Genomic DNA, 60,948 nt, shown 5'->3' with positions numbered 1-60,948 from the left:
ATGTTGAAATGTTGACCTCACTGTATCCATAGCAGCAGATTTTACTCTCATAAACACAGGATTAAATATTCAGTGCAGGTTTCAGAAGACAATATTGGAGAAAATATTTTTCTTTTAGCATGGAATTAATCTCCTTAATGAAAATCTGCTTGTAAGGAAGGAAGCTCATATCTAAATGTCTCTAGTAATTGCACAGGATAAAACTACAAAGCTAATTGTGAAGTAAATTGCTTCTTGTTCTATGTATTATAGTAGTTTGGGTGGGTTTTTTCTTACCATTGAGTTCAGACAAAAGCTTTCAATGTGTGAGACCAGAATAAATTTGTGTCAGCACCATGCTCAATTAAATTTCTATACAATACTTATCTGTGTCACTGTCTCCAAAATTAAAAAGGAAGAGGGGAAAGTCACCTATTTAGATTTCACAGCCTGAAGTGTCAGGGGGGGCTGTGTGGAGATCTGCTTGGTGATCTGCCCCGTACACCACCACTCAAGTGCTACTTAGCACCTTGACAGCTTTGAATCACTGGCAGGTTTAGCAGTTCTTTTCAAATAGTAACTGAAATATTTCTCCATTCCACACCTGTGAAAGAAATGCATAGTTTCCCTATCTGATAAGTTGTTGGATGGAGCAAAGGAAGAGAGAGAGTGTTGTGGGGACAAACTGAATGGATTCTGAAATGAAGGACATTTTATCTTCTTGGGTGAGGCATAAGAAGAATCCTACAGGGAACTAAAGAACAGTTTGGGGTTTTTTTTGTTTTCTTTTTGGGGGGGTGTTTGTTTGTTCGTTTGTTTAATTCCTTTGGAATTGGCTGTTCTGTGAACTGGATGAAGTAAGCATTCTGAGACCAAAACAAGCTTCTGGTCCTTTAATTAATAACTGCATCATCAAGATTGTGTCAGGGCTGAAATGGAAATTGAACAGGGACTGTAACATTGACAGGTCTGAATGGGTTGTAGAATATGTCATTTTTCAAATACTGTTTCAATATTGTTTTAAGTTACATTGCTGCCTTGACAGAGAGCTGCATATTCAAGGCATTCACAGGATTTGTTTCATGCCTCCAAATATACAGCAACCTGAAATTATTTCTGGTTAAAATAATTTTATGATATGGAAATCAGTAATTTCACACAGATTTATTCAATTGGATGTGACTTTTTAAAATGCCGCTACAGCTCAAATTCATGGTATATTTTTTTTGGCCTAAGTATTTATCCAGTTTTTGGATGACATCAATCTAAGAAAATAATCCTAGTAATTAGCCTCACTGTGCCTCAGTTTCTTTATCTGAAGATAACAGTAATCCCCTCATCAGTGAGGGATTTGAAGTTTTCTGCATCAACATTTGGATAAGATTTTCAGATCCTTGAAAGAAAAAGGCTGCAAATTTAAGTTATTATTCAACTGAGACACAATGTAAAAGGGATTGTCATTTGTTTCCAAAGCCATTTTCAGTGAAATCCAAGAAGAAAGATTTTTTAAAAGAATAATGGTGGAACTAGAATGAATTGTTGGAATTGCAGGCTAATATGCTGAACTAATTAAGCCAGCAAAGAGTTCCATTTATGTTTGCCAAAGGTTTTCTTTGAGTTAAAGATACTGAGCACATAATCAAATTGAGAGAAGTGAGAATATGAAGCACAGGTTAATCTTTAAAATAGAGTGGGTGAAAGGGTCCAAAGGCAAGTGCTGAAGTCAAATATTTAGCACTACAATTCAATTTTCCACTTTGAAACCCTAGAGATAATTAGAATTATTCTCATTTGTCTCCCATGTCAGCATGATTTAGGATTCTACTTAATATGAAAAAAAAAAAAGTACATGGTGAAGCAAATTACACCAAAAACCTCAGTGTCACACAGTGGAAAATCAGAATATGATGCATAAGAAGTTAAAGTAATGATAGTAGTAATAGTAATAATAGTAGTAATACAGTTGAAATTATTTTACACACTCTTACTATTTTTATCCCTCTTCATCTGTGTAATCCTCATACTTGCACTGTTCCCCTAGGCCCAAAGGTCCATGGTTTTGTGCTGGTGTGTGTCTGTGAGGAGCATTTAGGACAAGTCATCACATGTGGAGTCATGGGCCAGGAGGAATATGATGTTGATGTTTTCTTCTCCCTGATTCTAGGATCCATTTGGGATAATTTTTAGCTTTAACACACTTCCAAACTTTGCTCTTCCTTCATAGGTTTGCAGTTCCATGTTACATCCAAATTCAATATACACGTTGGTTTATGTGTGGTAGGTACCTGGGTTCAGTTCTCTTTGTTTCCCGTGAAAACTGGTTTTGTCCTGTGCGAGGTCGGTGAGTCTTTCACGCTGAGTCTTTTGCAGCCGTATGATCTCCAGCACCAGGAATGTGCCCCACCCCTTCGCATCCCATGCCTGTACTCCTCTGCTGCATCCTAAGCTTCCAGGTCTCAAGGCCTCTGCTGTCATGCCAGGCCTGCACTTCCCTGCACTGCATCATTTTGCCAGTTGAGATGCTACTACCATATTTTATTATTTTTTTTCCTTAGTGGTAGGAAATAGATTGGACTTTTTAATATATTTTAAAAACTAAAAGTGCATGCACCAAAAAGCTTGATGAAAGGAGTTAATCCTGCACTTGGAAGATGGAAGGCCCTTATTTCCTGGTAGAGGGCTGTGCAAAATGGTCACGTGCTGGATATTTTGCTGAGATTCCCCCAGATTTGCTGAGACGAGTTGATTTTCCTCACCTCGAAAGCTCCATGAAGAGCATTTCCCTTCCACTGGCAAAGCACTTCTCCCCTCCAAACCAGATCTGTCTGAAGTGTGAGGGAATGTTCTTGGGAGTCACTTTTACAGCCTTGCACCACTGTTCAGAATGCCCTGCCTGGTGTGGGCGGCCTTCTTCCCTTTCAGCAGCAGTACCGCTCTGCTTCAAAAACTGGGCTTCTTCCTGCTGTCCTTTCCCCAAAGCTTGTATGCCAAGACGTCACAGTGGCTTCTTAGAAATACCAAGAAGAAACATGTCACAGTCACTGGCATTAAAAAATGTCAACAGAGGTCCTAGCAGAAGGAAAAATGTATTTAACTGGAGGGTCGTCTGTGTGCATGCCACAGAATGAAGCAAAAAATGCTGGTCACGTTCACTGAAAAAAAAAATTTCTAATTGCTCAACTTCAAGGTTTCAGGGCTTGGAAGGCAGGTGCTCACCTACCTGCCTGTGAACACAGTTACACTCCACAGTGAGGAGATTTAAAAAAAAAAAGCCAGAGGATATTGTTACAGGAAATAAAAGATTTCTGATTCTATGTATCAACAATAGATAAGAACAGAATAACGAGTATTGGCCTTAGAAGAGAAATATGGTTGGTTTAAAAGCAAATTAGGAAAGTAAAGTCAAGTGAGGGTGGAGACTTGTAGGAATGCTGTAGATCCCTTAACACTCAGAGATCTGAGAAGACAGATGATAGATAGGACTAATGACTGGTTAATGAGGATGAATAGAGGCAATAAAGACATGATCCTCATTGCTATAGGGAAATTACAATAGCATTTTCTATATCAGTGACATGAGTTTCTTCCCTGATTCTGAGTTCACTTACACAGTCTAGAGCTGAAATGAACTTGGAAAACCAGAACTCCATCAGCAAAGAGAACGGGACATTTCAGATCTACTGCATGTCAGTGCCATACAAAAGGTAAGGACTCATTTGAAACCAGATCTCTACAGAAACACTTAGTTTTGCTCCAGTTTTATTGTCTAATATCCCTTTAAAGACAACATTTTACTACATAGGTTTAGAAAGCAGAGACAATGAAAATATGTATTACTTCTGAAGAAGTGCTTTTATTTTACCTGATAGGTAAAAAAACTATGTCTTTTACTTGATCAGTCATTGAAAGTAAAGTTTGCAATGTGATACAAATAGGTATGTTGTGAGGATTAATAAAAATGGATTTGACATGTTCAGGAACTTCTCTGTTTGGAATGTATTTATTATTATTATTTATTATGATCTGACACCAAGATGTCCCACTGGAGAATAAGGACCAGGCTGGCTGCGCTGGATGCTTTTTAACTCAGTACTCAAAACACAGCCTTCCCTCCAGGTTTACAACTTAAAATGTGGCAAACACCAGTTTTGGTGTAGCTCAAAATGAACTTCGTGCAGAGCAGGATTTACTGTGAGAAGGACATGGAGCTGTTGGAGCAAGTCCAGCGGAGGCCACAAAGATAGTTAAAGGGCTGGAGCACCTCTCCTGTGGAGACAGGCTGAGGGAGTTGGGGCTGTTCAGCCTGGAGAAGAGAAGGCTCTGGGAGGACTTCACAGCGGCCACAGTGCCTGAAGGGGCTACAGGAAAGCTGGAGAGGGGCTTTTTACCAGGGCCTGTAGGGAGAGGACAAGGGGTAATGGATTAAAACTGGAAGAGGGGAGATTTAAGTGAGGCACGAGCAGGAAACTCTTCAGTGCGAGGGTGGCGAGACGCTGCAAGAGGCTGCCCAGGGAAGCTCGGAAGCCCCGTCCCTGGAAGAGCTCGAGGCCGGGCTGGACGTGCCTTGGAGCAACCCGACCTAGTGAGGGGTGTCCCTGCCACGCAGGGGGTGGCACTAGATAGTCTTCGAGGCCCTTCCCAACCCAATCCATTCTGTGACTCTGCGGGTCCACGACACCGCTGGCTCCAACTTCCTCCGCAGTTGCCAAGGAAGAGTTCCGCGCGGGCCACCGGCCCGCCCGCACCGCAAGGGAGCCGCGGCAGGCCCCGCCCGGCAGGCCCCAGCCCCGCCGCAGCCCGGCGCCCCGGGCCCGCCCCCCGGGGCCTCTCCGCGCCCGCCCCTCCGGGCCACCGTAGGCGCCGGGAGAGGCGCGCGCGCCGGCGCGCGGGGGCTGTTGGGACGGGCCGTTCCGCGGGGCGCGGGAGGGCGGCGGCTCGCGAGGGGGCGCGCGGCGCTCATTGGCCGGGCGCGCGGGCGGAGCCGGCCGGGAGCGGGGCGCTCGGGGCGCGCGAGCCAACCGCGGCGCGGGGGCGCGCGGGGCCCGGGGCGGCGGGCCGGGCCGGGCCGGGCCGGGCAGGTGCGGGGCGGGGGGGCCGCGGGGCGGGTGCGGGGCCTGGGGGGGGCTGGGGGAGCTGGGCGTCCCGGGGGACCGCGAGGCGGGTGCGGGGCCGAGCTCTGGCGATGCTGTGGGGCGCGGGACTGTCCCGGGCCCTGCGGGACTGGGGGTGCGGAGCGGAGGAGAAGCCCCGTGCGAGGCGGGAGGGGGAGCGATCAGCCCCGTGGTGCCCTGGGCAGCGGGCGAGCGAGGGGGGTTGCGGAGCTTGAGTTTCGCGGCCCGTTTCGTCAGCGACTCTGAACCGCTCTGGGCGGGAATTGTTTATTCCCGCTCGTTCTTGGGAATGAGTGGCCTGAAGGTGTTCGGGAGCGTCCCGGAAGCTTTTGGCTGAAGGGTGGTTGCGAGTTGCCTTCTGAGCCCGTGTTTGTTGCTCCTTGAAAAATTACCCAGAGTGAAAACTTGAGAATAAGCTGCAGACGCGGAATCGGTGAGCGCGGCTTGGGCTCTTGAAACGGTGTCTGTCAAAGCAGAGCGCTTTACGGTGTTCTGGTTGGGTTTTCAGTGCTGAGTGACTCGTCATCACCCGTTTTGCACTGTTCAGGATTCAGCTGAAAGGGTTCTCGGGCGTCTGCTGTAGGATGGCGGGATGGGCGCTGCCGTCCCTTCGGCCCAAACCTCCTGCCGTCCCTTCCAGCAGCCGGCCTGACTCGAGCTGGTGTATCCCCATCTACTGGTGGGAAGCGAGTTCTCGGGTCGGTCTAGGTAGATGTAAACTCTGGAAACAGACGCGTCATTTTGGTCCCTTGATACCACCGAGGGGTTGGCTTTTCCTTTGTGAGAAGGAAAGCACGCGTTTCCTACAAGAGCTTAGGTAACCAGAGCGTGGAGCTCTGCTGCTTCAGTGCTGTATTCAGCTGAAGGGTGCTAGTTGTGTAACTTTTAAGTGTCTCAGTTATCAAGAAAACAGTATTAAACGGCATAGGTAAAATTATTCATGACTTGTGAAGTTACTGTTTAACTTTTATGTATATGTGTCTTTTAATTTTTCAATTTATTTTTGCAAAACCAGGTGCAACCATGCAAGAGAGCATCCGTTTTGCTTCTTCGGGAGATGACGTTAAAATATGGGATTCCTCCTCTCTGACTGTGCTGGAGCAGTTCAACCCACACACACCCTCACATCCAGTCAGCTCATTATATTGGGCCAGCAATAGTATCCTTTACAATTTCAGTCATAGTTTTGTGGGCATTTTGCAAAATTTCAGGCTTTTTTTGTTGTTTTTTTTTTTTTTATATTAAGGTGTCTGTAAATCACAGGCTTGATGCAGTTTTGAAGTCTTGCATAAACAGAGTTCTATATAATGTGGAAATTCTGTGGTTTGCAAAATGAACTCATGCTGACAAATGCTTCTGAAGAATTTTCCTTTAGGAGGCTAACACTTTTTTCATGATGATGATGTGCTTCAATTGCTTGCCAACCTAAAGCTTACTTATTTGTTTCCTCAGTAGTTGATTACAATGTTCACTTTCAAGGCAGTGCTTAATTCACTGACAAGGCTGAGCAAGGCAATTGCTAGTGTTGTGAAATTCTACACATAGTGTAGAGAGGAAAACAGTAATGAAAGATCTTTTTGTTGGTTTTCCTTGCACAGCTTCTCACTGATTCTGATGGCCTTTGATAGTGTACAATTATCTCTTACTCTGGAGGCACAGCTTTTCTTTGCCCTATCTGTAGCATTTACAGAGGAAGCACTAACCTGTTGGATGTGTAGGAAAACATGCACAGGGTGATTGTGATTTATGTATGAAAATATATCAATCTGGCCCCTTAGTCCTTTCGCCTCTGTCTTGGAAGCCTGTTGCAGGATGATTAGATGAGGTAGCAGGTGTTATGTGGATATATGGGAAATGTCATGAAAACTGTGCCCTGCCGGGTGAACAGCTTGTGAGGCTGTTATGGTGAGAGGCTGTGGTGTCTGATCTTCGTGTGAAAGAAGGACAGGATGCTGGCACCTAACAATTAAGTCCTGCAAGATCTGACTGTCTCTTCTCTAAGTAATAATCATAGAATGGTTTGGTTTGGAAGGGACCTAGAAGGTCGTCTACTTTCAACGCCCCCTGCATGTGCCCCCTGGGACACCTCCCACTAGACCAGGCTGCTCAAAACCCCATGCAGCCTGGCCTTGAGCACTTCCAGGCATGAGGCTTCACAACTTTCCTGGACTTCCAGTGTGTTAGCACCCTCACACTAAAGAATTTCTTTCTAATGTCTAACCTACATTACCCTTCCTCTTGTAAAAAAGTTAAAAACATCAGACCACAAATGAACGTTTTTAGCTATGGAGCTTGCATATAAATTGAAGCATAGATATAATATTTATATATACACACATGTTTTGTTTAGTAAACTTTAGCTGTAGACAGTCTGTCTTGTCATGCTTTATTCCACCTAGTCTCAGCTTCATCCCCAGAAGTGAAATGATGAAGTGTATTACTCTAGATGCTTTTGAGTATTTGTTGATTTGTTCAGGGTAAATAATTGGTTTTGGTTCTGCATATTCTGCAAGCTAAAATGGTGCCTTTAAATAATGAAAGAAGCAGCAAACACTAATCTGCCTTCCAGTTCTTTAGTGTTAAATCCAGCCAATTAGCCTGTATTCTTAAGTAAGCAAATACAGCATCACAATGGGCATTGGCCTGAAGATCTATGGGGCACAGATCTAAATGATTACTCATTTTGGGGGGAGCAGAAGCAGTCTCTCTGCTCAGTAGTTCTCTATTGAAGGCTTTTCTTACTACTTTGAGGTATTTGGTGCCTTAAAAGGTTCTTTTTGAGATTTTGCTTTCCTTTTCTCAGTACAGAGGGAGACAAATTAGCAAACATTCATTGTACTTTAGAAACTATGGTGAAGGTGTTTAGCATTTATCACAAACAGGACTGTACTTTAAATCCATAGCCTGCTAGCAGCAGCTTATGTTCCTTTGAGCTCTGATGATAAATGGGGCTCTTACTTGGGGGTGGTGGGGAAGCAAAATTGTAGACCAGATAAGCTGCCTTAGCAGCAGGGAGCTCTTAAATAACATCTGCTGGATAGTTCTCTCTGAAAGAAATTGCTCTGTCTTGTATTGGGATGTAAGGGCTGTAGTTAATGCAAGAGCTTCTTAATGAAGACTTGGAAAATAGCCTTATGTTTCTATTTCTAGGTCCTTTCCAGGTCCAGTACTTTAGACTGTTTAACCAATCACTCTCTGTAAGGGAAGTGCACTGTTGCTTTTATTAATCCCCAGTATAATACAATTATCGTCCATAACTTGAGACTAAGATAGATACCTGGTCACTGCTTCTGCTGCGGGTGATAAAATAGTTATTTCAAGCTGTAAAAGCAGACCTGTGCCACTCTTTGAAATAGCTGAAGGAGTAAGTATCAGTAATGCTGTTCCCTCTTTTTTTTCTCCGCTTTATGTACTGGTTGCATCACATCTGTTCTGCATATTGGGGTCAATTTAGTTTTAGTCTTGTTAGAGTTGTGACAGGTATGTAAAAACAGTTCCTTTTGTGTAATTAAATATGTATAAAAAGTGGGGGAAATATTGTTTCTGAGATGATTCTACCAGTAAGAAAATACAAGCCTGGTTCTGCCAGCCTCTGGTGCTGATAACTTGCTGCTAGGGGAATTGGCCTGCTGAGCCTCGGTGGGTGATAGCCTGAGGCAGCCAGTTGTTCAAACCTGATCTAATGAGTAGAACAGAGTTGATTTTCCAACTTGAATTGTCAGTATTATGCATGCCTGTAAACTGCAGGCTGAGAAACACGGGAGTCTGTGTAAAGGTTGTCTTTGGGGTGTACATGCACTAGCTTCTGAAAATATGTGAAACGGGAGAGCTGCTGTTACGGCTGGGGTGGTTTTTTTTCCTGTTAAATGGAAGCCTGGCCTTATAAACTTAGGAAAGCTGGACTTAGTTTTGCAGGAGACTCTTAAAGTGATTACTTGAATGACTTGTTAATGTTCTATACCATTGTAATTATTCTCCTTGGATAGCTATTGTAATGCTAATTTGGACTGGAAAATTTTTGAAAAGGTGTTCAAACCAGGCTTTCACATTGCTGAAGCAAACACTTTCAAAGGTGAAGTGTTTGTCCTGGAGGAGATTTCACTAAATCTGCTCTATAACTAATGCAATCATCTCCAGTTTTATCAAGTCAATAATTGGATGGACTTGTTTGTTCTTTATTCAAATCTCAGGAACTTAAAAGTGAATTTTCAACATGATAGAACTGAATAATAATTTGTCCTCAGTGTAGGTCTATCATTAAGATGGACATTTATTTCAAAAGCTGGTACTTCAGTGATTATTTTAAAAAGAATCACTTTATGGAATTATGAGGTTTGCTGCTATAATATTCCCTGTAATGTTTAGGGAATATGAAGTACATGACTTAGACAACTTTTTGATTTTCTTTGAAGGAGTGTTTTTTTTTCTAAGCATTTTCTTCTTAAAAGTCAGTACATGATTAGAAGTCTATGATTGTACTTTGGAGAACTATAATTTAAGGGGGAAATGCATATTGAAGGAAAAGTTGCTAAAAAAGTTTGAAATGGGGAAAATGTGAACATACAGGAGTTCATTAATGTATTTAAATTCTGAAGTATATTAAACATATGTCCAAACTGGAATGGGTTTTAAATGCCTTTTGATGGGAAATTACTGTAGTGTACCAATAGTTCCATTGGTCAGTGAGACTATTTCTGTTAGTGAATTTGAAAACACACATCAATATATTTTTAAGTAGATTTGAATAAATCCCTTAATTATCTTTAACATTCCTTTTTTTTTTTTTTTTTCCCCTTCTCCATCAGGCAAAACAGACATGTGTGAGCTTGAATTCTACTTCTTCGTATATTTTGAGTGGAGGCCTTGATAACACTGTTAATATCTGGGATCTGAAATCCAGAAAGGTTTACCGTAGCCTTAAGGTAAGTTTGGCTGAGGAAGAGCTCAGGTTTTGCTGCCATCTGTAAAAATACACATGTGTAGGAGCAAGTTCACAGATAGGAGCTAGCACACATACATGTGCATATCCTTGATGTCTTCAGAGTATGAGTCTAAAAGTAATGTATGTTTAATAAATTTTCAGAGTAGGCTTCTTATTTTGAGAATTTGTATTGCTGTTCTCTAAAGGGATTTTTTTCTGAGGGCAGCATTTCAGAAGATTGCTGTTTCTGGTAAGTAAAACAAGAAAACATTTTTGTATTTGTAGAATACTGTAGTAGAACTAACACTATGCAAATGTGGGCCATGGTTGTTGTCTTCTTACTGATCCAGTATGAATTCTCTAAAACCTTGTTATGATGCACAAAACTTTGGATGGTCCTGTATATTTCAATGATGCCTTCAGTAGATGATTTGACCTCATTTAGGACCACTATTAAAGAAGCAATAAAACTAGCTTTGACTTTTTTTATGGTTCATGTACTTTTAAAGTTACATTTTAAAACAAAATTACTAAGTAGCTAAGACAGTACTTTAAATACCTTTTTCTCCTTTTTGGGCTAGAATTATTGATTGTCTTCCCCTATATATTCAGCAAACACAAGATTATTACTGTAAATGACTATAGCAAAAAGCTATTTGGTAAATACATGTGCTAATGCTAAAAGTGACAGAAGGGGAAGTTGGCAGTAGTACATCAAATTAACAGAAAGTGTATTCAAATATCACTGGTTTCTGGAAGACTTTAGTTTTAAAAGAACATTAAGGACACCTGTGGTAGATATCTCTATGATTGTCTTATTAAGCTAGTGTATACAACTACAGCATAATCTTTACTAATTTATTAAAACATTCTTGTGAAAACGATTGGACAGTGATTAAAATGTAATGGCTGATCTTCAGTATGGTGTTTCCTGGGATATTCTGTAATAACTCCTAAATTAACTTTTAAAATGTTACAGATGGTCAGAAAAAAAGTATCAAGCTGAAGTTTCTCTGCAAAAGCACAGATTGGGAAGGTATATAGTTATGCTGAATGCCTTTACCCTCTCCCTGTAACCTCACTCCCCCACAGGATCATAAAGATGAAGTCACGTGTGTTACGTACAATTGGAATGATTGCTATGTTGCTTCTGGATCTTTAAGTGGTGAAATTATCCTACACAGTGTTACTACCAATTTATCAAGTACTCCCTTTGGTTATGGAAGCCGTCAGGTAGGCTGTCTGTGTTGAATTCCTTTGAAGCTTTAATTCATGGTGTTTAGAAATTAAAGGTGCATGCCAAGAGCTTTTAAATTTTGTTACTATGTTTCCTTTTAATTTTTAAGAGTGCATTTATGGAAAGGAAAAAACAGACCATTGTGTGTATTCTAGTCTTAAATTATAGTTAACACTGAAATATGAATTTCTCAAGTACCTTTACTTACATAACGGTCACAGCAAACTTTATTATTTAGACTGTGTCCTCAAGAACAAATTTCTAGACATCTTAGAACTGAACCAAACCCAGTAGGCTTTACAAATCAAAGCAGGATTTTGGTGCACTTCTCAGACAAAGACCATGTAGCCTGGGTTCTGATTTATCCAAAGTAATCAGAGCCATCTGTATAGTAGGAGTGAATATAAGCCTGCATTTGGAAAGAATAAATTTGTTTAATCTGGAGATTAAAATTGCAGACCTGTTCGAGGAGTAAACAATGAGATTTTATATTACCTACCTAGGTGTTTAGGTAATATTTTGGATAACTAGTTTGAAGGAGAGCTATGCAAAAGACAAAACACAAACCATGTGTGCTACTTAAGGGACTTGGTAGGGACTTCCACTGCAGTTCCTTCTTACAGATTCAGAAGATACAGGAGAATTAGTGGGTATCATTAGGGGAATTCCCTTGGTATGAGAGCATCTGCAGTAGTAAATGAACTGTGTTGTCCCATCAGAAGTTCCAGTGTGAGTCTTAGTTTGAATGTTGTCTTAGGTACAGCCAAGTGTTTGTATTCTGGGCATTCAGATATTCTTTACTGAGTCATTTTTACAGAGGTAGGAGCTGCCTGGGGTTGCAGACTTGTTGCTTTGGTCTGAAACCTGACCTTTAGTGTTGCAGGAACTACTGAAGCTTTGACATTTTCTGTTACTGCAACTGCTTTTTCAATCCTATATTGCAGATAGAATGTGAAGTTAAATTTTTTATTTCAGTCTAGCATGAACAATATAACTTGATGGAGAATCTCTTAGGACTTTATAGCATCACAGGAATTGTGGTATACTTTCTGTTGAAAAATCTCCATTAAATCCAAACTGTCTCTGCTCTTAGGTGCTGCAGTATCTTTAATCAATCACCATAGTCTACTTATATTGAAACAAAATTGTACTTCATACTTGCTTTGCTCTTAAAAATTCATCTATATAGTCAGTTCATTTTTCTGATCTGATTGTTATGATCTTATGAAAAACGTGGATGTGAGGCAGGAGCTACAGGAATGTCAATGTCTGGAATTCACAACTGAGGTGACTAGTTGATTGGAAAAAGAAAAAAAATCTTATTAGATGATTTGCATCACCCTGTTTGATATATTCAACTCATTCCACCAAAAAGTGGCGAGGAAGAAGTGATGCAGTGAATAGTTATTTTGGCAGATTAAATCAAGGACTGCTGCAAAGCTGAGTGACCTTTAAAATGGATAAAGGTATTTGAAGTGTTAAATGAAAGTAATTGCAAGCACGGAGCTACTATTCACTTTCTAAAAGGTCTGTAATGTTTTCTGAAGGGGGGCAGCCCTTAGTTTAAAAAGGAATAGGGCTATAATTGTGTAATTGGATAGCTACTTGGATGTCCCAGTTTATCAGTTTATGTTATATCCTAAAAATTATCTTTGTTCTTATGTGCAAAAATAGCTGTATTTGGTTTTATTTTGGGTTTTAATTGGCAATTGTAGAGAATTGCAGGATTAATTGTGCAGTGAAGCACATATCTGAAGACTTGTGCGATTCTGCTAAGTTTGAAAAGCCTTTACTTGATTTATAGTTCAGAGGCCCAATTTTCTCAGAGTAGGCTTGAATAGATAAGCAGTGTATTGTCCTGCTTGAGCCTGGCACTAGCTGTCTGGCTTAGTAAGAATCACCACTCCCTAGTAACTTTTTTTACAACTGGGGAATGCGAGGTCAAACTAACCTTATAAAATTTAGCTTATCTCTGTTTAATTCTGCCTGATGCAATGTTGTTTTCTTGCCAGTTAGTTTTTTATATTGCATAGACCCTACAAGCAGTAGAATAGCCCAACGTTGCAGTGTGTTTCTGTGACTTTAAACAATTTTATTTTCTTATGAGTATTGGCCTATATGCCATTAATTGATTTTGATTCAGAAACACCTTTGTGCTTTATTAGAATTGAGTTCTTGTGCTGAGTTGTTTGCAGATCCCATAATTTGTCTTTACTGTTGGTATTCATTTAGACTACCAGATTCTTATCTGCTTGCTGTTGTGAGGAGGAATTAAGGTTTGTTTCGAAACATAATGTTTGTTCAAGTCTTCAGTGCCTGGTGTTACTCTCCTAGCAACAGGATTTATTTTAGTTGTTTGAACAGCTGGCTGATTTGTAAAGAAGTGATGAGTTCTGGTCACTCCATGTAGTGAAGTAGCTTTAGAAGCTGAAGCCTATCAACTGTGTTTACATCTGCCTTCTCACTTATAAAGCTCACCAAGTTTAAAGAAGATTAAAAAGTTGTACTATCTTTAAATAAGGTAATCAATGATGCTAGACAACTTTTGGTTTAGTTTTGGGTCTTTCACTTGCTTTTCCAGCAGTGCAAAACTCTGAGTGTAACTAGTGCTTCTTAGTAATGGACCTGAAATTTTCTGAAGTTCCTTGGTTTGGCTGTCCTACTCTTCAGCTTAAAGATAAAATGTATTTTATTTTCTATGGAAAATTTACTCCAATCACAGCTAAGGTAACAAGGTGTATATGAATTTTTGTGCTAAAAATGTAAGAATTTTTGACTGATAAAATGTTCCAAAGAGGACTTAATTTTCTCTTTGTGCTTTCAGCACCTTGTGCTAAATGTGTTTCTGGTAGTTCTGTGTGTGCAGAATTTCTGGAGATCGTCAGGAGTTGTACTTAGTAAGATGTAGTGAAAATTGATTTGTATTTGCTGTATTGTTATTTTTTCAGTTTTTACAAGTTAGTTCCAAAGCAGGACTCTTTCAAAATAATTGTCATTCCTAATAATCTTGAATTTATTAATGACTAAAATAATTAGAAAATGGTTGACCCTTTCCCACTTTATGCATACATTTACTTAAACATGTTTGAGTTTCACCTAGTCAACAGCTGTGCTTATGTAAAATAAAGCAAGTGTCTTAAATATCCACCTAGATCCAATTCAGATAAGATACTTAGGCTTGCCTAGTCAGATTTTTCCCAATAAAACATGTCTCATGCCTTTCCCATTTGATTCCGTGGATGAAATTGTAATGTGTAAACATTCTTGGACATCTTTTCAAAGAAGTACTAGTCTTTAAGTTGCCTCTCACATCCTTAGCTAATTTCTTTCTTGTAAGTAGTAAACCTTGTAGTTAAGCCATATGGGTTGTGTGCCCTTTTTAGGCTTGAAATTCCTATTGCTGGCAGTACAAAGGCCAAGGAGCTGTACTGGGGCTATTTTGAGCTAGGCTGGGTTGGAGTCCTTAGTGTTCAGTATCTACATAACAGAACTTTTGTTTCTAAGCTATAACTTAAGAAAAGGGACAGGATATGACAAACGAAGTTCAGGTGCTTTGGGAAAAAACTTGACTAGGAATGTTTTAAAATTCTGTGTGAGTTCATGATCCCAAACAAAAATCAACCTTTTTTTTTCTTTTTTTTGAAAAGACTATTTGGTGAAGACTGTAACTACATGTTAATTTCTTGTCACTAAGATAAGCAAAAACACTTGTAGCACTGAGTCACAAAAGATTTATTTTTCTGTGTATACCTGTCAGCTTTCATAGTGCCTGTATGTGTGTCTTAACTTCTCTGCAGTGAACACTGGATAGTGAATTGGGTTGTTTTGTTATAGAATTAATGTAGAGTTAATATGTAAAAGATGAAGACAGAATGTTACTTCATGAAGCCTATTCTTATTCTAAAATAGTTTCTAATTTGCCCTTTGATTATGGATGGAGTGGGAAATGAGGAAAATGTAGCTAAGACTTGTTGTAAATGATGTACTTGAAGCACCTGCATCTTCATACTTGATGCTTTTGCATATGAAACTTGGTTGTCTGCAGTTTCTAACAGTGCTAAGCTTAAAAGCTGTTTTTTTTCACCCAAATGTTTATCAGAATTTTTATCTTTTTTTAAATTTTTTTTTTTTTTCTCCCCTTATCTTTAGAAAACTTCAAATTAAGTGGCTCACTTCTGGGAGGAGAAATGTTTTGGCTTTGTCTTGTCAAGCAGCCTTTCAGAAATGAGGTTCTTTCATGCTTCCTGCTGTCTGGACAGGAGTTTGAAATTTGGATGTGTAGCATAGTGTCAGGGATGCTATGGGATGAATTTGACTTTCATAAAAGTGTGCACAGATTTAAGCTCCTCTCTTCCTCATATCTGATCTAGTAATTGCACTGCTGCAAGTGAAGCTAGTTGTTCACCTAATTAGGTGAAATTGAGGAATGAATAGGAGCTTCCCCACACCTTCATCAGCAGCCTGAAATTAAACTGTGAGGCTGCTCTGTGCTGTGACTTCAGTGAGAAGTGGGGAGCAGAGGTAACATGGGGAAGGAATGCATATGAAAAAAAAAATTGAGAACTTGTCTTGGACCTTTGAGATTAGAGGAAATATAAGAAAAGAAAATGGGAAAGCCTGTAGCATAGCATGGCATGTTTGAGGAGAGCTAGGAGAGTAATCTTGGTGGGTAGGAAGACAGAGGAGGGAGAAAATAGAACATGAGCAGATGACAGGGCAGTAAGGCTGGTATCTGGAGGTGAAGAAGTAAGAGAACATTTCTTTTTAAAATTTAAATAACCTGAAAAATTCTGACAAAAATGTCTGCATCGTGTCCAGTAGAGGACCATATTAATTCTAAGTGTCGTCTTCTGTCCTATTTGAATATGCAGTTGAGGGTAACACTTCTTTGTGGAGCAATTATACTTCCAGTGAGACATGCAATACAAATGCTAGGATTTATGTTGGAGGCATAAATATCTGCATTAAAATGAAGTTAAAGAGAGAAAGAGAATAAAATCCAGTATAGTATGTTGCAATTTGGATTATAGTAGAATAATGTAATAGCTTTTTGGGAGTATTTTCAGGCAAGTAAAATGTAATGGGTCTCATATCTGGACTTAAATCACTTGATTCAGTGCCTTGTGAGAAAATACTAGGATGGGGTTTCAGAAAAGAATTGAGGATGGGTAAGAAATTTGCTGTAGGAAAGAGGACAGGTAATATTGAAAGAAGATTTGTTTAGATTATCAATAGCTAATCTTGTTTAATATTTTCAGTGATGGTTTTGTGAGATGTAAAGGTATGATCGAGACACAGTTGGAAGATAATGCCTGTAAGAGAGAGGATTGTGACAGTATTTAAAAATTATTGAAATGATAGACAGGAGGACAACTATGATAGTATAGAAATCAAGGTACCAGACTTAGGTTCCAACTGAGGCTTTCTGTATTAGGCTAAGATTTAAAAATTCTCAAGGGAAAGAAGGACTGGGCACCTTGTTCATGAAAATGGCAATGAGTGGCCAAAACAGATTGGATCACAAAAAATAAATTGCAGTGTAGGATATATCAGGTTAAGTATTTACAGTATGACATGGAGGAAGTGTTGCTACTTTTCTAAAGGGAGCAGCAAAATATCTTGAGGATCATATAAGATTTTTGCTTGTCTATATTCAAAAAAGAGTCTAACTGAGAGAACTGCGAAGAATCTGTGATGGTAGTGAAAAACCAGTCATGGGAGGCTGAGCCTTGCTTAATGTTTGTATCAAAATAAAGCCTGAAAGAAGCTGAGGTGGCTGTTTATGAAAACAGGGAAAAGCAATACTGGAGAGTTAGGGAAACAATTTAAGTGTAAGTGCATTATTGTCATGGGAGTTAATTAGTGCAAATAGATCAGAAATTAAATTAATCTGGAAACTGAGTATTGTTACTGTAGTTAGAGCAGTGCGGTTCTGAAAGATCCTCTGAAGTCATGTGATGGAACCAAGACTTCTGAAGGGCAATTTTAACTTCCTGTATTACATGGTTCTGTGGTAGGAAGGCTGCATGTGAGAAACCAGGCATATTATACTCTTCTATGGTCCTAGGTCACAGGGTGAAGTCTGAATAACTGAAATCTGTCTTACATATCTAAGTATTTCAAATCAGTGGAGGGGAATTATGTTTAACATTCATGGCAGGAGTCCAATCAGTGAAATAATGTAGCTTTTCCCTTGTTTAATTTTAGATGTGGTGTGGGTTTTTTTGTAGGGTGAATGATAGCATCACATTTGCTGAAAAATGAATAAACCTTTCCAGAATTGTTTTGGTACCTCATACAAAAAAAGAAGTTTGCTTCCAACAGCAAAAATAGCATTGTAATGAAAAATGAGTATTTTTCTTAATTATTTTTTATTTAGAGTAGCCAGCCTCTGTATAGTACCTCAGTGTAACATCTGTGTTTCTAATGTGTTTCCTTGTTTATATAACAATTTACTATGTTTAGTAATTGTATTACAGTTCATTTTTTGTGTCTGTTTTACAGCCTATTCGACACCTGAAATATTCATCCTTTAAGAAATCCTTGCTGGGCAGTGTTTCTGACAGTGGAAATGTAACTCTGTGGGATGTAAATAACCAGATACCATATCATAATTTTGAAAATACTCATAAAGCACCAGCTTCAGAAATCTGCTTTTCTCCAGTCAATAAGCTACTGCTTGTAACTGTAGGTTTGGATAAAAGAATTATTCTCTATGACACTTCAAGTAAAAAGTGAGTAAAGAACTTTTGATTTTATAGGATCTTTATTTGTGTTTTACAAACCAAAAAAGCATGTCTAATTATGACATGAAATATTTAATTCGGGCTACATTCAGAGTGGTTGAAGCGGTTGGGGTATCACTACTGGACAACCTGTTCCATAGTCTTTTTGGTGTTTTTTTTTGTGGTTAGTTTTTTGTTTGTTTGTTTTTTGTTTGTTTTTAAAAAAAACAAACACAAAACAACCAACCAAACCCCCCAAAGAAAAAAATAAAAAAAAAATCCAAGGCATGCATGGGCTGGTTGAGGTGCTACTTATGAGTAGGCTTTTCTTGTTGGCACAAGGCAGTTACCTTCTGTGCAGGGCAATACAGCCTGTGAGGACCTGCAGCCACCTGAGCTTATATTTTCTAGTTAAAGATACAAGACATAGCTGTGACAAGGCACATGACGTTGCCAAGATAGTGAGCCTTAAAAATGGAAGAATATTGACTGAAAAGGCAGGAAGTGTGGGCCATAGATGATGGGGCTGTTTAGTAAGAGGGGTAGGATGGCAGATGGTTTCATGAGACTTTGGTTTTAGTGTGTATTGTGCCTTCATCATAGCTGAATAAAAGCAGGAGTCTGTCTATTTTGGAGGCAGTGTAGTAACAGGATGCAAACTAGGACCTGAAGTTTTCTACAGTTATGAGAAGGTTAGAGTTCATAGGCTTGGGAAGCCAAAGAGTATGATTGCTGCTGGAAATTATGATACCAGTAAATAATTTAAATGTCAGAACTGGTGTTACGAAGGCAATGTGATCCTGTCATGGTGAAATCATGTGGAGTATATGTAGTCTTTAATTGTTATGCATGAACACTTAGTATAAACCTAATCAGTGTTCTGTAAAGATATTTCACTAAATTTATTTGGCGCTGGAGAAGTGGAACTACTCACTTGTAGCTGAATTATGAAAGCTTTTAAATTTTTTTTAGATACTCTGTTTTGAGAAGCCTAACTTCTGAACTCTAAAAGCTTCTTTGTCCTGTCCTTTCTCCTGTTTGAAGATTACTGACAACAATAGTAGCTGATTTTCCTCTGACAACAGTAGACTTCATGCCTGATGGTACCACTTTGGCTATAGGATGTTCCCGCGGAAAAATCTGCCAGTATGACTTAAGGCAACTGACATCACCAGTGAAAACAGTTATTGCTCACAAAGGCTGTGTGAAATGCATACGTCTGCAGTTCAGCAGCACTTTTTCCAAGGTAAAAAACTTTCCTTTTTATTGCACAGTATGAAGGTTAATGAAAGCAAAATTAGTTTAAGTTCCAAAAAAAATTAGCATATAGATGCCAACAAGTGGTTCATGCCAACATTGAAATTATAAACTGCTCAATCTTAAGTGCCATTTTAGGAAGTTTTAATGTGGAATTTCCACACCTTCCCCCAGCCTCAGTGTAGAAATGAGTGAAGCTTTAGTTTTCAGTTTCCTGGTGTGAATATGATGCTGCGGCAGATCATTTGGAGACTCCTTAGATTCATTTGTAGGTAGTTGCAGAAAGGTCTGTAATGGCCTTTCTGCTTATGGGGAAGACAGAGGTGCCTGTCCTGAAGTATTTTGCGTGTTCTTATGTGTGATTTTCTGCAGGCATATGTAAATGGTGGAGAAGTTGATTAAATATTAGAGAAGGCTTAAGAAGTTCTTTCAAGAGTTAGGCTCTACTCTACCCGGAAACCCCATGTGTCTATTCAGTGGAGATGGAGAGACTCTTTGAAGTGAATGCTTTACCACTCTGAGACCTTCCACCTCTTCTAGCACACTTGCTGCTATTGTTTGACTATTCCTTTACAATCTGGAGTCTCTAATAATGTATTATTGTATTTTTCCTGTGCCAGAGCCTAGGATCAAATTGGCTCACTCCATTGTTACCTTAAATTCTGTTGCTATTCTTTTACAGGTCCACACAGTATTCATATAATAAGACAGATGTTTCCCACATTCTTTGAAGTTACTTTAAGATGCTTTTTTTATATTTTTAAAGGCATACCTCCTACACCACTTCTGCAACTAGAACTGATTTTTTTTAAAATATTTTGAAACAGAATATTGGCTTATATTTTTAGTTCTAGCTGAAGAAATAATAAGTTCTCTTGATTTGTTCTATTTTTTTTTTTCTTCAGTCTAATCCTACAGGTTCTTCAAATAAACCTGTATCCAAAAAGGTAGAAGTCAAAGCTGGCAGTAATCTTGGAGGAATTCAAAATACTGGCATAAAAAACATTGGCTCTCAAGCATCAGCAACAGTTTTACCTCATCTGACATTGTCAAATGAGAATAAGGGAGGAGAGATTCTTCAGGAGAAAACAGGTAGTGTTTTCATGCTACTCTTATATTTGGTATAATGTAGAAGATAGGAAGAAATATTTCATGCCTTGACCAGTACAGTATAAACATTTAAGTGAGGGAAGGACATTTGTTTGAAAGAACTGTGTGTATGTGTGTGCCCATCTGCACCTTCTTATTCCTCCCCTATTACATTAGACATACCATGAGACTGGGAAGTGAATTAGGTCCTACAACAAGCTTTAGACATTTGAAATCTAAAATTCTGGACTTGAAGCAAAAATGTGTCTTTAAAGTTTAAAACAGAAAACTCCATGGTGGTATTGTGGGTCTGTCTCCTGCACTCAGACTTACAGATCAAATTGTGTTTTATGACACAATGTTTGTATGGAATCCAGAGCTAATGGTTTGTAATTCTATTAATAAAGAGCAATAACAGACCTTGTGAAAACAAAAACAAACAACCAAACAACCAAAACCTAGGAAAAACAAAACAAAAACAAAACACTAGTCCAAAAACCTAAGTGAGAACTGAACTGTATTTTTGTATGAGGCATGATTCCAGTATCACATGGTAGGAAAGATGCTAAATATAGTTGCAAGTATGATTAGTTGTATAACTGTACTTGCTATTTGTGCTTCTGAAATTAACAGGTTCTTTATAAGAATTTGAGTATTATTCTAAAATTCTGCCACAGTGTGAAGTGTACTCTTAACATTTTGTTTAATTCAGGAGTTCTGGAAATATGGTCAAATCAGTAACACTGTTAGTCTGATTCTTGAAAAAAAATCTCAATCCATTTCAATGCAACAGCACTTCTTCCCTCCCTTTTTAAATAAGGAGGGATACATTTAGCAGCAGTAATTAGCCAGTAAGCCACTGCAGGTCCACAGGGATGTGTATTAATGACCTCCCTTGGGTAGGCAGTGAAGTACAAGGTGAAGTAGAGTGCATCCTGTCTGTGGAAGAGATTTTGCTAATGAGCACTACTGAATGGTGTAGAAAATGTATTTTGGTTAAAATGTATGATTTGTTATCTTTATTTGACAATGTTATGACTGTTATGCCTTAAACAGGGCCATGCATAATCAAGAAATGTTTTAAAAAAATAAAAGCTTACCAAGTAAAACAAACATTTGTCGTTAAACTGAGTACTCACTTTAGAAGTTAAGACCTCTGTATACTTGAGAAGATAGGTCTTTAAACTTACAAATGGGAATGGATGAGAGACCACAAACTGCATTTGTTCTGTGGAAACTCTTCTAGACCTTGATTATGGAGTTTAACTTTGGAGACATAAAGGGCTTTCAGTACAGTGATCTGAGAGCATATTTAAAATAACTACAAAAAAATCTGTTCATACAGTTTATAAATGGACTGGGTCTTTTTGTCACAGGTATTTTAAAGTATAAAAGTATAAATGAAGTCAGAATGTGATGAGAAGTTTGGATGTATTTTGAATTGGTTTCCCATAAACTTCTATTTAACAGCCATCCCCTGGTTTAAGCACTTACTGCATTTAGATTACTGGGAGTGGGTAAAAATAGACAAAAGACATTTTGCCCTATTTTATATTATGCTTTTTTCCATGTAGATCCCCTGTAGATTGTGGCACAGGTTGATACTACACTTCTAGTGTGACTCAGTATGCCAAGTATTTACTTAACTAACAAATGCAATCCTATCTGTGTCACATATGACATATCTGAAGGAGTGGAAAATGTGCTATCTTAATACATTTTAAAATAAAATCTTAAACCTGACTCAAGCTCAGTTTATGTAAATATTTAGACATGATTAATTGTAGTCATTCATGCAGCCATAACTGGATCACTTGAAGAAGTAATCCCACATAGAGAATGAAGGGTTTGTGATTTTTTAAATTAAAGTAGGTACAAAGTAAAGCTTTTGTATGCACAGATTATTTATAGGAGATTTATTTATGGATTGCACAGCACTGATGCTTTTTGCCTATGTTTTAACTTAAACAAGTGAAAGTTAGGTACTTTCAGAATAAGGAGTTCAGTGAGGGCAGAAGAGCTGCTTATTTACAGTCCTCTCTTGGTTTTCAGATACACTAAATTGTGAAAGTTATATAGGTGGTTGTCTCAGCAGTTCAGTTCACTTCTCCATGTGTTTCTCATCTAAAAACTGTGGTTTGAATAATTACTGGGATTTTTTTGGACTTAAGGTATGCGTCCGTTCTTCAGACAACTCTCCCTGCTACCATGCGTATAAAAGTTAACCTTTTTTGCCCCAAATTGGGTCAGGGATGGTGCTTGAGGGCAGAGTGGGGAAAGGTCTAGGAACAAGTTTCTTTTGTCTGCAACTGTAACCCCACTCTGATTTTCTAGTATTAGAAATAAGCAGAGAATATCCTAACATCAGGTAAGCTTTAAAATAGGAGTTTAATAGAATTTTCGTTAGAATTCTTAATGGCCCCAGTGAAGCAGATTTCTCATCTTGCAGAATAAATTGAAATTTTGATCATCTGAATGTGATCATCATCTTACTCTGAGGGTAACAGAGTACTGGAACAAGCTGCCTAGGGAGGTTGTGAAGTCTCTATCTCTGGAGACATTCAAAACCCACCTGGATGTGTTCCTTTGTAATAAGCTCTAGGGGATCCTGCTCTATCTAGCAAGGGGGGGATGGACTAGATGATCTCCAGAGGTCCCTTCCAACCCCTACTACTCTGTGATTCTGTGATTCTTAGCAGAAGGTACATTAACTTCTTTTCATTTCACTCAAAACCACCATAAGTCTGCTGAATTCGTCATGTAGATTTATCTGAAAATCAGTGCATTCTCCACTTTGACAACTCTCCTTTTTAAAAAAAGAGGAAAGGAATCCAGCTGTATCTCATTTTTGTTAATAAGTATCTTAGCTTTTAGTTATATTTACCTGCAATGACAGCCCAAATGAGGAAGTTAAAGTTGACCCTCTAACTGGAATCCATAGAGAATTTAAAGTCCTTGCAGGACTTACCAGGCATCATATTTGCTGTGAGATTGTTTAGGGATACTGTGTTATTTTTAAAAATTATTATTTAATTATTTGAATTAATTATTGAGTTATTACTGTGTTATTTTTTAATTATTATTGAATTATTTGAATTATTGTTGAGTTATTAACTGAATGTTATTGTCCTTTTAAGGTTTACCCCATAGTTGCAGCTTGGATGTGATTCCATCTAAAGAAATAGATCATGGGAAAAGTGCTGATTTAAATAATTTGGATGGTTTGGGTCGAAGTAGTTTAGGAGATGTTTTTTCTCCAGTCAGAGAAGGTAAGTTGCTAATACTGAAATTTCTAAACCATCATTCATCTGCATATAGCATGATGTTTTGACATGTGTGTGTTACTGACCACTGTGCCTACTTGGTATTTTCATTTGTCTTTGATTATTAACTCAATGCAATGATATGAATATTGATGTAGGTTTCATTTAATAAACATTTGTCTGTGTTCTTGTACTTTGTAGACACTATTGCAAGTAAAGGGAATGAAGATCCTCAAGGAAAACGAGATGGTAAATATACTTTCCATGTATTTTTTTCTTTGTCAACCTTTGGAGTCCTACACTAGTTCTTGCACACTAATGTTTTTGTGCCATTGAAACTAAACGATGAAGGCAGACACTGAAACAAAAGATCTTTTCTGGAACTTGTCTAATGTGTTGAGGTGTTAAGATACAAGATGGTAAAAGGAAAACCAAGAGCATGGTCCTAAAGTGATTTTGCTTTCACTTTATGCACTTTATAGTGATAGATGGAAGCTTTTCATGCTTTTTTATTTTCATAAGGACAGTGACAGTGTAAGTTGGATTTAAGGTTTTAGTTTTTGTGGGGTGCATTTTAAAATTATTTTTAAAAATTTGTTTTGCATGGATGTGCAGGCATTTTATTTGTGGGTTTGAATTGGTTTGTGTCTTTGTTTTTTGACCTGTGTGTTTCATTCTTTCCCTTTTAGTTCTGGATTTTCAGTCCTACAGTGTGGGTTTGGATTTTCTCCCACAGCTTACCACTGCCTTACCAGTAAAAAGAAATCCAGTGGGCAGCAGTGCTCAAGGGATACAGTCTAGCCCGTTACATGCACTTGTGGGATCTCCAACTAAAGAAGAGGAAGAACATCCAGGGACTGACACCAAGAAACTGAATCTTGGAAAACAAGAACCTAAAGAAGTCTTAAAGCAGGTATACCCTACTGATTCTTATTATGAGTGGTCTTTTTAGAATCTTGACAGAATACTAGTACTTGAAGGAAAAATCCTTAATAGCATCCCAGCTTATCGTATTTTGCAACTCTGTTTCCACTACTGACACAAATCAGTAAAATCTTTTTCAGTTTGTGTGTTGGTCTTCAGCATTGCAAGATATGAATGTATGCTTCTCTTTAAGTTCAGTTCACAGAAGTTCATACAAAGCAAATTTGAGCTAGCCTCAGGAATATTTTTGTTTTTCTAGAAAATTAAGCATGACCGTTTGTTGGTTGCACCAGTAGGATTGTTTGTAATTGATTAGGTCATCCCCTCTCTCTCTTCATTCCCTGTTCTACATCTCGATATTCTTTCTTCTTGAGATATCCTTTATATGTGTCTGCTGAGACCCTGGCTGCTTTTGTAGAAGTCTGAGTTTGCTAGGAATGATGTTTATAACTGCACAAAATGTTTGATTTGAAAATTAAGAGGCCCCTGACTTTTGTACTCCTTTCTGTGTATATGCAGTTGAGGCAATTTTGAATATTTTAAAAATAAATTTTTAAAATGTCTTGCTAGAAAATTAAAAGTATATCTTTGTGAGTAGATTCCTAAAAATAACAATGTTGAAAGTGCATTCCTGAAAAGTTAGTCTTCAGGTGTAGTTAGAAATTTTGAATAAGTAGAGTTAATCCTCTTTCTTTTTAAAATTATTTTTATTGTCAGCTTTCAAAATCAAGCTCGTCAAGTTCAGAATCTGCAACTTCAAGTTCTCCATCATCATGCACTGTAATAAAAGTTTCTAACACAAGTGAGAGACTAGTGAAGAATATTCAGGCCCATTCTGCATATGATCTACCAGTAAATGGTACTACCTCAATAAGTAAGTTGACCATTTTGGCCCAGTTTTAGGCATGGTTGATTGCTAACTGATGTGAAACCTGGTAAAATGGCCTTAGCATTAAAACAGAATATCCAATTTTGATTCTTCTGTAAATCCAGTTAGCCCTCTTAGAACAACTCTGGTTGCCTCTGAAAAGGCTTATTCTAAACCGGTTTGTTTTTCTTTTTACTAGGTAATATTTGAGATACAATATTGACAAGCGCAGAGACAAATAAAAAAACCTATTGTGCTCCATTATGCTGGTTTGGGTTTTAAAAATGTTATTTATTTAATTTTTAATTGCAAAGGTACAAAGATAACATCACCTGTTACTACTGAAGTTGCCAGTTCATTGTCAGAAAAAATAGCAGAAACCATTGGGAGTAGCAGGCCAAATGCACCTCTGACATCCATCCAAATAAACTTCATTCAGAATATGATACAAGAAACAATGGATGACTTCAGGTACTGATATTCATGAAGAACATGATTGTTTTTATTGGCATGTTTTCTTAGTAAGATGTTTTAGCATCTGCTTTGACATATTTTCTGCTGGCGTTAGAAAATGACACCATTAATAGCCCTGATCTTCAAAATCTGGGTATGAAACTTATTTATTTTTAATAGCTCAGATGACCAATTAGACTTATGTCTCTGAAAGTTGTTAAAGCCTGGCTTTGCTAACAGCTTTTCAGGATGAGTGTTTGAATACTTCTTGGATGGTAAATTTATCTACATAATGATGTTCTTACTTCTTTAGCCTTGTGCTGGTTTCTTTCTTTCCCTGCTCATCTCTTGTCCCAGCAGGAGAAATTCCTCTTAAAGTTGACATTGTGGGGAGTTTGATCTAGATGACTTCTATTGGCTTTGAGTATTATTAGCTTGGCATGTATAAGGTAAAATATTGTGTGTATTTCTACTGGTGAAACTTTGCATTAAAATCATGTCTGTGCTGTAAATGATGGTTATAAGTAAACATGATGGTGATCATGATTTGTGGATACCTAGCTAACATTCTACTTATTATTAAATCAGTCAAATTAGCATGGATTTAGAGTGGAGTTTGAAGGAGATGAAGTGGTTGAGAGAGTTGGATCTCGGGGATCACTTCCCAACCCATGTTTAAGATAAAATAGGTTAACTGAGATGGTGGAAGGGAAAAGGATTCCCGAGCAGAGGATATATTGCTGTGTTGAAGACAAAAAGCAATGCAAAACTAGCTTCAGAGGTCTCTGTGCTATGGCTGTTCTTTGTCTGCCAACAGAAAAATACACTGAATGTTATTAAATGTCTTTACTTAAGAATATAGTATAATAAAGCTCCCCTGGGATTTTTTGGCTGTAATGACACGTCTGATCAAAAACTATAACTTTCCCATGACTTAAAAAGCAGTCTATAGATTGCAGATGGTTTGTTTTTCTTTAAAGTCTGATCAGGGATCACAGTGTTGGAAGGCATGCTTGTCAGTCTTGTACTTCCAGTACCTGAGATCTGGATCCTTGGAGATTGTGTTTCTCTTCTGACCTACACTTCCTGGAGCGGATGGAAGGCTCTGCGGCCCCCTTTTCCAGTTTTAAATTGTGGCTGCATTCAAACTGAATGTAAAAGATTGTTTGTACTGAGGTCAGTAAGAGGGAAGGAAGCCATTACAAGCTTCTAATTGATATAAATACCTTTCATCCTTCAGAATCTGAGGAAAGGATTTTTATTGCTCTTGCCTGAAATCCATTTCTCTTCAAGTCATGGGAAAAAACTAAGGACCTCAGAAAAGGACCAAAAAGCTGCTTGTTTCTTGAACTTCCTGTCTTTTGGAGATAACTTACATCCTGGGGTTTCTAAGCTGCCTGCTGGCATCTGTGCTTAATACATGGTTTTCCTTCAGTAGGAACTCTGAAGCACAATAACCTGTGGAAATAGAAAGTGATTAATATATTCCCTTTGGGTTTGCTATATATTTTAGGAAAGGAGAATACAATACGATCTCTGTGTCCACTTAAGAAATGCCTTACTTTCTCAGGCCATTAGTACCCATAACACAGGATTTGGTTTTAGATGACTGCACTGTGATGCACTGCTGGGGATGAGCATATGAGCTAGTCTGCTTTTTTTGGTGAGATGCCCTTGTTCTTCCTTAGCATCAGGAAATGTTGTGTTGGTGTAGTGTTCAGAGACTATTTCCAAGCTTGGTTCTGCCAGTGTGGAATCGTTCTTTATGAATTGTCAATTCTTGGAAAACACTGCTACTACTTCTCATGAGATTAACCTGGAGCATTCTGTGGGCTTGAAGATACTGTGTCATTTATCACAGTTCATGTTTTGGGCCCTCTTACAAAATAATGTTGAAAGTGATGTACTGAAAAGCTGTATCATCAGTTACACATAAATATCTTTGCAATACTTGTGATTGAGGGATGGACAATCAGCTTTGAATGGTAAAAATGAGATAATTTACATCTTGCAAGCAAAGAAAAATACTGTTATCACCACATATATTTAACAGAAAAGTTGTTAAGTCTTTCTGTACACAAAAAATGGTACTTATGAAAGTCAATGTAATAAAAAAGTACTCCGGAAAATAAGCAGTAGAGGAGTATGTTTCATGTCTTGAAGTTTTTTAGACTCCTGTTTCACTGTGTCATAAAGGTGAGGAAGTGTGGAGTCCAGGGCTTTGAGGACAGGAGATAATTACTGCTTCCTAAATAAAACTAAGGATTATCCTTTTGAAATTCTTTCCCCAGAGAAGCATGTCATCGAGATATTGTGAATTTGCAAGTGGAGATGATCAAGCAGTTCCATATGCAGTTGGTATGTACAAAGAGCATGGTGGGAAATACATGTATATGGTGGGAAATAAATATATATGTGTGTGTGTATATATATATTTATATGTATTTATGGTGGGAAACAGATGTAGCTAGGGGGAGGGAACCTCCATTCATCCCACACCAATCAATTCCAGTGTGATGCTGACACCAGTAATAGATGTCCAGAGCCTATAGAAGGGGTGCAGCTCAGCAGGGGAGCACCTGGAGTGCTCCATAATCAAATCCCAGCCCCTCCAGCTGGTCAGTTTCCTTCATTGGAGGGGAATAAACAGGAGGAGTTAGAGATGCGTGCGTCCCTCCAGGGCTATGATCTTAGTGGCAACAGAGGGACCTGGTGGGATGGTTCCTATGAGTAGAGTGTCAGAATGGAGGGTTATAAACTCTTTAGGAAGGACAGGCAGGAGAGACGAGGTGGGGGTGTTGCGCTCTGTGTCAAAGACCAGCTGGAGTGCATGGAACTCTGCCTGGGGATGGATGAGGAGCCAACTGAGAGCTTATGAATTAAGATTAAAGGGAAGGCAGGCACAGGTGACATTGCAGTGAGCGTTTGCTGCAGGTTGCCTGACCAGGAGGACAGTATAGATGAGGCACTCTACAGACAGACAGGAGCAGCTTCACATTCACAAGCCATGGTGTTCATGGGTGACTTCAACCACCCTGATATCTTTTGGAGGGACAGCTGTGCAAAGCACAAACAATCCAGGAGGTTCCTGCAGTGTGTTGATGACAACTTCCTTTTCCAAGTAGTTGGGGAACCAACAAGGAGAGGTACTATGCTGGACCTTGTTCTCACCAAAAAGGAAGTGCTTGTGGGGGATGTTAAGCTCAAGGGCAGCCTTGTTTGTAGCAGCCATGAAATGGTGGAGTTCAAGTTCCTCAGGGCAGCAGGGAGGGCTCACAGCAAGCTTACTACCCTTGACTTCAAGAGGGTAGATTTCAGCCTCTTCAGGGATCTGCTTGAGAGAATGTCCTGGGATAACATCCTGGAGGGTAGAGGGGCCCATGAAAGCTGGCTGATATTTAAGGATCACCTCCTCCAGGCCCAAGAGCATTGCATCTTAACTAAGAGGAAGTCAGGTAGAAACTCCAGGAGGCCAGTGTGGATGAGTAAGCAGCTCCTAGAAAAGCTCAAACTGAAGAAGGAAGCATACAGGGGGTGGAAGCTAAGGCAGGTATCCTGGGAGGATTACAGAGAGGTTGTCTGAGCAGCTAGGGATCAGGTTAGGAGAGCCAAATCCTCCCAGGTGGAATTCAGTCTCATCAGGGATGTAAAAAGCAGTAAGAAAAACTTCTGTAGGTATGTTGGGGAGAAAAGGACATCCAAGGAGAGTGCAGGCCGTCTCCTGAAGGAAACGGGAGACCTAGTTATGCAGGATATTGAGAAGGCTAAGGTTCTCAATGACTTGTTTGCATCAGTCTTCTCTGGCAAGTGCTCTAGCTCATTACATTCTGCCCCTCGATTCTGCTCTGGTCAGACCCCACCTGGAATACTGTGTACAGCTCTGGTGCCCTCAACACAGAAAAGACATGGACCTGTTGGAAAGGGTCCGGAGGAGGGACACAAATGATCAAAGGTCTGGAGCTGCTGTGAAGACAGGTTGAGAGATTTCAGGCTGTTCAGCCTAGAGAAGAGAAGGCTCTGGGGAGACCTTATAGTAGCCTTCCAGTACTTTTGAAAGGGGCCTACAGGAGAGCTGGTGAGGGGCTTTTCACCAGATTGGACCGGTGATTTTCACCAGTGATAGGACAAGGCGTAACAGTTTTAAACTGAAAGAGGGGAGATTTAGGTTAGACATCAGGAAGAAATTATTCACCATGAGGGTAGTAAGGCACTGGAATAGGTTGTTCAGAGAGGTTGTGGAAGCCCCCTCCCTGGAGGTGTTTAAGGCCAGGCTGGATGGGGCTTTGTGCAGCCTGCTCTAGTGTGAGGTGTCCCTGCTTATAGCAGGGAGGTTGGAACCTGATGATCTTTTAGGTCCCTTCCAACCATATCTATTCTATGATTCTATGATTCTATATTCCATTTTCAGTAATATCAAGGCATGCCAACTTCTCTCAAAACTGAAAATCAATTTTGTTTATTAAGAGCAAGAAAAGGAGATTGGATGTGATGGAGGGGAAAACTATGAATTGGAATCTATTAAACTGGTTTATGCTTGATAAATAAAGGGCAGATATGCATTGGGTAGGTATAATGAATTCCGTATTTCAGGAGTTATATAAAGACAAAAGAAAAACAAACTCGCATGTTCTTTGGACAGGACGAATAGGTGGGGTAAGGAGGAGACAGACGGAATTCAGATAGAAAGCTTCACTTACAGGTTCTGCATGCACACTGAACTATGTTCTGTGTTCTTTAACTTTGACTGTTTATGAATCTTTGTTCTTTTGATCTGCATTAAAAAGACCTTGTCTTGGTACTGAACATTTTAATGGAACCTGTTTTATTAGATTCTCATCCTGAAGAAGTGCAAAATATCCTTTGATAAAATATTCGCTAATGTATTAATGATCAAAATACTGTATGTCAGCATTAAAAGTATTCTTACTTTTCTTATCAGAAGTTTTGAAAAACAGTATTATCTAAGTTATTTTCAAAAGGGATATGAAAATGGAGAGTCTAAAACTGGAATAATTAACTTTATACCTGCTGATTGAGCTTTTTTCTTTTCCCTAGAATGAAATGCACGCTCTACTTGAAAGGTATTCTGTAAATGAAAGCTTAGTAGCTGAAATAGAGAGACTACGAGAGGAAAACAAAAGACTGAGGACTCACTTCTGAGAGATTTATACTGCTAATTTTATTAGCATGAGCTCATTACAGGTGGGCTGTTGCTTATGGCAGATCATCCATCATCACTGAAGTATTGTATGAAGACCTGCGATTATTTTGAACATTGATCTTCTAAATAAATGGTGTCACATACTATATGTAGTTATAGAATGTTGCAGATAAATACTATATAAAGAACTTTTGCATACTCGTGCTAACCACCTTGAAATAAATCATCTAACAGAAAGCTGAAAGGATAAATACAGAGTTTTAGCAATCTGTGAAGTGCCTTTTTTATAAACGAAATAAAACCAGGATGGGTGCCTTTTCTGCAAGAACTTTTTGATACACCTACTTTTCTATCTGCTTTTTTTACTTTAGTACTGTCTGAAACAATCACTGTAGCTTGCCTTTCAGATACTTTTCCTTGGAAAAAGAAGAGAGAGAAAGCTCAGCTTCTTCATGACATGGAACCTTGTTTATAAGAAGCTGAAAATTACATTATTCAGTTAACTTTATTAAACTGGGAACTGTTCTATCCTGGGTAAAACTAGAGCTTGAAAATACTCCCAAATTCATTGCCATGATCTTTCTTACTGTATTTGTAAGTCTGTAATTTGTGCTTGTCTGCTGTGGACTTTGATGTTGCAAATCCTACTTCAGCTGCACTGTGAGATCTTTGTTACAACTTTGGCTATGAAACTAAAATTCTTTTTATTTACATGTATTTAGGCTTCAAAATGTAAGTATGCTTAGCCATTAATAATACAGCACTGTTTGTAAATGCAGTCTTTCAGTCTTTGACTCAAGCCTCTTTCAGTTTGTAGTGGACAACACCTAATATTGAGTGGTTGTGTTGTAGTTTTGAATCTCATTGTTTTAGCATTATTGTGGCCTTTTTGAGGTAGCTGAGTACCAAATCTGACTAATATCCTAGTTGTATGATTAACATAACAAATGTTAAAGGAAAATCATTACTTCAGTAGCATAATGGTATCGTAATAGGGAGTAAAAATTTCTGAAATGAAGCTTAGTATGAAGTCCTGACTGCTGAAGTTTGTGGGAGATTTGGCTTGGCCTTTATGATTGCCAAGAGATTAAATGAAATCTTCAAATTAATTAAAAAATCAAAGTAGAATTTTAAGTTAAACAAAAAATTTCTCTGAAAGACTTCTTCTATGAATGCTTCTTGCTATTTAAATTGTTCTGGAGGCTCCTTAATTTTCCCACTAGTATTTAGTTTTTTCCTTTTCACACAATCATTAAAATTTAAGGGAAGATTGAGAAGATGGTGAGTTAATAAGCTACAACACCTAGAGTTTAAATCCATCATGGCACTCTTCTCCGAGATGAGAAAGCCATAATATATAGTGTAACTTATTTTTATATATTGTAAAACTAAAAAAACCCTATCTATACCTTTTCCTTATTTTGAACTTTTTTTAAAAAAAGACTTTTCATGTCAGTTAATGACAAATACAACCTTGCAGCAAAATGTGGGTGCTCGAGTACTCTTTAATATTAGGGACGAGACTTCATCTGTAGTTCTACTGCTTCTGTAAGCTTGTAAAATGTTTCTACATTACATAAAACTTCATGGTTAGAGGAAGCAAAGTAAGTTAATTTTATTTTTTTTTTTAGTAACTTAACACACAATGTAGAGAACTTCTTTTATAAGTTCATAGGATGTGCAAGCTGGACACACTGACCATACAGTTTGTGAAGACAATAGTAGTTGAAGGTAGCAAAAATATCTTACAGTTTTTCTACATGCTTTGCAGTGTTAATGAAGTAACCTTGCATATTTGCATCTCTTGATTTGTTCTCCAAGTGCTCTTGCTAGTATACCCAGACAACAGCAGGGAATTAGACAAATACCTTGGGTATTTGGCTTGTAGATAATTTGTTTTCTTGACTCAGAACTGTATAATGTTTTTGTTAATTCCCAAACGGAGGTTATTATAGCAAGAGTGATTAAAAAGAGACATTTTGGCCTCTTGAAAAAGATTTTTAGGGCTGTTTTCCATATCTCAGGATTACTGTAGCACAAGTGGCTGCACTTGCTGTGTGGAGACCCAATATGCCTACCACTGTAGGGGTATATTTTGCCTTGTACACAAAACTGATTTGTATGTTAAAATAAAGGTTGTTTTAACCTTTTTGGGAAAAATAAAATGCTGTGGTGACCTACTTCTTTTGATAAAGGGAATAATCTATATTGTTGTACCTTAGCAGACAAGAGCCTGAGCCATAGAATATGTAGAGATTTACTTAAAATTCTTCAGTAATCTCTCTTCTGCCTCTGTGGCTTCACATAGACCATCAATTTTCACAGAAATACTCACATCACTTCATGCTTTTGGATAAAAGAACAGATGTACAGTTCCCCCTTCCAACTTGGAAACTGTTCCAGTCATGACAGAGAGATCATGTTCACAGCTCAAAGTAATGTGTTCAAGCAGATGTTTTGGGTGGGGGGAATTGTCACCTAAGCTCCTGGTGAGTTGGATATCCTGCATCTTCCAAATACTTAATTTACAGATGCTTCTTTTTAAAATTCCCTTCTCTCGCATGCAAATATCAGACTTTGTGATGGGAAGTTTATTTACAGTTTCAAGGTTTATAGGCTTTGAAAACTGATTTTCATTAACTGATTTATTCTCACAGAAATGCAAAATGGCAGTGTATCCTTACTTTCTGGCCACAGCCCACCAGTGACTGCTACACACACTATGCTGTTCATAAACACCACAACAGGGATAAATTTGGAAGTTGCTCACTTCCCCTTCTGTACAAGAAACAGGACATACAGAAGGGAAGGAAGTCCTTTACAGACTGCGTTGCCAAACTATAGTTCCTTGCTAGCAGACACTTTGGATACTAAAACTTAAGATTAAAAATAGTTGATATAGTTGGATATAATGATGATATATCAGACACTACAGGATGCTTAAGGCTTACAGTTGATGAGCTCTGTGCTTGCCCACCACTGCCTGTGTGCCTGTGTGATCATTACTGGTTTGTGTCAAGGGCTGGACCTTCTGGTCTGGCTCAGTATGGCCATTTTTGCATTACTTCTTGTGAATCTGGGGGATGATGATTAACAAATTCTCTCCATACTTTGTTCTTGAAGAATCTCCTACTCTTCCTTAAGCATCCTGTGCCAGACACTGGCAAAGATAAAAGGCTAGAGAGACAATATCTTTAAAACACTTCAGAATTTTTTATTAAACTGTGAAATTAGCTGTGTCTGGATGTCACTCTGTAGGCAAGAAAGTACAGACAGTATCTGTGTTCAGACACTTCATGTCTTCATACTTGTCTCTGGCACAGCTGTAGTACAAGGAAACATAACGGTGGAATCATCCTCAGTGAAAACTTCAAAAATAATTGTAAACACTTTTTTTTGTTACTTTTGACAGTCTAAACAGTGATCTATTTGTGCGACTTAAGAGCTGTGAGCAACAATCATTCAGGTGTGGACAATGATCTGTCATATCCAGTATCATGTCTGCATCAATACACGTTCTGCTAAGTACTCATGTTTACTGAAGTTACGGGCTCATATGAGATGTTTTCATTCCTTCCTGTGGAAAGCTAGACTTGGGTTAGAATGCATACCTCATGTTTTTTTCAAAATGAACTGCCAGAAGCTCTTTTTCCTAGAAGGTACCTCAGATTTCAGAACAAACTTAACTTAGAAATCTCTACTAAATCTGCAGAAATTTCCAGGTTATTCTCTTCATTTGGCTTTAGACAGCTGGTGACTAAAGTAAAGGGAAGGGAGGTGTAGACTGCTGATAGTTATTCCTTAGCCTTACTGGTATGTAAAACATTCAGACCTAAAATCGAGTAGACAGTGTCATTCATTTATCTGGACAAACTGTTACCAGGGCTGGAGTTGTTCAGTGGAGCAAGAACTGCCCCCCCCCCCTCCCCCCCCCCCTTTTTTTTTTTTTTGTACTGTGCCCATCTTGAAGCAGTCCTAGTCTCCAAATGCTGGTGCAGTATAAACAGTAATGCCTATGGTGTTTTGGGGCTCTGTCATGTCAGAATTTTGTGTCTGGCTTGGGGGTCTATAAAGTTGCCTGGTAAGTGTCCTGAGCTTATCCACTCTCCTTCATGTACTAGCCCGAGCAGTTCTCAGAGAGCAGCTTCCCAGCTTTGTGTTGCCTTATGTTCCACACAGTCACTGGCATAGCCACAGACACGGCTGCCTTTGGAAGGACTTTAAAACTGTCATTATACTTCTGAGAATCACATGAAAGCTGTTCTAGCTGTAGAAACTTCTGCTGTTGTTAGCAGAATACTGTTCACCCTTATATCTAACAGGTGTGAGTTGCAGCACAAACAGTTGTGCTTTGGGCTCTGCATCTCTTGAATTCATCATTTGTCCTCTCATTCTAGCTAAAAATACCAAGGCTCAGGTAAGTGAAAGTTATTATGGTTCCCATCCAATTTCTTACACTACAAAGTTCTGCCTCCGTATGGAAATTACTGAGAGACAATGCTTTTTCAGCCTATTATTTTGCAGGAATGATAATTTTGATTTATTCTTTTCATCCCTACTTGTCCACTGAGTAATGGAGAAAGAAAGAAATAACACAGAGAGAAGGACACAAGAGAAAAGAACACAATATCCTAAACAGGTTATTTATATGTGAGTGCCTTTACAGGTTACAAAAACGTGTATTAGCTCATGCAGGGCAGAAGTGTTTCAGAATTCATTTCTTAAAATTAGTGCTATAAAAAAATAGTACTGCTCAGTTGTGTTACTATAGCACTACTTACCAGAATGGCTGAATACCCAGAGGTGTCCAGCTGGAGATATTTTTTATAATTACCAAATTGCAGGGGGTGAGCTGTGTTTCCTGAATAACAAGTTCATATTTTTGTAAGGTCTCTGATTGGCCAACCAAAATAGGGCAAACAAACCAAATTAATCAGTTTTTGAAAGTTTTGGGCTAAGTAGATTGAATTGTCCCCCTTATTTCATAGCTTCTAAACTCAGAAGCAGTTCTGGGTTTATGCTGTTCCAGTTCTCAACTCTGAACAACTTCTTTATTAGTCAAAATGCTGACATCATTTGTTATCCAAGTCTACCTAAACAAAATGGTGCAAGATCTGTCTAATCCTTTAATAGTCAGAGTGTATTCGTCTGCTACTTACTGTCTTCCGCTCAGATTTTAAATTTACAGCATTACACAAGTGTCTGCAGATTTGTCCTATAGTTATGTTATTACTGAAGCCTATCCTCTTGACAAGAAAAGTCAGCAAGTCTTAAAATTTAGGGCAATTTTAAATTAAATAGATCCTGCAACCTCAAGCCACAACACACAAAATTCTTCCCATGCCACGATGGCCTTAAAAGAGTCACACATGGTGCTGGAGCTCACACTCCCACTCTTCCCTGCAGTGTGGGGAAGGAATGTCACTGTGCTGCATCCAAAATACTTGTCCACTGAGTCCAATATCTTATCAACTTCTCCGGCTGTGGGAAAGCCAGTGCCTCTCTGCCTCTCAGCAACGGTAGAAGCAATTATAATTCTCGTTTGCCTCAGAGGTGTTTGGCCCCAATTTGAAACCCCTGCTTCGAGACCTCCTTTCCAGGGTGGTGCACAGCAAAGTCCCATTCTGCCAGCAGTCACACCAGTGCCCTGCTGCGGGGCTTCCTTCCACCTGGCTGTGCTCCATCAGGTGTAGGTCACACCATTAATGGAGACTCACTTCACATGGCAGGTATGGGTGAGGCTTAAGGATATCTGCATAAATGCCATTGCTTGTTTCCATAGTAACTTTGATGCTTCAGAATGGAGAAAACAAAAAAGCCAGGAACAACAGGAGGCAACAATGCAGGGAGCTGAAGGCACTTCAGTGACATGTATTTGAGTTGCCTGGTGCTATTCTGAAGTCACAGAAAACCCAACTGTGACAGATGAGTGTTCAGTATTACAATTTCTGCAAGCCCAGCCCATAGTTGGTTTTGCTATTTATTTTGTTTGGTTTTAGCCTTTTTCAAGGTTAGTTTCTACATCAGTTATTAGGCAAGTGTGACGGCATTGGTGTGACTGTTCAGTATTTCCACCTGTAAGTGCAATTTAGGGGTCAGCAGTACCAGGGTTTGAGAGCTTTGCCATGCTTTTTAGAAATTCAGGAATTTAGGTATAAAAACCACATGGGACCATTGGGACTGAACAAGATAAGCATTGCTTTACCTTTTAAAAAGCCTATATCTTTGTAAAGTTGAAACGTACTTAAATTTCATGTAGTTAATTGAAAGTACTTCACTGATGGTGACTTCTCGTGTATTTAATGCCAAGTCAAGACATGTAATGTATGCATTTATTTCACTGTTTAAAGCAGCTGACTTGTGTTTTTGTCTTAAGTGGCAGTTGTGTGGCAAACCTCACAGGAATAACTTGCCTCATACCAAGCAAGGGAATTGGTAGCTTGTCAGTATTTCAGCACCAACACTGACCAACATTTTTGTACTTGCAGAAGTCACACAAGTCTCTTCACCACTTAACAATCATCTTTGTCAAGAGGTCTCACTCAGTGCAAGGGAAAGAAACCAAGTATTTCACATCTAGTCCTGAGATTTCACCAATTATTTGCTCTGCTTACAACTTTTGCCTCTTTCCATCTGTTTAGTCTCTGCATACATAGTACCAGAGTGATGAGGAAGAAAATTGTAACAGGACCGTGGAGGTTTGTCTTTCTGAGAGATTCAGTCTTGATTCTGTCAGTTTAACAGCTTTCTGGATGGAGAGTATGACTTCAGGGGATAGCCCACCTTTCAGGTTGCTGTGTTGTGTGTATCTTGCCCTCCTTTGTCTAGGAATCAAAGCTGGGCTTGAGAAGCCCGACTGCACTTGTTGATCATAGTATCCTTAGGAAGGAGAGAGAAGGAGAGACAGACCTATTGATGATGGAGCGATTAACCTGGTTCACCTGCTAATCTGCTTTGAAGACGGGGACCTTGAAGCTGATCTGCAATTGAAGAGAAAAGCCTGACTACCTGGTGCAGCAGCTCCTCTGAACTGAGATGCTTAAAAAAATAAGAATCCCTTTAATGTCTCCCTTACACAGTAGATCAGCTGTTTCCTACTTTTCTACACTGAAGCTGCTTTTCTGGCTTTTGGTCTTCCTAGAAAATTCCTAGGTGGTAACCTATCCTGGGACCACAAGGCTCAGCTAAAAAAAGCCAGCTCCAAAAGCAGAGGAAAAAGATGGAGACATTTCTTGCCACTGTTGCTGTGTGGTAAGAGCATCTGGGAATGAAAACAACTCTCAGAGGATTTACAGCCATTGCCACACACTGAGTCACAGCACTGAGGATTCAATAACAGGAGCCCTCCAGGTCCTTGAAATGCTTCTTTCAATGAGCATCCACTCCATCACACCAAGGCTAAGAGTAAACAAACTTTTCTATCCATACACTTATCTCAGCCACCTACTGAGTTTTCCTGATAATGTCATGCCAGGCTCCAGAGGAGAAAGCAGTAGTCAGCTACTCCTGGTACTATTTCAGCATCAGAGATCAAATTAAGGTCCCTGAGGGTGAAGGTGAGAGATCTTAAGTGATTGAACTTCAGAGGGCTTGTCTGAGAGCTTAAAAAAAACCTATAAAAATAGTACCTGTGGGGCTGTGTGATGAACACAGACATGGAAGAGATGGAGGGAAGGGTGAGCGGGACTTCTGCGCAGCTTGGGGGACACAGGTTGTGGCCCTAGGGGAGGCGGCAGGTTTGGAAATCGGGGCTTGGGTGCAGCTACATCTACGTCCAGGCCTCATTCCAGAGCATCCTCCGACCCTGACCTGCAAGCTAAGGCGGGAGTGGCTTCCTTCCCACGCCACGCAGTCCCCGGGGCCGCAAAGGCAGAGCTTTACCCCCCCCTCGGCGGGGCGAGGTGGGAGCCGCTCCCGCCGGTGCCCCGGGAGCCGCCGGTGAGCGCAGGACGGGGCGGGCCGCGACGCCGGGCGAGGGGACACGCGTGGGGCGGCGGGCTAGGAAGGAGGGCGGCAGGGGACGGCGACCCGGGAGAGCGGTCGGTCCGTCGGGACGGCCCGGGGGTCGGTGAGGGGGTATCTTTGCTCCCCGCCCCGCCGTGCCGCTGTGTGCGGGGCAGCGCGGGCGGGGGCACAGGCACAGCTGTGCTGGGTTTTGCTCCTGCTCACTCATCCCCCCACGCCCCAAAAAGGGTTATTCCTTCACAGGAATTACGGGATTACACGTGTAACTGCCGAGAAGCCGCCGCGGGTCTCCGCGCCGCGCTTTTAGCGTTGGACCCGCTCAGAGACAAACAGCACGAACCGGGGCCCTGCGGGCGCCTGTGCCCGCATCGGGCCAACTCCGGCAGATGCTCGCACCGCAGGCGAAGCGGCGGCGGGCAGGAGTGCAGGGCCGGCCGGACCGGTCCAGGAAGGGGTGCAGAAGGCGGGGCGCAGGCAGGGGCGCAAGCAGGCAGGGCGCAGGCAGCGGTATAGGCGGGGCGCAGGCAGGCGGGGCGCAGGCAGGCGGGGCGCAGGCAGGGCACAGACAGGCAGAGCGCAGGCAGGCGGGGCGCAGGCAGGGGCGCAAGCAGGGGCGCAGGCAGGCGGGGCACAGGCAGGGGTGTAGGCGGGACGCAGGCAGGTGGGGCGCAGGCAGGCAGAGCGCAGGCGGGGCACAGACAGGCAGAGCGCAGGCAGGCGGGGCGCAGGCAGGGGTGTAGGTGGGGCGCAGGCAGGCAGAGGTGCAGGCAGAGCGCAGGCAGGCAGGGGCGCAGGCAGGCAGGGGTGCAGGCAGGGGTGCAGGCAGATCGCAGGCAGGCGGAGCGCAGGCAGGCAGAGTGCAGGCGGGGCACAGACAGGCGGGGCGCAGGCAGGGGCGCAGGCAGGGCGCAGGCAGGCAGAGCGCAGGCAGACGGGGCGCAGGCAGGGGTGTAGGTGGGGCGCAGGCAGGCAGGGGTGCAGGCGGGGCGCAGGCAGGCAGGGCGCAGGCAGGTGGGGCGCAGGCAGGCAGAGCGCAGGCGGGGCACAGACAGGCAGAGCGCAGGCAGGCGGGGTGCAGGCAGGGGCGCAGGCAGGGGTGTAGGTGGGGCGCAGGCAGGCAGGGGTGCAGGCAGAGCGCAGGCAGGCAGGGGTGCAGGCAGGGGTGCAGGCAGAGCGCAGGCAGGCGGGGTGCAGGCAGGGGCGCAGGCAGGCGGGGGGCAGGCAGGGCTGTAGGTGGGGCGCAGGCAGGCAGGGGTGCAGGCAGAGCGCAGGCAGGCAGGGCGCAGGCGGGGCACAGACAGGCAGGGCGCAGGCAGGCAGAGCGCAGGCAGGCGGGGCACAGGCAGGGGTGTAGGTGGGGCGCAGGCAGGCAGGGGCGCAGGCAGGGCGCAGGCAGGCAGGGCGCAGGCGGGGCGCAGGCAGGCAGGGCGCAGGCAGAGCGCAGGCAGGGCGCAGGCGGGGCGCAGTACCTCCCGGCCCCAGCAGGGGGCGGGCACACCCCGTGCCTCGGCGCTCCCGCGGCCGCTTCGCGACTCTGCGCGCCCCTGGCGGCGGCTGCGCCCCCGGGCGGTTCTGGCTCCGCGGGTGTCCCGGGGCTCCGGGCGGTTCTGGCTCCGCGGGTGTCCCGGGGCTCCGGGCGCTCCGGGCTGGGCCGGCGCGGCAGCTCCAGCCCCAAAGCCGGCGGGCCGGAGGGTTTCCAAAGCTGTGCCACGGGCGGGGGCTCGGTGCGGGGGAGCGGTGACGGCCGCTGCCGGTAAGTGATAATTAACCACCCCCAAACGCGGGGTGGTCAGTGCTTCCCTGAAATTGGCAAGTGATGTCCCTGGTTTTGTGTAACAGGTTAAGTCCTGTTTGAAGAAGTCTCTTAAATACATTTTAATTCCAGCACTTCAGACTGAAGAGGTGCGAAGTAATTTAGGTTTCATTTTAGAGTGACGTGAAAGCCCTACCACGGTATTAAACACGTTTCAAAGAGCTCTCATGATTGTTGTTGGTTTTTTTTTTGTGTTGTTGCTAAATGCACTTGATAATTAATAGCTGATATATTCACCAGGATGTATGTTGTTTTCTAGGGATGGAAGGACAAACGGAAAGAAGAAATAGGATGCCAGCAGGTCTTCTGGCTTGGCTCAGTTCCTTCCACTGTGACAACAGTAAGCTTCTGAAAGCTAAGAACAGGGGAGTAAGGAAAAAGTATAAACTATTTTAGTGAGGATTTAAACCTCTCTGATAGAGATCCAGACCTTCTGTAACCCAGGATTGTTGTATTTATACAGCTCTAACAGCAGAGTGAGACTGCACATGACCCTGTAGTCAAAGGTCTGGGTGATTTTTGACGTTTTGGGGTACCATGCTTCAATACATGCCTGCAATAAATGGCTACACAGTGGCTGGAGCTCAAGAAGGTCAAACAGAAAGAACAGTATTTCTGTTGCAGTTCAGGTAGAGCAGGAGCTAGAAGTAAATTTCTCATTCATGAGAAGCACCCTAAGAATGTCTTCTTTCTCAAGATTTTGGTAATTGTTGAATTCACTCTTATTCACCAGAGAAGTTGTCTTAAGTCTTGAAATAGATACAGGATGGGAGAACAATTCCCTGCTTAACTGGAGGTCTGACAGCTGTTGGAGAGCAGCCATCCTTGTTAATGCTGCACCTGTGCGAGATAACCGAGAGAAGGTGCTAGACATGACTCCGGGGTGGCTGGGCTGCATCAGCATGCACGGGAGTGCACATTCTGAGAGAATTAGGGCTCTCTGAGGCTCAAGCCTTTCTTTTAAAGGAGTGGAAACAGACAGTCTCATCTTCTCGTTCCATATATTCACCACCGTGTGGCGCATGTATATATATAATATATATACATACATACACACACTACCTTCATGTTGTTTCAGGTCCTGTGAATGACCCCAATTACAGGAAAATCTTATTTAGTGCCTTCTGGAGTGTGGCTAGAAATTGTGGAAAATGGCTGCTCTGTATTGTCAGGATTGTGGTTGTTCTGTGTGTCCCTTGCAGCAGAGAGCGGGGTCCGTCAGGTGCTTACGGAGTCTGGGTGGCAACTCTAGTGCTTGGACTTGGGGGCTTAAAGGGGCATTTCAGCAGCTAACAGTCTTGGAGCTTTAGCATAGATTCATACACTTGTTTTCACTTGCTGGAAATACAGGTCAGGCTACTCTTTGTGGGTTAAAGGAGTTACTGATGTGATAGGGAAAAAAAATAATCTACAGAGGTGACGATAAGGCCAGATGACCTTAAAGCTAATTAAACAAGGTGAGAAATTGTGATCGGAATTGTTACTTGTGCCCATAATTTAAGGTATTGATTGGTTCAGAGCTATTTCGACTTGTATCTTTTAAGAATAACAAATTTTCCTATCAGCCACTGGTTAGTAGGAGAGGAAATAGAGGTGAAGGAAACAGAGAGGTTTTAAAGCCTCTGTCTCACTAGTTTCCACTCTTTCAGGCTTCAGTGCTTATTAAAGCACAGCAGAGCATGTCCTCAGAGCTGAATCACCTTTTTCTTGTTTTGTAGCCACTTCAACTTGACAAGAGTTTTCTTCTGAGACAGTGTTTATGTGTGAAATGGCTGTAGTGAGGGAAAGGAGAGGAAGTTCATGTTCTGTTTTGAAGACAGTCGGTCCTGTGGTCATTCACACCTGTCAAGGTTTAACACTGGGCCAACAATTAAAGAATGACAGATGCTCTCTATTAACCCCTCTCCCTTTCCAGACAGGGAAAGAAAAGAGAATAAGGGAGAGAGACTTATGGGTTGGAAACTAAACTACACAGATTGAATGAAACAGTAGTGATGAAAAATAAAAAAATGAAATATTTACAAAAATATGTACAAAACCATATTGTGCCTCCCCAGTAGGGCTCACATCACTACTGAGGCTGCAGGGCAGCCCTTGGCTCTATAGGATGTAAGTATAAGCAAAAGACTTTCTGCATACCATTCTCCAGTGATAATTATAAACATTGAGTGTTACCAGTCTTAGAAACAGACACTGACTGAAAATCATGCTGCTAATTTCAGAAAGTAAGTAATCACTTAGAAGAGACTTAGCTGAAAAGTAAAATTACTTAAAAAAATTTTATTCTGTCCTGGCTCAAACCAGGACAACACTCCTCAGAGGAGTAGCATGGCTTTATGCCTGCCACAGGAGGGACTGGTTTCTCCTGGGGTAGTGTCTTTGGTTTTGATAGCATGCAGCTGTGATGGGAGTTGTGGTCAGGGGTGAAAAAAATCTCAGTTAGGTCATATAAGGTGTTTGTTCCTCTTTTTTTTTTTTTTTTTTTTTTTTTTTAATTGAGAGACTTAATAACTAAGCTTTTTGTTCAATGAAGAGTCAAGAGGCTGAGGAGGGAGCAGCACACCTGGGTGACATTATCAAGAGGATGCCCACAGATGAGTCTTTTGTTTGCTGTCTTATAACAGCACTATGGGTAGGAGAAGATGTTTGGAGATGTGCCCATGGTAGCATTATCGATGTGACACATGGACAGTTTTGATGGTTAGTACTTCTGGATGCTGTGGAAGAGTCAAGGATAAATGTGGGTGTATGGGCTCCATCTGTGTGCAGAAGCGTTCACTGGTCAGAGATAAAGTGATGCTTCTTTTCTAACATGGTCTGGCTGGAGGGAGACCTTGGACACTGACGACTGAGTATGGAATTCGAGGCTTTATTTGGCTGCCTTCCTCATGTGGCTCGCTTAAGAAAGTGTCCTTGACATTTGGAGAAGGGGATGGATACTAGCCTTGCTGGGGCCCCTCTACAGCTAGTGAAGTGACATCACTTCTGTGGGGCAAATGGGAGTGTAATTTCCTGGAGGAATGTTTCTGTCCATTGAGGGTATGGCTGGAAGTCCAGGGAGGTAATTCAAGAGCCCAGAGTTGGGTACTACATATAAATCCTCCCCTTTATCTATTTGCAGTCATGTCCCGGCTCATTTCAAGTTTGCTGTCTGTCCCAAACACTGCTGTTTAATAGTATGGCTAAAGGAATGAGGACAAGGAAAGAGCAGGGTGCCTGTGAGATCATGGAGGGCTCATTTTCACATGACTGAAATACCTTTTTCTCCCCCTCCCTTTTTTTTTTTTAATACTTTCCTACAGTCTGTGGACTGTTTTTATCTTTCATTTGTTTATTAATGGTGATGGCCATTGACATTTAAAATAGAAACAAGAAAACACCCACATTTCATATGACATTAAGCAAAAGCAATGATTCAAGGTTTGTATATTTAATAACGTTGCAGTTATTAGTGCTTGTGTATGTGCATATTTCTTTATAAGCTCTTGTGAATATTTATATTCAACACATTTTTCTTCATCCTAGCTACTTTATGATGACTTTTATTTATTCTTCATCTATCACTGTGCCGATGTTGAGCTTTTGCTTTTATTTGCAGAAAATCTAGTAGAGTGCTATTCTGTTTACTTGGAGAAAAGCAGTGTATTTCTAACTAATAGGCTGAAATAAAGCAATAAAGAACAGTATTGCAAATGTTAGGTCCTGGCTCAGCCACTGTGGTTTGGGGTAATACTCTTGTTTCTAATGTTAGCTAGAATCTGGCACCTCCAGGAGGTGTGAGACATGGTGTTGAGAGTACTTAACTTTGGGTTGGGTTTTTTTTGTTTGTTTGTTTGGTTGGTTTTTTTTGAAATTTATCTTCTACTTTAAAACAGTGTACTAGAGAGTGTTTCATGTTCAACATAAATGACTTTCTGTTTTCACTCTTAAGTGGACTATAGCAACATCATGTTTTGTGACCATTAATTTGGAATTTAGTGATTTTAGTATATTTTTTTTCTTAAAACAAGATCTCAGATCGTGGTAGCTTCATTGTGTGCATTTTCTGTTAAAACTGAGTGGCATCTTTTTTACCTTCTCTGTAGCTTTTCTTCGTGTGTATATTTCTAGCATGTGCCCTCTTCTTTCGTTTTGGCCTTTCACTGCCATATAATGGGGGAGCAAGCTTAAAATGGTTTCAGGAGACCATTTCCTAATGTGAAACCTGTCCAGGACTGTCAGAAATAACTAACAATTAATGCAAGTACCGTTCTAATGTTTGTTTGGAGTTGAGTCACCTGGTGCTTGTGGCGTGAATTTGTAGTACAGGAAAAACAGGAAAAAACCGCTATACAGCTTTGGGTTTGAAGAACCATAAGGGAGATCTTAAGTGGGTGAAAACCAGGAGGAGGTAGTAAATAAAACAAGACTGAATGCTAATGGATGTTTGGTATGGGGGAATTAAGCTGAGTAATCTGAGGAGGTGTTGAAGCAGAGGAAAACAAAAACAAAGTCAAATGTATGCGTGAGACCATATGTGAAGGTTGATGGTTATTTGGTTTGAAATGTATTACAAAAGCAAGCAGAGATGAACCTTTGGTTGCAATTACAAATAAAGCACCTAAAATGTGGCTGAGGCAAAGCAGAATAGAAAACCTTGAATTTCCTTAAGTTGCATGAGATAAACAACTTGTAAATAAACGTGAAATGCGTTACGATTTTATCCAATTTTAAGGAACAGTAGCCTTTTAAAGTGAAAATTATGATGTTCACTTTCTTGATGGCTTGGCTGAAGACAAATGGCTGGATTTTGTTCTCTGAGATTACAAAGATGTATTATGTGTAGAGTTGATGATCCTGAAATTAGGGGAAAGGCATAACCTGCTGGTACAAAGTGTAAGAGTTTCATAATCTAGGATCTAGTGATAACAGAAATACTCAGGGAACTACTTTAACTTCTAGACAGTGTTTTCAGAGAGAAATGTCTTCTCACTGCTATGACAGTGGAAACCATGAAAACCACCAAGGCTGAGACAGAAAACCTGTGATTAATTTTGTTATCTTAATAGTCATGTGGTGATCCACACAAAGCACTAGAGAATTTCAGTTTCAGATGGATTGTACTTTACTTGCATGCTTTCTAAGTAATAAAGCTGAAGTTATTTGTAACAGAGCTCAACTGAAGCAGATGGATCTTTATCAGTGGAGGATTTGTTCTTCAGGTTTCCTGTTCTGTATTCATTAGAACAACTGGGGAAAGTGTTATTTCCGTAACATAATGCACTGGTTGTTTTGAGAGCTCATTCCCAAACAATGTGATAATTGGTGCTGAAATATTGTGGTGCATGTGGTGTCCCCTTGTGATTTGGAGTTAGAGATGATCATATTTATTAGTGGCTTCAGAAATTAAACTGCTCATGCATGTTTTAACTGTGCTTCTGTAAGGACTGAGTGAATAAATGCATCATATTTTGAAACATGGAGTTCAGGGAGATAGTTTTATGTTACAAGATTTTTGGACAACATAGACATGCAGTGGAGCTTTCCTTGCAGGCTCTTGTACTCAAGTTTTTTGAGCACCAAGCTGGGTTGCAAAGATGCAATAGAAAGTACAATATATATCCTGGTCTAATTTTGCAGTAAACTAGAAAAAAAAATTAAGTAATTGAAAAGCAAGATAGATACTTAGAAAGAGGAGTGCAGCATGTAAACAGATGCCTGAAACTTATGAACTGGGTTGCATTTCACATAGTTTTTCTGCATGTTCTGTTGCCAAGATGCTGTGCTTTTATATTGACGTTGCTTCACTACATTATTGAATTTTGGAAGAGGAGCTGGAAAGATTTTGGACTTTTTATAGCTTAGTAAATGACAGTGAGCACTTCAGCAGTTTGGAATTTAGATTGAAAATTTTAACTGGATGTTCCTGAGAAGCACATCGGTGACACAAAATTGATTAAGAGCTTCCCCCCCCCCCCCCCCCCCCCCCTTTTGGGTTTCTGAATCAACTTGATTAGATGAACTACTCTTTTCTTAACTTTTCAGATTTGTTCAGAGTCTCTCCAGAATAAGGAAGATGAAACCACTAGATTTCATTTGGTTCATGTCAGTGATTTCACAGCTGCAAGAATGAGGAAAGTATTTTGTTTTCACATTAAAGGTTACGTTTTGTTGAGGTCATACACTCAAGGAGCAATTTCTTCATCAGTTTCTACAGTGAGCAAAAGCCTAATGCATGGTTGTGTGCCAAGATTCATGTTTGCATTCCTGCTGCTGAAGCTCTCCTGCCTCAGGACTCATGCCATCTCTGGGCTGACTCTAATGTGAGAGACATCGAAGGTATGAAACTGGTGGGTAATTAGATGTTTTGCTGATGAATATTGATTCAATTATGTAATTTATATAATTTAACTATAATATCTGCAAATGGGAGTGAAGTGCAGAGTGAAAGAGGCATTGTAGGCCTGTATCTGTAAAACATGAATTAATTTGAACAATGTAGAGAACATTGGAGACTTCAGCAGTATTTTTGTGAGAGCTATATGTGCCTCATTTTAATTGCTTGATGCTATTCTGCCAAGCTGCATGATATTAAATAAAAGGAAACTTAAAATGGAATAAACAGGAAATGAAATAATAAGTGGAGTAAGATGCCTCTGGAGAGAGTGGTGAGGGATTTGCAGTAATATTTGAGAAGTTATTAGATGTAAGTCCCACCTGTGTGCTCCAGCAGCCTTGTTTTTCTCACACCCATAAAAAACTGCATCACGGAGAGGACTGCAGGTGGGAAAGGCTTTACACGTGAGCATCAAAGTGTGGAAACAGGCTTTCAGAAAGGTTGTTGCTTCATACCTCTTTCTCTCATCTTTCTGTATCCCTCATTGCAGTAACTTTGGATATCACAACCAATGAAAGAAAAATAATTTGAATATCTGAGTCAAGAAGTTCTGTTTCCCTATATTATTTCTCTCTCTTGACCAAAGAGAGAGTTTATCTCCCAAGTTAATATCCATCATCCCTCATTTCCTAGTTGTCCTTATACTTCAGTACCTCTCATTTTCCTCTGAATCCCTGCCATTACTTGCAGTCTCCCACACATCCCTGAAACCAGTGAGCAGTACTGCAGCTCTTCCCCTTTGCATGCCTTGAGCATTGTGCCATAGATGGTTAAGACTCTGTCAGGCTCAGAATTTATTAGAGGAACACAAGCTGTCTGATTATGTGGTATGTTTTCAGCCCTCTGTAGTCCAGGAGGAAGGGCAGTTTTGGCTAACTTGGTAGTTTTTGGGTAAACTCTTAATACTTTGCTAATCTCATCAGCAATGAAGACTTGTTTGGGTTCCCTTTTCTGTCAGGTGCAGGTGTCACTCTCATAATTAGGGTCTCCTAAGCTGATTCTTCCAGTGCTCCCTCACTTCTACCATAGCCATCAAAAATGGAGGCACTTGCATAGGCTACTTACCATCACTTTTACACTGCCTAATCCTGGTCAAATGCAAGAAATTTGTCTCTTCATAAGTGGAACTTTAGTATATTTTAGTGTGTGTGTATATATATATATATATATATGAAATTGCCTGCCTTGGTCCTTCTAAAATGTATGGAGTTTACAGTACCAGGGTTTAGTTAAGGCAATGTGTTCAGCATGCTACCATTATTTGGAGTATACAGAGAATCAGTCTGCTGGGTACCAGGCTGATATATACGGTTAGTCAGTTTTCTGAACACTACTGTATGTTTAGGCCTTATGTTTATATCTTAGTCAATGTGCTGCTTTCCCCCTCGCCTTCTCAATACAATGGAGTTAGCAATTCTGCTGACTACAGCTCCCAATGGAGCTGATGGGGCTGACATTTCTGTTTGGTAAGTCTCCTGTTTGTGGTTTCCATAAAGTTTAAAGTAGTTCTTGGTGCCGATTAGGTTTTTTTTCTGGCCTAAAATTTCATCCCAATTTCATCTCTTCTTGGTAACACTTCTTCAGTTTATCTAGTGTTGTCTGAAATTAAAAAGACAGCCCTATCTTTGAAGTTTTCTCAGTTCTAAATGGTCTCTGCTAGAGTAAACATCTTTTACTCTACATGTAGTCTACTTTTTGGAGTGAGTTTAATATGAGACTCGAGGCATCAAAAACATTTGGCTCATTGAACTGTAAAATGGGAATGCTCTTTTTCTATCAGGGCTGCAAGCTCCCCCCCTGGTAAGCTGTAGTAAATTCTTAAGTGCTGGGTTTGAAGTTTTTCATGCCATCTGCCTTTTTTGTTTGTTGTCTCATCAGAATGTTCAGGGTTCATTTTGACAATGAATTCATGGGGAAAAATGTATCCTTTTGTTACTTGTGAAAGTCCCTTCAACCACAGTGTCATGGGCTTTGCAGGGTAGGTTTGGCAGAAGTCTGCATTTTTAGAGCAAAATGGTTCTTTTGCTGCTTCTATTTAATTCTTGCCAAGTTTAGAAGTCTCTGAAAAGTATGTGCCAGTAATAAAATTCTGAAAGCTTGCCTGTCATCTCTGCTATTAAACAGCAGATGTCCCATCCTCAGTGACCAAGCAAGAATGTTGTATCCCAAGGTTACTGGGAACTCAAAAAAAACTTCCTAAGCAGTTCCCTATTGCTGCAGGCTAAGGTTAAATTGCATCCTGAAACAGAAAAGGGAGCTTCTGTTTCCAAAGCACCAAGTGACTGTCAGGTTGTCTAAATGCAGCAGAAAGACAGGCCAGCCTGTGACAGAAGGTGGAAATTGGGAGGGAATGAAAGAGCAGAGATTTGGACATGGGCACTGCTGACTCAGGATGGGGAAGCTTGGAAGCAAGAGCTTGATTGGAAGATGCTGTGGCTGCTCAGAGATGTGTCTCTGAGCCTCTTTTCAGGTCCTCAACCTTCATACCCCTCTGGTTTCTAGAAGGAGCTAGACAAGCCTTCCAAAGGGATCCCTGTAAGACCCTAAATTCTGTCATTGGAGCAGGGTTTGGGTCACAGGTTTACCCATTGATTTCTACCTGTCTGCATAACAAGAGCTCTGCCACTACTTTTGCACTTTTTCAGTTTTCTCACACAGAGATAAATGTCTGTTGGCACTGAGATGGAGAGTGTTTATACTTTTTGTCTGGTAAAAAGTTCATGTGTACCTTTTTTGAGCTCTGATTAAATGTATTTTTTTACTGTGTTCTTGCAGTGTTTTTGGAAAACGCTGTTAGTAGTAGATGTGCACCTGAGACACAATTTAAATAGGATGAAAGTTTTCCAAAACAAGAATTGTCTTGAGGGGTTTTTTTTGGTTTTGTGGATTTTTTTTGTGGTTTGTGTGTGTGTTTTTTTGAGTTGTTTGGGTTTTTTTTTATGTCTTCAAAGAGTTTTGATTATTGTTTTATGTTACGGAGTTTGTAGTGTGGGTTTCACCACTTCCATACAGGAGGGAGCAAATACAAATGTTGTTATCTAAAAGCTCAACAAGGCAAAATTTCCACTGATCTGCTGTATTAGACACCAGTTTCACTTATACCACTTGTGGATCATAGAATAAGAGAATAATGGAATGGTCTGGATTAGAAGGGACCTTAAAGATCATCTAGTTGCAATTGCCCCTGCCATGAGCAGGGACACCTCCCACTCAACCAGGCCGTTCAAAACCCCATCCAACCTGGCCTTGAACACTTCCAGGGATAGAGCTTTCACAATGTCTCTGGGAAATCTGTTCCAGTGTCTCACCACCCTTACTGTAAAGAATTTATTCCTAATGTCTGACTTAAATCTCCTTTCTTTCAGTTTGAAACTGTTCCCCCTTGTAGTGTCACCCTTGTAAAAAGTCCCTCCCCAGTTTTTCTGTAGGCTGCTTAGGCACTGGAGGACCACTGTAAGGTCTCCCTGGAGTCTCCTCCAGGCTGAACCACCCCGACTCTCTCAACCTGTCTTCGTAAGAGAGGTGCTTCAGCCCTCTGATCCTGCCAACCCATTAAGTTCCACTGCTTTACCCACTGCTGCATCATTTCTAAGTATGTTTGGTAAAGCCTTGAGGCTTTGCTGGGGCTTCTGTTGTCAATCATACATATTCCGAAGAAGTCCCAGTCCCAGTTCTGGAGAGTTTGCCATCTGAATTGAGAAAGGCACAGCAGGTAAGTGACATGCACAGGTGGAAGGAAATGAATAGGCAAGAATGTGATGACATGGCCAGATGTGACTGGGTTTAGCGCTGAAGTCGGTGGGCAGGGCCACCCTGTCCCTGAGTTCAGTCTCTGCTAACCCTGGCAGGCATACTGTATGTTCTTCTACATTTAGCTGAAACAGCTGACCTCCATGCCAGCTTCAGGCAAATGATTTCCCCTCGTTCTTTTTACTAAAGGTTGCTCTAGAATCAAACTCTCTAGCAGTTAAACAACTGTAATTTCGAGTTTAAATTTATTCATGCCCACATTAGCAAATGCCCATGTATTCCACTTTGTCTGCTGGTTTGAAAGACTCTTCTTTCTCATCATGGCTTACACAAATCACAGTGTTTTTTACATGAAAAAGCAAGGCTTTTACCTCCTAAGGATGCTTTATAGTAGAGTTGCTGCAAATGTGCCTCCATAGGTACACCTGAAATACCTTTGAGCTTGGCACAGTCACCACAGTGTAATGGGCAGTGCCAGGTAACTGGGTTCATCCTCAAGAAGTGGAGTGGGTGGAATTTACTGTGTGTGCTCCGCTGGCCTAGCTGTGGGGCCAGCTGCACTCAGCATTTTGAGGAGGCTGAAGAACCCATATTCATTTAGGCTTTCTCTCCCAAAAATCCCCCATAGTCCTGTGAGTATGCCAGCAGTTCTCTGCACTTGCCTGAGCTCTTTTTTCCGTGGTGGGCTGACCAGAATCATTCACACTGTCCATAATTGAAGCACTCCATGTGCCTGGATGATGTTGCTGCTGGCATCCTGTCACTGCCCATGGTGTGCTGTGTTTGTTGTTCCTCTGATTGCATTGTTTCTGAAACAGCTTTAACAAGTCTGGATGAAGATGCCAACCTGCTGAAGGGAGAGGAAGGCTGCTTTTTTTGTGGAGAGCTGTGATCATGCCCAGGCAGAGAAGCTTCTCTGTGATTCACCTCAAAGCTCTGGCCAACCTCAGGGCCCTTCTCCAGAACAGTTCGGAAAGCACCATCAGTTGCATTTGCCTGTTCTCATGGCTGCACTTTCCTGGTCTCAAGAAGGTGCCATGCTGCTAGTATGGAATCATCCTGCACTGTAGCACTTCTTACAGGGTCTGCTTCTTGCATTATTATACCTTGTCTTTTGTTAATTGTCGTGCTTTTCTTCCTTTCTGATGGTCAACTCCATGTCCTTGCAGACCAGCCTGAAGGGGGTTCCTTAGTAAGGGTCTTTCTGCCTGGCACTTTCCACTTACTCTTGTTTCTTCTTGAAGTAGTTTATCTGATTTCTACATCTTAAATTTTTGCCGACTTTTCTCACTTTTTCCAGTGTTGCATATGTAGTGCTTTGCCAAATGGTTTATTAAACCCCAGATAGACTACACTCACAACATTTTTGTGGGAATAAAATAGCAAAGAGAGCTTTTGGACTAGTGTGATGTGATCTGTCTTCTGTAATTCATTTGATCACCTTTTGTTTTCCATTCTTTCCTCAAGATTTGTGTGTTATCTGTAAGTGACTGATGTGCCCGTAATACCAAAATGACTGTTTTTCACTCTGTCTTTCCTCTAAAGTATAGGCACCATATTTGGTTTTCTTCAGTCATGTGATACTCCTGCATTTGATGGATTTATTTAATATCCATGCTATCAGACTTGCAATTTCATGTACCAGTTCTTTTGTTGTTCTGTGATTAGGATTGTTCTGCCACCCAGACTTGACAGCAATAAGGTATTTGGATTTTGTTTCCATCTCACTAATTTCTATCTCTGAGAACTCATTCTTATTAGCTGTCATGTGTCTGGTCCACTGTTCAGCATCAGTTTGTTTTTTTAAAAATGAGTGGAGATAGTAATTTGTTTTGGAAGCTATATGTGCATGAAGTCTACCCTACAAGAGCTTCATGCTTCTTTCTTGTTCTAAGTGTTTTGGAGTTTGTTGGGGGTGTGTTTGGTTTGGTCTTTTTAAGTGTGGCTAAAGGACAGTCTCATACTCTATATTCTCTTTACAGTCTGTCTGGTTCATTTTCAGCAATACTGCCACCGTCTCTGAATCTCCTGAACTCTGAGGACATAGGTGCTCGTGAGTTTTAGGTCAGCATAAGGAATTCAGCAGTTACCCTCTTCCCTGTGTGAGATCTCTTTTTACTGTTCCCTTTCTTTTCAAGTAAGTACTCGGGTGGGGTTGGAGCTTCTCTTACAAGACTTTTTTCCTTTGGGGTAGAGGCTGATATACTAGCTCTGGAACTGCTTCCTTCAAGAAATTCAGTTTCACTGCAGACACATTGCAGAGGGTCTCTGCTTTTTAAGTGTATTTGTGGTGGTAAAGAAAATTATTTTGGGAGAGTGGGAGGATGATATGGATTGTCTTGCAAATAACAAAGAAGGCAATGAGAACAAGTGCATACACCTCAGTTAAAAGTACGGTGGACTGCAGATGTATCTTTTCATGAATCTGAAGCTAGATACTTCTGTTAGTATTAGGCCTTTTGTGGTCTATTGAGGAAGAGGCCCAGTATTTCTGAAATGCTACAGAGCAGCTCCATTGCCTGTGGAGCAGATCACAAACTAAACCCCAGAATTTTAAAGTCACTCTGTGAAAGAATTTGAATGCATTGATTTATCTTTCTGGGTTTTATTTTTAGAAGTCGAGCAATTAGAGGCTTTGCAGACTTTCAGTGTCAGTTTTTTTCTTTCTGAAGGAAGTTCACACACAAAGGATGATCTTGGAGTGGGTGCAGAAGCATCAAGCTTTTTCAAACATTTTAGCCAGCTCTAATTGCTCAAAGCCAAGGACCTAGCTATACAGCGAGTCCTGAAATAACCTAAACTGAACCAGTCTAATTATGTGTGGACAGTTCTTGGACATTTTGTTACCTTCTGCAAGCAAATTAAAACCACAAAGCAGCAGGGAGGTGGTTTTAGTTTTCATCTGGTGTTTCTCTGAAAATGCAGAAATTAAGAAAGTCTTAAGTCTTTAAGAAGACTTAAAAAGTCACAGAAAAAATTGTCTTTTAGGGCCAAAACAGGGCAGCAGATCAGTCCCTCTGAACCCGAGCTGACTTCACATGGGTTGTGGCTTTCTAAGGAAAGCCATATCTTTTTCTGTAACACCTCATTATAAACATTCAGGTACCCTAAACTCAGTTTTACTGGAGGAAATGGAGATTCGTTCCAACAGTAACTGGCTGCAGAAAGCAGTGTTCCCAGAGCAAATTGCACATACTGTAAAACAAAGGCAAGTTGGATTAGCTGAAGCTGCATCTGCAGTAGGTGGCTGCTTTGCCTCACCAAGACTGGTGTGTATCTCTGTGTGTATATGATGGGTTTTTTTAGATAGCATTCGACATATCTATGGATGAAGTCTTCTGCTAGGTAGAGATGAGCCCATAGCAAGAGCTTAGGCTCATATTTTTAGCTATCTGCTTTCTTAGTATTCAGGAAAGGTGTTTGTTTAGGTGTGTAGTATGTACCACAATCATATTATACATATTCTAGGTAGTCTTCAAGCATTCTGCATCTTGCTTACTGGGAGCCAGCAGAACTTAGTGGGATTTTTCTTTGTGTCACTACAGATGCAATCTACTTTCTTTCCTCTTTCAGGATAATCTGAGAAAAATAATCTAACTAGTTCCCTACTATTGCAGGTCCCCTTGCCCATTGACTGCCCTTGATCTCTCACTCTTCCTGTTACACACCAGATTTGTTTTGCTCTTCAACTGGAGAGTGTTTTAGAATGTTTGGAAGTTTTACAGCAGAACTAAATGTGAGGATGAAGAACAGATGTTCTGTGGATGCAGGGAGAATGCAGTTACTTGTTTGCTATTTGAGTATCAAAACACAGTCGCAGCTTGTAATACATACTGGAGTCGTACCCTCTTCAATGTGAGTTGAAGTTCTTGCTAAATTTTTACATTTATTTTCTTCTGTCTGTATTGCCTCAGATTCATGTGGACTGAATTTTAGCCACTCTGCGTAGCCACAACTCTAAAAGTAATTACCTGTTCTTCTGCATGGTCAGACATGTAAAAGGGAGCATCTTTGTGTATGCATTAACTTAAGTGGATGCCCATGAAGAGCTCTCCCTGTACAAGCTCTCAGCTGAAAATCACAGAATCATAGAATGCCAGGTTGGAAGTGACCTCGAGGATCATCTGGTCTAACCTTTCTAAGTAGATGAGACAGCCCAGAATCTTGTCAAACTGAGTCTTAAAAGTGTCCAGTGTTGGGGAATCCACCACTTCTATGGCAAGATTATTTCTATGTCCATCTCTTACCATAGTGAAAATGTTTCCTTTACAGTTGCCTTTAACTATCCCTTGCCATGGTGAAGAGATGTGAAGCAATTGTGATTCTGCCAATTTTAGAGATTAAAAGTATGGGAGACAACTACTAGTTTTTATAACCTGTATAGTTGGTTTAATTATTTTTTCTCCCTATTGGTGGGAGGAAATGGTGGAGCAGTTTTGTAAACACTACTGATGCTTGGTTAGTGGCACTGGGTTTGATAAAAACCTTGCCAGAAATCCTGCAGTTGAACTCTACCGGATTCTGCAGAACTATGAGGTTGATTACATGAATGGTATTTAAAAGGCTGGAGAGGATGACCAGCAGTGTTTGCTCTCTTTCATTGCAGAAGAATCAACAGAGGGTGCAGAATTTAGTGTTTTGCAATTCAGAAGTTTCAGGCTATAGCAACAAATTAGTGGATCAAATTACAGCAGTATTTTAATTTAAAAAAATGAAATAGAAAATCCCACCCCAAAACATATGGAAAGATGATACTGTAGGATATTGTGATTTCCTTTGTCTGAAAATATGACTTTGATCTATAAATGGTATCATTTATGAATGAGGAGCTGCTGAGTTGCACTTACATCAGTGTGTTTAATTTCTCTTCTAGTTTTGTTTACTGGAGGCCATCATGGTTTGTACAAGCAGCCATGTGTGTGTGAGAATGACTAATAAGGTGGCTGTTATTGCTATAAGGGTATTGAATCTCTTAAAGCTATTAGTGTAAATGTTTTAGGTTTATTATTAAAAATGTAGAATTAGATTCTCACTTAAATAGATAACAAACGTAACCTCAAGGAAATAAAATATTTTATAACATATTAGACTCTCATGGCTGCTTAAACTAAAACTGTGTTTGCAAACAAGTTTTTTTTAAATCTGATTAGCTCTTAGCTGAAACCTCTGCTCTGTAATGTTTAGATTGCCAGAGACCACAGGGAATATCTCTTTCCAATGTAATTAAAATTGAACAGGGGCATGTTTATGTTACATGTTTGAAAGCCCCTCTTTGAAAGCATGCAAGAGAGCCCCCTTCAGCAAGGAAAATGCTGTAGGCAAAGGTAGTGTATATTGGTACAATAATATGGGTTTTTTTAGCAGTGAAAGCTTTGAGACCAAAATTTGACAACAGCAGAGAGGATAACTAAAATGACGATTTCTTAGGCAAATGCACTAACCTAAAATCTATATAATTGATCATGACATGAGCACAATAGAATAAAGGTTAAGAATCACAAAATCTCATCAAGCAAAAGCTCTGAAGTGGTTGTAGGGAAAGGGTTGTGTGGAGCAGAGTGGATAATTATTCAGACACCTGTGATCTCTCCAGCAGAAGCTCTGTTGTGTGCTGCCACTGAGGTCACCATTGCTTAGCCTTTTGCAATCTTACTGCTGTAAACACACTTGAGAAATTGTGGTTATATTGTAAAGGTGACCAGGTTTTAAGTTCAGTAAACCATCCTTCCCCATCCCTGAGAGCTAAAATGAAGTGGTTTCCTATTTTGAGAGAGCTGATTCTGCTCTGCTGCTCCTGAACATCCACAGGGCTCTGAGTTGCTGTCACAGGGGTTGTTTTCCTCTCTTGTCCTTCTCTAATCTGTAATTCTTTGTGGGTGATGTCACAACGTTTGACTTCTGCACAAGATTTTAGACTCTGGGTATACCGTTCGGTTTTGTTTTCTTTTCAATAACTCTGTGGTGTTGCACCTAGAGGCTGTTTGGGTGTCCCTGGAGGGCTTTGAGGGTGGGGGGCTGCAGTGGTGGCCTCTATAGGAAGAGACTGGGGCTGTCCCATGCTGGGCATGACCAGCTCCTGTGGACACACCACAGGACACAGCTCAGCCCATCAGCTACGAGCATTGCACCTCCGTAAAAACCCATTTTAAAAAGGGGCAAAAAAAGCCAGACAGAGTAAGAGGGAGGGGAAAAAAGTGTGGCAAACAGCATAAGTAAACAGAGTTAGAGAAGATGAAGGTGGAGGAGGAGGGGAAGATGCTTTATGGTCTCTGAGTAGATACTCACTGCAGCCTGAGGAAGAGCCCACGCTGGACATTATACATTTTTCCTGAAGGACTGCAGCTGCTGGGGAGACCCTCTGCCAGAGCAGGAGAAAAGAGTGAGAGGGAAGGGGTGACAGGGAGGAACCGCTGTGTACTGACTGTAAAGCCCGAGTCCCCCTGCTCCCCCTGCCCCTCCCAGGAACGGGGGATGGAGGAGTCTGGAGGAGTGAGGTTGAGTCAGGGAAGGGAGGGAGAAAGGGTGTTGCTTTACTGTTTTTCTATGTTTCCCTTGGCAATAAATTGAATTAATTTTCCCTGTGTTGAATCTGTCTGGCCTGTGAAGGTAACAGGTGAGCAATATCTCTGCCTTTATCTCCACCCACAAGCTTTCTCATAATGTTTCCTTCCCCCAGTCCCACTGAGGAAGAGGAGGAGTAAGCAAGTGGCTAGGTGAACATCTGGCTGTTTACCAGGGTTAACCCACCACAAGCACAAAGTTCTGGAGCAAAAGGCAGTCACTGGTCTGCCTTCTTACAGGAAGAAACCTTTGCTGTGTATTATACCACTTGTTGCACGTTAGAAACAGTTATTCGAAGTAAAACAACAGCAGCAGAGATCTGGTTGAATTCTTTAAAAATAACAGTATGAAATACTCTTGTACCATTTTTTATTTCAATGCATCTCAAATTTTGCTTAATCTGGATTATCTCTCATTTTCCCTCATTACTGTGGGTAACTGAGAATTCTGTCCTATGTCTTGGCAGGGCTACTGGGAGCTGGAGACTGGCACTGCTTCCTCATGGCTGGGGCAGGGACTGATGTTCCTGGGGGGTTGACATAGGCTTCTGGGACCTGGGTACAGTGGGGGGAACCCCAGGGAGCTGGGCAGGGATGGTCGGGGCTCGGGGTAGCTATTCTAGTATTTTGTTGATGTTTGTTTTGTGTTATAGCAGCTGAAAAAAAAAAGATTTCTGGTGTAAACTGACTTCAGTGAGCTTATGGATAGCATTAATTCTACAAGTATCTGTTTGCATTATTTTGACTTGGATTTTTAAGAGGTATTTCTCCTAAGCTCAGTATAAAGCAAAATGAGAAGAGAGGGATGTTTGCAACATGAAACAGATGGCAGTTTCTTTGGAGGAAGCTAGTCAGAGAATTGCAACTCCCATCTAATTAAGCAGTTGACAGGTCGAGTCTCTCATCTTTTTTGAGCAGTCTACAGCAAAATTAAAAAACCTAATCCTGGAAATAGTTATTTGTAAGAGTCATTTTGGCCATGCAAGTTGCTTCATTGAACTGAGTGGATTTCTTCAGTGATCAGTCATGTGTGCTGGAGTGTTTCCAGGGTTTGCATCTTTAATCTGTAAAGATTTGGAGTTAAGTTTTTTCAAGCTTAGGCATGCCAAAGCTCAGGGAGTCTGGCTTCTGTTAACTTTCTGTGATATTGAAGGCCCTAAAGCCACAGTACTGAGAAATATGTAGGCACTTAGTTCACCTTCCCAAACTCCAGCAACCTAAGCCACTTTTGAGTACTCATCTGTTGAAATTCTACCCTTAGTTGCTCAATGTGCAGGATTTTCAAAAGTATTTTTGTTTCTAGCAGGACTTTCAGAGGCATCAGTACAGGTGAGTTATCTAACCACCAGGTCTTTGAAAGTAGGATAGTTTCAATTACTAAAATGCTTTTAATATCCAGCAGGTGCTATATATCATATATCTTAAAAATACATCGTGTCTTGTTACCTCAGTTAAAAGTTTGAGGTGAGATCAAGCCCAGGTAACTTCCAGTATTTTGGCTAGGTGATTTGCTTGTAGCAGGAAGCAGTTCCAGTAAGTATGAAAAGCATTGTTCTGTTCTTTGCCTTTGAAAAGTGTAGGTGTTTCCATTAAAATACATCAGATTTAATCTTCCTCAGTTTGAAATCTGCAAATCTAAAGTAGTGACAGTTGAATCTTTTGTTCCTTGTTTCAATTCTAGAAATACTTGTTTGAAGGACCACATACTTATATCTCTTTCTTCTTCATGTTGCTGTGGACAGAATGGCATTAACACTTAACATATTCTATACACATGAGGAGACTTCAGCATTTATCTCTCTCATATTATGGATGATCGTAATGAGTAAAGTGGAGACTGAGGTTTGCCGAATAATAAAACATAGCTGCTTGATCTTGTATGAATTTGTTGATTTGATTTGTAGTGGATCAAAAAAGGGCCATTTCTTGTTGTTCTGGGCTTTGCTAGATGATATGTTCTGGTGTAGTTCAAGTGTGCTATTACTATGAGAAGCATGGAGAAAGCCATTGTTTTTTTGTCCTCTGGCAGTATGTGTAAAGTAAAACCAGACCATTACAATGATCATGTGGTAGTGTATATTCTAATCTATATAACGGTTTTGTTTTGAATGGGGTGCATTTCAAATTGTTTCTAAATACAGAAAGGCTTTTAATACATGACTTCTATTAGTCTCTGTTGATTTTATTTTTTTATATATTAAAAAGTTGTTGCCTAACTTTATAACTCATAATTCACTGATATAGCTGTCAAATGTTCTGCAGTGCTTTCCACAGTTTAACAAACCAAAATTTAAGATACTGCTAAAGGACTATTACCTGTCTCTAGTGCAACTAGGTGAGGATTACTGCAGAGATGTATCTCTTCAAAGTACTTAGCCTTCTTGGTGAAGTACAGATATATTTAATAAAGATATACATTTCTCCACCTTACTTTTGTTTTTATAAATGTCTGTGTCTTGCTGCTTTGTTCTTCTAAATGTGAGATGTAGGAAATGGAACAGATGTTTGGATAACTACTTATTGAGCTCATGGAAGAAATGCATAAAGTGGTATTTTCATTTTTATAATGAAACTATCATTACATTTGCTTGTGAGGTTTGAATTGGGTTCTTAACAGGAGCATGTTCAACAGGCATAAAAAAAAATTAAATGGCATAAAACATCATGTGATGTTCAGATAATGAAAAATGTATCACTTAACAGTGTTTGCATTATTCAGAGTTATACACATACAAGTGTCTGCTGTAATCCCTTGCCAGTATGTTGTCTTGGTAACCAGCTACCTGCACACCTGCTCAGCGTCTGCAAGTGAGGGAAAATAGATGGTTATTGGCCACAAATATATTGCAATGGAATGTAAAAATCTAGAAGAGTATTAATATTTAATAAGGCTGTGCCTTCTAACTTCAGTGTTTAGTCACTAGCAGCAAGTTTTATACCTGAACAAAAAGAGATTTGACATCATATGTGTTACTTCTTTCTGCAAAGCAGGGAGAAGTCAAATTCAAATTCATACCTAAAGATCCTGTAACACAAAGGAAGAATATCAACATTTTGTATGATAGTCTGTTGAGTGAATGTTTTGGAGTAATTAATAACTGTTGAGAAATTAATAACTTTTCAAAACAGTTCCTGTTTCTTCCTGAACTGAATTTTCATTTACATACAGATACTGCCCTGAGAACCAGAAATTGCGGCGGGGGGGGCAGATAAAATGTTGGTAGGACTGGCCCTGAAAATACCTTCTGCTTTGGCTGAACTGCATTGGCAGATCTTTACATTAACTCGAAATAATTTCTCCCTGTATACATACAACCTTCTGATCAATCCCAAGAACTTCAGACTAGGAGTTTATGAGGTGATAAAGAAGGCATAGTGGCTTGTGTGAGCTTTGTGTTCTTTACACTCCCACGTTTTTAATAACTGCTATAAAAATGGGATTTTTGACTGACTAGTATTTCACAACCAGAGAAGGGCAACTAAGCTGTTCAGGGGT

General features: G+C 40.6%; 1 protein-coding gene across 3 annotated transcripts; it reads left to right on the top strand.

Moving 5' to 3' along the window:
• Positions 1–4,974: 4,974 nt before the first annotated feature.
• Positions 4,975–33,153, top strand: NEDD1 (NEDD1 gamma-tubulin ring complex targeting factor). Of its 3 annotated transcripts, none has more exons than XM_051632961.1 (15): positions 4,975–5,057; positions 6,106–6,249; positions 8,360–8,454; positions 9,896–10,012; positions 11,104–11,244; positions 17,753–17,982; positions 19,018–19,219; positions 20,136–20,322; positions 23,457–23,588; positions 23,784–23,831; positions 24,272–24,495; positions 25,224–25,380; positions 25,689–25,845; positions 28,119–28,185; positions 30,883–33,153. In XM_051632961.1, exons 2-15 carry the CDS (start codon positions 6,114–6,116, stop codon positions 30,985–30,987), a joined length of 1,998 nt encoding a protein of 665 aa, XP_051488921.1. In that variant the 5' UTR covers positions 4,975–5,057; positions 6,106–6,113; the 3' UTR covers positions 30,988–33,153. The 3 variants fall into 3 exon arrangements, with proteins under 3 accessions (XP_051488921.1, XP_051488828.1, XP_051488743.1); XM_051632868.1 differs by lacking the exon at positions 4,975–5,057 and adding an exon at positions 5,443–5,523; XM_051632783.1 differs by lacking the exon at positions 4,975–5,057 and adding an exon at positions 5,544–6,018.
• The last annotated feature ends 27,795 nt before the right edge of the window (positions 33,154–60,948 follow it).

The sequence above is a fragment of the Apus apus genome, chromosome 1 (genome assembly GCF_020740795.1).
Source record: "Apus apus isolate bApuApu2 chromosome 1, bApuApu2.pri.cur, whole genome shotgun sequence".
In the NCBI taxonomy this organism is placed as follows: domain Eukaryota; kingdom Metazoa; phylum Chordata; class Aves; order Apodiformes; family Apodidae; genus Apus; species Apus apus.
The sequence above is the reverse complement of the archived record's forward strand: the minus strand, read 5'-3'. Positions and strand labels throughout refer to the sequence as shown.

Excerpts from the sequence above, each read along its gene's own strand:
- NEDD1 (XM_051632961.1), top strand. The coding sequence starts at position 6,114 with ATGCAAGAGAGCATCCGTTTTGCTTCTTCGGGAGATGACGTTAAAATA. Across the intron at positions 23,832-24,271 it reads TCCTCAAGGAAAACGAGATG|TTCTGGATTTTCAGTCCTAC; the intron begins GTAAATATACTT and ends TTTCCCTTTTAG. Across the intron at positions 28,186-30,882 it reads AGCAGTTCCATATGCAGTTG|AATGAAATGCACGCTCTACT; the intron begins GTATGTACAAAG and ends TCTTTTCCCTAG.